This window comes from Equus przewalskii, chromosome 7, assembly GCF_037783145.1.
Source record: "Equus przewalskii isolate Varuska chromosome 7, EquPr2, whole genome shotgun sequence".
Lineage (NCBI taxonomy): Eukaryota > Metazoa > Chordata > Mammalia > Perissodactyla > Equidae > Equus > Equus przewalskii.
Genome location: NC_091837.1, coordinates 46,769,420 through 46,841,508, shown reverse-complemented (window position 1 = coordinate 46,841,508; position 72,089 = coordinate 46,769,420). Strand labels below are relative to the sequence as shown.

Sequence of the window (72,089 nt, the reverse complement as noted above, 5' to 3'; positions counted from 1 at the left end):
GGACCTTACCTTTAGTCTGAGCCCACTCTGAATGGAGAGCAGACTCTCTCGTACCTCTGTTGCTCAAGGTGATGTAGAAAGGAAACACATTCTGTTGATATTATTGACAGGGTTCTTTCTCTAGTCTAATCCAACCCTGTCTCAAACTAAAAGAAGTAGTCAATATACTGAGAAAAAATAACAACTCAATCTAGCGACCTATCCAGTAAACTATGCTTCAAGAACAGGGGTGAAATAAAGATATTTTTAGATAAACACAATCTAAAAGTTTATTATGAAAAGATCTTGACTACAGGAATTTTTTTTTAAAAGATTTTATTTTTTTCCTTTTTCTCCCCAAAGCCCTCCGGTACATAGTTGTATATTCTTTGTTGTGGGTCCTTCTAGTTGTGGCATGTGGGACGCTGCCTCAGCACAGTTTGATGAGCAGTGCCATGTGCACGCCCAGGATTCAAACCAACGAAACACTGGGCCGCCTGCAGCGGAGTGTGTGAACTTAACCACTCGGCCACGGGGCCAGCCCCTTGACTACAGGAATTTTTAAAGTGAGCTAGATATTTGTAGTATATATAATGATAAGCCAATATTGAATCTATAAAACAATAGTAATATCTAATTTTAGGGAAGAATAGCTAGAACTAAAATATTAGACACTAATAATGTATGCAATGAGAGGACTGGGATCAGAGTTAAAGCAGTTTAAGGACATGTTACTGTTGGTGAGAGGATGAAAATACTAATTTTGATTACCTTTAGATATGGCTAAGAGTTATTTTTTAAAGATATGGTAATATTGTGATTATGTTTAAATCCTTAATTTTCAGAGATACATACTGGAATAATTTCAAATGAAATGATATGTCTGAGATAGGCTTCAAAATATCTGGAGGTAGGAGGATTGGGGGTATGGGTGCGGGTGTAGATGAAATGAAATTTGCTGTAAGTTAATATATATTGACACTAGGTGAGGGGTACATGGAGGGGGTGGAATTTGTTATATTATCCTTTCTACTTCTGAATATATTTGACATTTTCCATAATAAAATTGTTCTAAATATGTACATACATATGCATATATAATTTCTAATAGTATATATACACACATGCATGCACACACACAAATATATATAAATATAACCAAAGATGTGTGTGGCAGAGACAATGCTAGTATTCAACAAGCCCTGTTTTATTTATACAAGCTCTTTTTAAAATCAAACTAGTTCATTGCATTTATTCAAACATTTATTTAATAAACATTAAAAAATATGTATAGTTTCTACTGTGTGCTAAGAAAATGCTGGGCATTGGATTGAAGGGTGAGTAAGACAGAGGAAACCTTCTGTTGAGGAACTCATAGTTAGTAAGGGAAACAAGCAGATCATTATAATCCAGTGCAGTACGAACAATGACAGAGGTAAACATAGGGATTCTTGGGAGATGGGGGAGGGCACCTAATTCTGTGTGGATCATGGAAAACTTCCAGGAGAGGGGCTGGGTCTTCCTGAAATTGGTCAAGTGAAGAGAGATGTGAGTAGGTCATTCTGGGAAGGAGGAAGAACATGGTTCGAGATATCAGGCTAGGAACATCAGGGAACAACATTTTGTGCAGGGAACTAGATACAGTTCAGTGTTGCAGAATCATGATATGCAAGGCAGGTAGTGGTGAGATACAAAGGTAGACAGTAGGCAGAGGCCAGATCAAACTCATAGGCCATATTTATAACATTGGAACTTTTATCTTATAGGCAATGTGGCATTATCAAAAGTTTTATTTTTTTCTTTGGACAGGAGTGACATAGTTACATGGTTAGTGTTGCATTCTCTACAGATAACTCTGGTAACTATGTGGGAAATCAGTGATTAATCTGGCCCACTACTTGTTTTTGTAAATAAAGTTTTATTGGAACACAGCCATGCCCGCTCATTTACTCACTGTCTATGACTACTTTCACATTCTGAAGGCAGAGCTGAGAAAGAGATGAATATAAATAAGCAAATGAAAATGAAAACATGAGACCAGGAGACCAGTTACAATGCTATTGCAATAGTCCAGGTGAGAGATAATGAAGGTTTGATTAGGGCAGGGATGATAGGAATGGAAGCTAGCTGGTAAATTTAAGAAATATTTAGACAGGAAAAGTCAGCAAGTTAAGGGTCGCTTGTGGACTTCTCATGTAGATGAAAGATGCTGTCACCAATTGAGAGAGAGTGAGAATACAGGAGAATGTTGACATGGGAGGAAAGATGACGAATAAAGCTTTGAATAAAGTGAATCTAAGATCCCCTACCTCAGCCCACCTGTTACCTCATTCATGAGCCTCAGGATCAGGAAGGTCTGAGGTTAGGGATTGGGATAAGGGTGGCTGTTGCAGTGTGGTAATTAAAAAAAAAATCCAATGGTTTGTTTTTTAAGTTATGCCAAAATTTCCCTGATTCAAATATAGCCCCCTCTCATCCTCATCCCATGTAAGTCTCTCCCCGTTAAGACCCCAGGTGACATCTGAAACCTCTAGTCTGTCATTAACAAACTGCTCTACATCTTTGGACTGAATAGTTAGTTCCCCCATCCAAGAAGTAGAAACTGTTTTTGGCCCACGTTCTAGTGTCCTGGCCTTTGGGTGCGTTCCTTGGTCATTGTCCTCCTAGTACCACAGGGATGGTGAGACCCAGGCCATTGCCTTCTGTGTTTGTAAAAAGAGCAAGTGGTATGCAGGAGATCAGGGGGCAAGCTCTGCAGCCAGTCATACTTGGTTTAACCTTTTCACCTTCTTACTTGAGTTTAAATTCTGGCTTTACCATTTACTGGCTGTGTGACCTTTGCAAAACTAGCTAATCTCTCTTTGCCTCATTTTTCTTGTCTTTAGGATGAGAACAATAACTGCATCTACTCAGCATTAAATAAGATAAATTCAGGCAAAGAATTAGCATAGAGCTTGGCATACTCATTCAATGTGCGTTTATTAAATGGCTGCGGTATAGCTAAGACCATGCTGGGCACTGTGAATACTGTGGTAATAAAAGAGGCACAGTTTCTGCCCTTGTGGAGCCAACAGGGTAGCACTAAATAGATAATTAAACAGATATTCAACAGGTAATCACACAAATAACTATGAAATAACAAAGTGAGGAAAGTGATTTAGAGGAAATGAATCTAGGACCCTGATGGAGAATCACTGGTGTGTGTGTGTTGTGGGGTATGTGGCAGTTTGGACTGACTTAGGTAAGATAGACAGGAAAAACCTCTCCAGGGAGTAATATGTAAACTTAGGCTTGGATGAGAGAGAGGCAGCTGTGTGGAAAGGAAGGAATAGCATCTCAGGGGCCAGAACTGCTAGTGAATGCACAAAAAAAGCACTCAAAAGTGTAGTGAGGGTGGTAGAAATTCACAGCCCACACTCTCAGATGGGAAAAGAAGGATTTTTTAAATAGCTAATACTAATTTTTTTTGTTGTCTTGTTGGATAGCAGAAAACTTAATCTAGTAATTTCTGGGCAAATTCAATCAAAATGATTGATAACTTAGTCATTTCAGTAAACTCTGAGTAAAATTCACGATTTTAAATAGCTAATATAGGATTTCTACTTTGTACCTTTCCCATAAGGTTGTGTGTAAACTGAAGGCGGTAGGGTTTCCAATTTGCGAATACCAGTTGTTCTCTGGCAGTTGTCTGTTCTTTACTTGTGGGACTTGATCCTTGATCCATCATCTTAGATGACCATGTCTCGCCATGGCCTCTGGTCCCCCTGGAGCCTTCCTCATTCTAACCTCAAGACCCCTACTGGCTATGTCTATCGATGAATAAGAGGTATAAACTGCAAGAGAGGCAAAAAGTTTATTTTGGGTCTCAAGAATTGCAATTTGGGGAGCAAAGATTCAAGTAGAAACCCAAATAGTGTCCTGCTAGGGAGTAAAAGTCAGGGGCTTTCAGAGGCAAAGAAGGGAGGTTGTATTACAAAGAATTTTAATTGGAGTTGGAGGCAGAGAGCTAGTCTTGGCTTAACATTGATTGACTATTGATTCTATCTTCAAAAAATCCATAGTCCTCAGTCTTTGTGATCAGGATGTCCATTCCCCTGCTGACTTCAACAACTGATTGTAAAACAATTGCTGTTTTGGCTGTTGGGGTGGGGGAAAATCCACTTTCTTCCCTTCTTGTGTTCTTATGGCTTGGATTAATAATAGAATGACACAAGACCAGATTAACAGGGGAAAACCCCTGTTTAATATGTACAGATTAGAGATCATAAAGAAATGATGCTCCGAGAGTGAACAAAGCAGGCAGTATATATATCTTTTACACAAAGAAACATAAATTTGGGAGGAATGACAGGACAAAGAAACTTAGATTTGAGGTACATAGTTAGTGAGGAATTCAAGCAGAGTTTAGGCTTGAGGTAGTAAATTAGCAAGGTTGGTTTATGCAGGTTTCATGGCCCTGAATTGCCTACCTCGGGTGATAAGGATGCAGGGAGAGCACCTTCCACATGGGAGATATTTTTCCTGCTTTCAGGCAGAACAGAGACAGGTAGGTCAGAATTCCCTTTTTGCCTCTCAAGTAAATTTAATTCAAAACAACCAATATGCTACCGTGGGATATTTTGGGGTGGCCTGCCCTAGGCCTCAACATGGCCCAGTCCAAAAGTTTGGCCCAGTCCAAGGTTCAAGACAGCAAGGCAGTTTCCCTGGAAAGGTAGCTCCAACTCCATTTTAAAATTGCTCCACTAAAGTCAATTTTGACATGTTGAAGCTCTCCCAGTGTTAAAAGATAAACTGAGGCATATTAAAAATTTTAAGAGTTTGTTAGAGCAAAAATTGATTTGAATCGGGCGGCAGCCAATCTAGCAGACAGAAAGGAGCTCTGAGGAGCTGTACAAAATGAAAGACTTTTATAGGCAGAAGGGAGCAGGAACAAGGAAGTTATACTAGGCAAAAAATCAGATTGGTTATTACAAGGTTACTTTCCTTTAGAGGACCGCAGGGGTCCATCAGGCAGATTACCTAAATAATGCTGATCAGGCGATTCCTGATTGACTGGTTTAAGATTCCATTTCTGGGAAAGCCTGAAACTGTAATTAAGTCTTGGTTTGGTGATGGGGAACTTATCACAAGCAACTCCATTTTGGGCCTGTTGCCTTGTTCTTAACGCATGTATATGAGAATTCTCTGGGGTTAGGAAGGACCTGGGAGGTGGCCCTCAAGTTCATCTGCCCAGACAACTCACTCCATTATTGGTATTTTATCCCTCCAGCATGAGCCCGGAATTCTTCAAGGGGCTAGAGGCTTTCTGAGATATATATACCCTTGGAAGTCAGGAGAAGCGATACTGGCTAAACACAAGATTGACCTAATGAAAGCCATATTGTAGAAAAGAGACCATATTGTAACTTTGAATGAACTCTGATTAACTAACCCAGCTGGATATGCACCCTCCAGGAGATATACATGCCCTGTAGGTTTCATGGCCCCTCCTAGCAGCAATAAGACAATAACTTTGTTCTTTTGAGTTCCCTAGGAATGTGATGGCCCCTGGACAGAGATTCTATGCTGATATCCATGACAACTGAAAGATCTGGTGTGGCAACTCCCAGGTTGTAACACCAGAGGGTCAACATTCCTAGCCCCTCCCCTATAACCTGCTGGCCTATGTAACTTCTTCAAGATTCTGTGCCCCCCTTGACATGTTTCCTTACAACACTAGTCCACCATCTTCCAATTTGCTAGCTTATCACTTAATAAATGCCCTTTCTCTGCCACCATCTTGCCTCTTGATGATTGACTTTTGTCTTGCAGCAAATAGATTGTGCCCTTTTCATGGTAACAGAAGGTCTTAGGATTTCTCCAAAGTCATCTGGGCTCTCAGTCATTTCCCCTTTGAGACCCCACCTCGCCATGGACTGACAGGGTTGGGAGGCAGTCAAGGTGCACAGTCTCCTTTTTTGGAGGTCCTGCTAAATCTATAGTTTCTTACCTATTTTTGTAAAAAGGAAATCTTGCTCCTGAGCCCAGAGTGAGTTTTCAAACAAAATAAAACAAAGGCAAAATATTTCCTCTGGGGTAGAAAAACTGGCTATGCTTATTCCAGCTTTTCTCACCCCAAATCTGTTTGTCTTCTAAACTTTATCATTTGAGTGCTTGCGGCTGGGACTCAAAAAAACATTTTCCCCTCTGCTCTAGCAATGAATTGAAAGCCTTGGCTTTCAAAACTTTAGTCTCTGCTTTGATTTAATTTTCTTTTTTTTTGAGGGAGATTAGCCACAAGCTAACATCTGCTGCCAATCCTCCTCTTTTTGCTGAGGAAGACTGGCCCTGAGCTAACATCTGTGCCCATCTTCCTCTACTTTACATGTGGGATGCCTACCACAGCATGGCTTGCCAAGCAGTGCCATGTCTGTACCCGGGATCTGAACTGGTGAACCCTGGGCCACCGAAGGGAAAGCGTTTATTTTAAAAGTCAAATGCCAAGAATTTGATTGTTTATTTTCTGAACTCGGTTCAGTATCTTTCTATAGCAATAAGATTCAGCCTAAATGTCTACCATTGTTATGTAAAGTGGTGTAAAAAGGAATTTCTGATTAAGAAAACCATTAATTTTAATTTCCAAATGTTATCATGCTACTTAAGCATTATTAACTTATTCAAAGACCTTTTAACTTGTTTTCTCCTTACATTTATCAGGCAATATCTCAGTATTTTTAACTGTCTCCCCCCTCCCCTGCCCGCCCAGACTCTCCCTTCACTTATAGAAGCCAAGCTGTGTGATTCACAATCTTCTGGCCTCTGTGTCCACCTACCACTCAGGATGACTTCACCAGGGTTCTTTCACTTCCTCCCTGCTGATCGTTCAGCAGTCACTCCAGGGCCACCCTCAAGACCTTGTTGTCATCCATAACGGCTTCACAGCTGAAATCTTAAACTCAGAAATCCTGCCTCCAGTCCTGCCAGCTTTCTTACTTCTTTGCTCTAGTCCTTGCTATTCTTTCAACCTCACGACTCCTAGTCTAGAATGACCTCATATTTTCCTCTTCCCTTAAAGAGTTCCTCATGGCTTAATTTCTTTCCTTCCCCAGCTTGGATCCAATTGGTTTAGTGGCATTTCTTATCTGTTAAAGGAAAAATCCAACAATCATAAATTTTGAAGAGATCTGATTGGCTCTATTCAGCAATTCATAAATTGGTAGCCTTCAATGTACCAGACTGAAAGGAGCTCTGAAGAGCTACAGAAGGCAAGAGATTTTTATAGAACAAAGTGATCAGAAACAAGGAAATTATATTGGGTGACTGCTTAAAGCAGGGTTACTTTGCTTTCCGTATGGAGCAAAGGGAAGTCTTGAAGCCAGGTCAGGTAACTTGGCTGATTGGTTGACCTAGGCCTTTCTTTTCTGGGAGAGCTGAGCACAGAAATGTAGTTAAGTTTTGGTCTGCTGATGTGGGGCTTAGCATGACTGACTCCATCTTGGGCCTAGTTTAGATACTTTAACACATCTGTACCCTGATTTCGTGTGACCTCGCCACCAGACACCTCTACAGATAAATATTTACAGGCCTCAGCTGAGTCTCAGTGTTCTTCTCTCCCTCTTCCTCTTCTCTACACCTCTTCCCTGTGTTTTTTTTTCCCAACTGGACTCTAAAGTACTTGAGAGCATACCTATAGCTTATGCATCTGAATCTCAGTCTCTAACATTGTTCTTAGTTATAATAGGGGATCAATACATGCTTGTTGAATAAACAAATGAAGAAGAGTAAAGCTTATTTTTAAAATAAGCTACAACATTTTATATCTTTTTACTCATTCTTCAATCATTCATATTGGCCAAATACGGTCATTCAAAAGTGTTGAATACAAAATGGGAAGTTATTTTAGACAAAAAATTTTTAAAAATTATGTAAAATTGAGTTAGCATACTTTATAGTTAATTTTAGTTTTCAAAATATTCCATTTTTAGGATATCCTCATCCATATTTCTATTTATTAGAAATATTAGATTATTATAAACTGATTTTTAGATCAACTTTATAGCAGTGTGACTTACATAAAGTAAAATGCACCCATTATAAGTTTTCGATGAGTTTTGATACATGTATACAGTCATTTAACCAGCATTTCAACAAAGATAAAGACATTTACATCATCCCAAAAAGTTCCTTTACGTTCCTCTTTAGTCAACGTCAATCCACCTCCCCAGATCCCCAAGCCCTAGGCAACCACTGATCTGCTTTCTGTCACTATAGGTTCTTTAGCCTTTTCTAGAATTTCATATCAATTGAATCATACAGTATGTACTTTATTGTGTCTGTCTTATTTTGCTCAGCACGTTTTTGAGATTTATTCATGTGTTGCATCTAAATGAAAGAATTTTTGTAGCCATATAGCATTGACTGACTTTAAGATCCTTTTCTCTCTCTGGCTATGATGAATAAAGCTACTGTCAGTTTCATGCGTAAGTTTTTGTGTGGACACAGTTTTCCTTTCTCTTGGGTAACCACCTAGGAGTGGCTTGGATGGTCTTAGAGTAAGTGTATATTTAATGTTATAAGAAACTATCAAACTGTTTTCCAAACTGGTTGTAATATTTTACATTCCCACCAGCAATAAGTGAGAGTTCTAGTTGCTCCATATCTCAACACTTGGCATTGTCAGTCCTTTTAATTTTCCCCATTTTACTGGGTATGTAATGATACCTCACTGTAGCTTAAATTTGTATTTCTCTGAAGACTAATTGTATTGAGAAGGCTTCATGTGCTTACAGGTCATGAGTATTACATTCCTCTTGGGAAGGTTTTGTTTAAACATTTTGGCAAGTTTTAGTTGGGTTGTTGTCTTATTCAGATACAAGAGTTATGAATATGTTTGTCATATATACATATTGTGAATATTTTCTCTAAGTTCATAGGTTATATTTTCATTTTCTTAGTGTTTTTCAGATAGTATAAAAATTTAATTTTGGGGCCTGCCCGGTGACACAGTGGTTAAGTACGCATGTTCTGCTTGGGTGGCCTGGGGTTCACCAGTTCGGATCCTGGCTGCGGACATGGCACTGCATGGCAAGCCATGTTGTGGCAGGCGTCCCACATATAAAGTAGAGGAAGTTGGGCATGGATGTTAGCTCAGGGCCAATCTTCCTCAGAAAAAAGAGGAGGATTGGCAGACTAATCTTCCTCGGGGAAAAACAAATTTAATTTTGATGAAGTCCAATTTATCCATTACTTTCTTTTATGATTCATGCTTTTTGTGTCTTATCTAGGAAATTTTTGCCTATTCTAAGATTGAAGAGAATTTCTCTTATGTTAGAAACTGATTTTTAAAATAGGTTAAAAAGTAACCAATGAGTGAGTATTGCTATGATCTTAGGTACCATTTTCTAAAGAATATTTCTTCTCTGATAAGGAAATCCCTGTGTTGTGTGCCATGAGTCCCAATTCTAAACTGAGCCCTTGAATAGAGATGAAGAGCTTTGAACAACTATTTGAAAAATTAACAAGTATTTCCAAAGGTAGTGATTAAATTTATTCTCAAACATACAGCCCAAATGAGCAGGATATGAGAAGAGCACTCAATTTCTCGATTTGAACTCTATTAAGGCTCTCTTCTTTGTCATTACATTTAAAAAAAAAAAAAGGTTGTCATTCTTTTTTTCTTTCTCCTTTTGTTTTAAAAAAATCTTTTTTCTTTTTTGGTCTCTCAATTTGCCGCTCTTTATGTCTTTTGTGTCTCTCTCCCTTTATATATACTCTTCTTAGAGAGCTCTCTTTCTATTTCCTGCCTCTTTTCTTTCCCTTCCCATATTCCTTTCCTATCTCCTTTTGCTTCACTCTTCACCTCTTCTCTTTTCTGTCTTTTTTTCCTCATTGATTTTTCTCTTCTGAGGTTGATTTAATGTGGCTCCCATATAAACAGATAGATAGATTTATGCATCGGAATTTACCAAGTAAAATCTTATAGTGTCTATTTACATTTTTGAAGATGTGTTGAATGTTAAGTGAGTTGAATGCTTAATGCTTCTCATTAAAAACTAACCAAGTTGGTTTTAATTTGAATGTTGTCCTCAACTGATGCTCTCTCTTCTGTCATCTAGTAGAATCAACAATTTCTTGGTGTGATTTAGGAGAACATTTTGTACAAAAATGAACATGGATACCTAGTTCTTTGGTAGGAAAAAAAGGTCCTCAAACAAAGTTAGATTTTGTTCAGGAAAATATTCCTTTTGCATAAACATACTACAAAATGTTAACTGTTCTAGTGTTCTTTTTCTTTTTTTCTTTTTTTTTTTTTAAAGATTTTATTTTTTCCTTTTTCTCCCCAAAGCCCCCCGGTACATAGTTGTATATTCTTTGTTGTGGGTCCTTCTAGTTGTGGCATGTGGGACACTGCCTCAGCGTGGTTTGATGAGCAGTGTCATGTCCGCGCCCAGGATTCGAACCAACGAAACACTGGGCCGCCTGCAGCGGAGCGCGTGAACCCAACCGCTCGGCCACGGGGCCAGCCCCAAGTGTTCTTTTTCTAATAAGGAAGTTTTGCTGATGTTTCCTTTCAGAAAAGATGGCTATTTCTTATTTCCTTTTAAAGCATCTCGTAGAACTCATAAACTGCTTCATAAAATGCAAAGCTACAGAGACATTGTCCAGTACTCTTTAAGCCTGCAAAATTGTTTAATATTTCTCATTTCTTTTCTTAATGTAGTACAGTCATTATTTTATTTTCCTTCCCTTTATTTCATCTTCTATCTTCATTTTTTTTTTCAATTTATGCCATTTCCTTGTCTATATGTATTTTTACTTCACTCTCTTTAAGTCTTTACCGATTGGATAGCACAAAGATTAGTTTTTAAGTGTCTTCTTCTTCATGCAGTTTTCCTATTTTCATGTCCCTTTATACTACATTTTCTTATTCTTTTTCTTATTTCCACTTTGTTTCACTTCTGTGCCCTTCCTTAGGCCCAATTCAACAACTCCTAGCAACTCTTAGGGGAAGAAGAGTTCTTATCCAACATTTCATTTCTGTAATCATTTGAAACCTATAAGCTAAGACATTTTGGAAACAATTATGGTTTAATGCATCATAATGAAAACCCTTCTTTTCAATCTATTTCAACTGTTCTCAGAGATGCTAAAATTCTTTTAAATTTTAGTTGGTTTAATAATGCATTTAAAATGAATATGGAGTGGGATGAATCAGGATGTGGCTGGAGCCAAGGTGAGCTGCAAATAATGGAAATGGTGGGAAGATTTTTAGAAAGGGTTTTCAAACTTTTCTATTTGTTAAAGCTCTAAAGACAGAGTAGAATAAATAACTGTTAGAGGGAATGGGTAGGGAATTGGGGAAGTCTGAGCGTTATAGCTCTAATCTGCCTATGGTAATTTCTTTGGAGTCTCCAATTTATTATTTACATGTCACATGAATCACTACCTCATAGTGTATTCATGCTCATTTTTGTATAAAATATTCTCCAAGTCCCCAAGGAAAATAGTTGGCTCTATTAAGTAACCGTTTTTTTTTTTCTTTTCTGTGCCTGCCAGCTCATCCAGCATCTTGTTCAAGTATCTGAAGGGGTAGGAGTGCCTAGTTTGATAAGTTGGCTAATTTGATAACCAGAGAAAGAGAGTTGGGGCATCTAGTTCAATTTGTTTACTCTCTTTCTTCCTATCACTGTTCCCATCATTAACTGGAAATGAGGGTGATAGAATGAGGTAGATGGTGGCTATAGATGGCTATCTCAAAGTGCAATTGATTGTTTGAGTAGAGAGTGAGTGGCCCTGAGTGGGGGTGTTTAAACAGAGACAGAGTGAGACTATATTGGGAACTTAAGCCTTGGTTGTAGGGTAAGATTGGACAAATCATCTATCAAAGAGTCTGGCTCTTACAATAGAATAAAAGGGAATGTTTATTTTCCTATGAGGCATTATATTATTAAATTGATGACTTAAATTAAAATATAAAAAATCTAGTAGCATTATAAAAGTTTTTAAATTAAACCAACAGAATAATAACTCCAGTAGTAGTAAAAATTGAAGATAATATTGTTTAATATAAAATTTACTGAGGAAATAAAAAAGTTTATTAAACTGCCTTGGTTTTATTGGGAATAAAATTAATTGCTCTTACTAAAACATAAATAAGCAAAAACTGTAGTAGGAGTATATTGTCCTCTGGCTAGGTAGCAGTGACGTGCTGGGTAGAGAAAGTGAAGAGATGACGGGAGGAAGAAAGACAGAGAAGAGCTGAAGATGGGGCCAAGAAGAGAGTTTTTATTCTGTCCTTGACCTGTTGCTTTGGTTTTTACTGGACCACATTGCCTCTTATTGCCAAAGCAGGCTAATGAAAGGAGCGCTGGGGCCACTTTTAGGCATTCTTTCTCTCTACTATCATCTTGGTCTCTGTCTAGCTTGGAATCTAAGCTTTCCTCCTTATTTAACATTTACAAAGTTGCTCTCTGAGGTTGGAGGAGATACAAGTAATTTCCCTTTTTTTTTTAATGTTGATACATCTAATACCTTGCTACTCAAAATACAATCTACAGACTAGCAGCACCTGTAGCATGGACATCACATGGGAGCTTATTAGAAATTCAAGTCTCAGACCCCACCCTGATCTACTGAATCATAATCTGCATTTTAACAAGATCTCCATGGGATTCATATGCACATTAATGTTTGAGAAGTACTTATCTAACATATTTAGTTTGCATTCCTATGGGGTGTCATCTACTCCCAGAGTGTCAGTAATTTCTTGGAATGGGTTTAATTGGGGCTGTGCTCTCTCTTAATTAATCCATTAATCCATCATCACATGTAATCCTCACAAGAAACCTTTGAGATACCTTAATCCCTATATTGCAGGTAAGACAGTTAAGTAACTTATCAAAAGTTACACAGCTAGTAAATGGTGAAGGTGTTCTACTTGGGTCACAAGTCCTTTTTCTTTTTCTACACTATATTGCTTTTTCTTGAACTTAATCATGAGTAATTGTTTATGCATTAAGAGAATAAAACCCATTTTATAAAAAAGGTTGTAGAAGAGAGCACTTTTGAGTGTGCTAAAAGAAAGAGATCTTTCAATCATTCAAAGATTATTTTAAATAGTATTTCACGTTTCTCCTGGTGATAGAGCAAAGAAGAAGGAGTGAAGCATCATTGGTCCCTGGCTTTTGGTGTAACTTGGGGATGTGAGAGGACTGCATCCTGTCATATACACCCTTCATCCTGCTCACCAGCTGACTTGCCTCTTGTTGCTCATGAGGCAGGCCCCATCTGTTTAGGCCTGTGTTGAGCCAGGTGCTGAGAGCAGTACTGATTGTGTTATGTTGAGCCTGCCCATATGCTTCCAAGCAAACTGTAGTTCAAGAGCTGTAAAACTATTTGCATTTTCAATCTATCAGAGGGCTTTGAAGAAAACCAGTGCCAATAAGGTTCTTTGAATGTTTTATATTTGCCAAAAGAGTGTAGAACTTATGGCTACCAACCAAATTATTAGGAAATACTGTATTTTCAGAATAGCTGTATTTTCTAGGGAGAGGTGCAAGTGAAGAAACCCCAGAAAACACTGGAGATGACCCTCATCACCCTTTGTTCTTGGAAAACTCCATTTAGCTGCAAAACTAGAGGATAAAACCCAAAGCAACTGTCATCTGCTTTGAGGCTGGAGGAACCTGTGTCACTTTAGCTCTGGGGTTGAAACCCAGATGGACTTCTTTCAAGCTGGGTAACATCTAGCGTGGGCTGTCCATGTTGCACAAACATATCTTGGGGAAACTAGATAATGCTTTAAAATGAGCAGTGGCTTAGAAGCATGAAGTGAGCATGGGGCATCCTAGTATGTTTAGAGTAGAACTGGGTGTACGTGGGGGCAGTTTTTGGTTGGGTGAAGGCAGGGGAAGCACCAATGTTTCTTGATCCGTCTCAAGGCTGTTCTCACACTCGAAGTGGACTCTGTTGGTTCAACCTTTTATAGAGTGTGAGAGCTTATCGGTGGAGGAGACCTGCCTCACCAAGGTCTCTCTTCTCTGCCCTGGTCAGCCTAAAGTGATGACCTTGAGGGCCTACAAGTTTGGGAGCTTTCAGAGCGGGATGGGCCGCCTGGGAGCAAGCCTGATGGCGGCGCCCTCCTCACGCACTCTGTAGTCACCCTGTCCTTCCCTCTCCCTCGTTTTCTGACGTTAGCAGACACTGGGACTCCGGAGGAGAGAGGACTCATGGATCCCAAGGACCGATTAACTTGGAGGCCCCACCCTTCTCTTCAGAGCCAGCAAGCCCAACTCGGAGAACTCAGAGCCAGCCTCGAGAGTAAAGCTCTTTGAGTTATTATTATTATTACTATTATTTTAAAGGGCAAACCCATCCTAAATGTCAGTCCAATATCCACGGGGGAGAGCAACAGCAGGTAATTAGAAGCAATTAGCTGTCCCCCTGCGGGGAAGCCGGGCAATTACCTTTTTCTCTCTTCCTCTTCTATCCTTCCTTCTCCCGTGGAAGCGGTTGAAGTGTTTTGCTCCCTAAGCAGTAACGTACGCTGAGCTGGCACAGGAACGAGGGATGAACTGAGCAGGGATTCGGTCTCCTCCTCCCGCCGGCGCGGTGGCCGCCGGCAGAGCAGTGCATTGTGGAGGCTGAGAGCGCCGCGGCGGCTGGAGCTGCGGCCCCAGGAGCCTGAGGTGGGGAGCTGTCCGAGGTGCTGACCGCCCCGACCCGTAGTCGGTCTGCGCCCTGCGCGCCCACCTGCGCCGGACCTCTCCGAGTCCTGGCTTTCCTCCCAGCCTCCGTCTGTCTGTCTGTCTCTCCTTACCTAGGGCGTAGCTGCTGGAGGAAATCATGGTGTTCGCTCCAGGTACACTTGCACCTTGCTTTTTCACCAAGTGTTCAGGCGGGGAGCCGGGAAGAGAAGGGAGACGATAGCGAGAAAAGGCCTTTACCTCACGACCCATCTGCGCGTTTTGGAGTTTAACTGTTTGTGAGCGAGGAGCGGGAGAGGGTCTCTGTGCGGGGTCTTCGCTCCTTTCCCCAGACCCGTCGTCCTATCTGTCCTCTAACAATCTCCAGCCATCGTCCCGTCGCTGTTCTTCTCGCCTGGCTCCTCCATATCCCATCGGAGCTCAAGCACCTTGAGAACTGGGACCTTCGCCAGCAGCACAGGCGCTTAGAGGGCAGGAGGGTGGAGAGATGGGGCAAAGAGTAGTGGGGTTAGGGTTACTTCGGTAGGAATCCTTTTCACTGCCACATCCCCCTCCGTAGAAGTGGCAAAGTGACCCACTTCTTCTCAACCTCCTGAGGGGAGAAGTGAGTGAAGCCCAGGGAGTGGGACGAAGGGCAGAGGAGCGATGCTTCTTAAGGAATTAGATCTGAAACTCTAGTCGGAGGCTGCAGCACAGAGGCTGCTACTGCGGTGCCGCTGGCGTTTGCAGTGTGTTTTTGGAGCTACCAGTGAAGGACTTTGATCTTTTTCTTGCTATCTATGGCTGCAAGTTAGCGAAGAGTCAGATTTGTCTGCGGTTGTCCGGCTTACCAAAGGGTACACGAGTGCGTGTTTCAGGTGAGGTCAGGCGGAGTTAGGGAAAGTGTGGTCATTGTTAAAGCACAAAGCTGTCTCTAGGGGTAGAAACAAAGCCGTTTTTTTTTTCTTTTAAATTCTAGTCTCTGCTTTCACTACATACTGCTGTGGGAAAAAGGGAGTAAGGAAAAGAGTAGAGGGGGCTAGAACTCTATAATTGTGTTGTGGTTCTTTAACTTGAGAGGTTGTTTGTATTTGCTGTGGCCATACACCTCAAATAGCTGAGGAAGAAAGGTATAATGCATTTTTAAAAGGGAAGAATTGAGTCTGGGCTTCAAAGAATTCAATTAGCAAAACTTGAAAAGAGGAAGTTTCCTGGCCCCCCCCCCCCCCCATCAGGATGCTAGCTGGGGAGGCAGGAGTGAGTTTCTGTCAGCTCTAACAGTCACCACAAGCAGTGACTCAGAGGAATGCCTTAGAGGAAAGCCTAGGAACCCTTCTGCTGCCCACCCCAAATAACTCAGTGGGAGAAATTGTTCTGTACAGTGAAGGACATTCAGTCAACACAGGATCTGTGAAGTTGGAAAACAACAGTTCTTTGTTGCATATATTAACTGCTTAACACTTCATAAAGTGCTTTCATGCCGTTACATCATTTGATCCTCAAACTACCCTCTGAGATAAGCAATGTCATCCCTATTTTACACACCCAGGGAAGCTGATTCCAGACAGTCTTGCTATCCTCAGCTGGAGTTTTCTGACCTCAGATTCTGCCTCTTTTTCCTGTACCTCAGAGCTTATCTTCCTGACAAAATGCCTCACCAGTTTCAGGGATGGAGGCTTTTTGGTTCAAGGTCAGATGTAGCCAAGGGGAAGTGTCCTTCCATTTTTGAGGTGGAGGATGGGCTGATGTTGTACTGAGTTAGAGTTGTTGGGTAATGTTAACTCGACATTTTCTAAAACATGATGTGGGTGAAGGATTGTGTAATGAACAGTGGGGAATTTCTGGAGTGGACTGATTTGGCTTAGGCAGCCCACTATTTGTACAGGGCTTTACTTTCCATTTTTTCTTCCAAGTTTTGTGTTAGTTTTTGTTTTTTCCTGTGGGGAAAGTAAGAGTTGTTCATAACTGTCAGAGATGGCATGGACTGACCTGGATAGGATATGTACAGAAACCTGTGGGATAACACTTTTTGGATGATTTCTTCAGTTTTGAGTTTCTTTTGAAAAATCATAAGCATTTTGGGGCAATAAGAACAAAGTGCTAAAAATATGTCAGCTTAGCTTCTCATCTCTGATCATATGTCTTCTAACTCATGTAGTGATATTATTCTAAAAGAAAATCAGGGTGGTGAATTGTTTTTGAACTTTGCCAGATTTTCAGAATTACAACCTCATTTCTAGGGCTGTTGTTCTTCTAAATCTCTATAATCTGGGGATCCAGATGTTTTGTACTAGTCAAGGGAAATACTCCCCCATCCCTTTCTCCAAGCCTACCTAACACTCAGCAAGGGAAGGAACAGGAGAATGTGCTATGATCACTCCAAAATTAATAAAAGTGTTAGACAATCCAAGATGAATATAACAATAAATTAACAGTGAGCTGTTTATAAAATTGGGTCAGTGGGTCTGTGCCCTTCAAAAGTCATTATAGCTTTTTGAATTTTAGCAAAGGGAAACAAGAATCCTGAGGTCTAGTTCTAGTCTTGCCTCTGTGTATCTTTGAATGGTTCACTGCCTTCTTGCTTACCTTAAAGGCAAAGGTGAAACAGAGATTCATGAAGCAAGGTTTCAGAACAGAAGTTCTGAATGAGGGAGTGAGGGAGAAATGGAATGGGACTTTATATATCCCTAATTAGGATTCACTCTTATCATATGGTATAAAATATTCTCGAATTCTCTTGTTTCAGTTAGTCTGCATTGTAAGGAGCAGGACTTAAGTTGGGCGGGGCTTTGGGTGGTTTCTTGGTTTACATAGGGCAGACAAATTCAATTCTATACTTTTCCTCTTTTTTATACCGTTCATAGACTTTGTAATTTAGGAGTGTTTTAATTTTGTGCATATCAATTTTTAAAGCTCTTAAAGGCAAGGGGCCATGACTAGTAATTATTTAAGGATTCAGTTACCCAAAGCCTGTCACTCATTTGCTCTTCCCTCCAAAGAAATTATACAAAATTAATAACAGTAAAATAAGGAATAACATATAAATATATTAATTTCTCTCTAAGTACCATATATCCCTAAATACAAGTTAAACTAAGCTAGGGCACATGGCCGAGGCTAAAGACCAAAATGAGGCCCCTTGCTTCCTTTTCCTAAATCTCTTATCTATTTTCCTCCTTCCTTCTCCTGAACTTGAAGTTGGAATCTTTCTTTCTAGAGCAATGTGAGAAGATTTAGAAGCAGACCACCAGGGCCAAAGGAAAGAGGGTGACATAATCAATATACACAAAAATATTTTGACTCCTGTGCATAATACTAAGCTGACCCAGGTTACTTAGTCTGTGGTTATAGCAAAAGCTTCCATTTGGGAGGCAAAAAAAATGTTCTGGGAGGAGATATGCTCCCAGCGAGAAAGAGAGTATGTTCATAAGTTCAAATGTCTTTTCAATGCCATGGTTTCACTCAAAGAATTCCAGACTCTGAACAATCAGATTAGCAAATTCTCTCTTGAGGAAGAGCTAATAGGGAATGCAGTGTGAGGTGGAAAGTGTGGACAGAAGTTTCCTTATCTCCACTTCCCCCAATGATTAGTATATACTTAAGGGATTAATGCACCTCTCTGTGAATAGAACTAATACATATTTGGCTTGTTTCAATTGCCTTCATGGAAAATTTATTGTCAACAAAAAGATCTTTCTTCTCTTGCACATGAATTAGGCAAGGTATGATAACAAGGATTTCATGGGGGAATAAAAATCATATCATTGTAAGAAATGAAACAGCCAGCTCCTTGACTTCGAAGATTAGTTTGAAAAACATTTAGCAACAATATTTATAGAGAGAGCTATCAAAAATATTTAAGAAAATATTTATTGCAACATAGTTATAGCTTTTATTTATTTATGTAGCCTCTTACCAATTCCTGAGAGGTCAGTGAATAAATAAATTATATAGCAGACTGTCTTAACTGCAAGGTTTACAATCTGCCAACCCAAGTAAATCCTCTTATGTTGACTTAGAGATTTTAAAAATTTTATTAATTTAAAAAATTGCATTCAATTACATTCACTTTTTTGGTGTACAGTTCTATGAGTTTTAACATGTCTAGTTGAGTGCATTGAGTTGTGCAATGACCGCAGAACAGTTTCATTGTACCAAAAAATCTTCTCCTGCTATCCCTTTGTAGTCAAACTCTTTGCCCCACCCTTAGCCTCTGGTGACCACTGATCTGTTTTCCATCCCTATAGATTTATCTTTTCCAGAATGTCGTATAAATGGAAGCATGCGGTATGAAACCATTTGAGACTGGCTTCTTTCATTCAGTGTAATGCCGTTAAGATTCATCTGTGTTGTTGCTTGTATCAATAACTCATCCCTTTTCATTGTTGAGTAGTATTACACTGTATGGATGTACCCAATGTTGTTTAGCCCTTTCCTCATTGAAAGATATTTAGATTGCTTTTAGTTTTTGGTAATTATGAATAAAGATCTGAGAAACATTTCTGTACATGTATGTGTGAACATAAATTTTCATTTGTCTAGGGTAAGTACCTAGGATTGTGGATACTGGCTCTTTTACTAAGTATATGCTTCACTGTTCTCCAGAAAGGTTGTACCATTTTGTGTTACCGATAGCAATGTATGAGAATTCCAGTTGTTCTGTATCCTTGTCCTTCTGATAGATGTATAATGGTATTCATTGTCATTTTAATTTGCATTTCCCTAATGATTTTGATAATTATTTTCAGGAGTCTATTTGCCGTATGTGTATCTTCTTTGGTGAAGTGTGTTAAAATCTTTTTCCCATTTTTGGGGGGGGATGTTTTCTTTTTGTTGAGTTTTGACAGCTCTTTATATATTGTAGGTACAAATCTGTTGTCAGACATGTGATTTGCAAATATTTTCTTCCAATTTGTGGCTTGACTTTTCATTCTTTTAACACTACTTTTTTCAGAGAAAAGTTTTTAATTTTGATGCAGTCTAATTTATCTATTTTTCTTCTGTAGATTTTGCTTTTGATGTCATATCAAAGAACTTTTGCATAATCCAACGTCAGTAAGATTTTCTCTCACATTTCCTTTTAAAAGTTTTATAATTATACATTTAGGTCCAATCATGGCATTGGATATACACCCTCATGATTTCATCTAAATCTAAAGGCTCCATATCCTAATACCACCACATGGGAGGTTAGAACTTCAACACATGAATTTTGGAGGGATGCAAACTGTCAGTCCATAGCAAGTTGATTTTTGGATATGGTTTGAGTTATAGGTCAAGATTCTTTTTTGCCTATGAATGTGCAATTGTTCTAATAGCATTTGTTGGAAAGCTAATATTTCCCCATTGAATTACCTTAGCAACTTATTAAAAATTGGCTATATTTGTGTGGGCCTATTTTTCAACTCCTTATTCTGTTTCACTCATGTGTATGTCTATCCTTCCACTAACAACGATATCTTGATTACTGTAGCTTTAGAGTAAGTCTCAAAATCAAATAGTGGGAATTCTTCAACTTTGTTCTCTTTCAAAATTGTTTTGGCCATTGTAGTTCCTTTGCCTTTCTATGTAAATTTTAGAATCAGCTTGCCTTTATCTACACAAAACCCTGCCAAGATTTTGATTGGAATTCCGTGAAATCTATAGGTCAGTTTGTGGAGAATTAAAGTTCACTATGTTGAGTCTTCAATCTATGAACATGATATGTCTCTTCACTTATTTAGCTCTTAAGTGATTTATTTCATCAGTATTTTGTAGTTTTCAACATACAGATCTTGCATACGTTTTGATAGATTTATACCTAAGTATTTCTTTTGAGAGGAGCTACTGTAAATGGCATTAAAAAACAATTAAATTTCCAAACATTCATTGCTAGTATAGAAATATGATTGATTTTTGTATGTTGACCTTGTTTCCTATGATCTTGGTTAACTCTCTTATTTGTTGTAGGAGCTGTTTTGTAGATTTATTAGGAGTTTTTACATAGTCAATCATGTTGTCTGCAAATAGGGACCATTTTGTTTCTTTTCCAGTTTTATGCCTTTTTGCATTGGCTATGGCTTCTAGTACAATACTAAACAGAAGTAGAGAGAGTAGACATTCTTGCCTTGTTTCCAGTCTTAGGGGAAAGCATGCAGTCTTTCCCCATTAGGTATGACATTAGCTGTAGAATATTTTGTAGATGCTCTTTATTAGGCTGAGAGAATTTCTTTCTATTCCTAGTTTGCTGTGAGCTTTTATCATCAATAGATGTTGAATGTTGTCAAGTAGTTTTCTGCTTGTAATTATGTTATCATATGGATTTTCTTCTTTAGACTGTTAATTTGGTGGATTTAGTTATTAGTGCTGTTGAGTTGATTCAAATTCCTAGCAACTCTGTGTACAGCAGAGAGGGACCTTGCCTAGTCTTTTTGTGCCATCTTCTCACCTTCTGGCACTATATCAGATAATGGTATGCTGCTGGTCACAGGATTTTCATGGCCAATTTTTTGGAAATGGGTGACCATATCCTTCTTCCTAGTCTCTCTTAGCCTGGAAGCTCTGCTGAAACATGTCCACCAGGGTGACCCTGTTGGTATTTGAAATACTGGTGGCATAGCTTTGAGCATCACAACAACATACACAGCCACAATAGTATGACAACCAACAGATGGGTGGTGTGGTTCCCTGACTAGGGAATGAACCCAGGCTGTGGTGGTGAGAGCACCAAATCTTAACCACTAAATCATCAGGGCTAATATGGTGGGTTACACTGATTGATTTTTAAGTGCTGATCCAAACGTACCTTCCTGAGATAACACTCATTTGATCACGATGTATTATTCATTTCATATATGGAAGGATTCAATTTGTTAATATTTTGTTGAAGTTTTTTTGGTCAATGTTCATGAGAGATATTTCTCTGTAGTTTGCTTTTCAAGCTGTCCCTCATGATGAGATAGGAAGTGGTCCCTCTTCTTTTATTTTCTGGAAAAGATGATGTGGCATGGTATAATTTCTTTCTTAAATGTTTAGTAGAATTCATCAGTGAAACCATTTGGGCCTAGAATTTTCTTAGTAAGAAGTTCTTTAGGGGTTGGCCCTGTGGCCGAGTGGTTGGGTTCGCGCGTTCCGCTGCAGGCGGCCCAGTGTTTCGTTGGTTCGGGTCCTGGGCGAGGACATGGCACTGCTCATCGAGCCACGCTGAGGCAGCGTCCCGCGTGCCACAACTGGAGGGACCCACAACGAAGAGTGTGCAACTATGTACAGGGGGGCTTTGGGGAGAAAAGGGAAAAAAATAAAATCTTTAAAAAAAAAAAAAAAAAGAAGTTCTTTAAACATGAATTCAATTTGTTTAAGAGATGTAGGACCATTCTGTTTATCTTGGGTAAATTTTGGTAGTTTTTAAAGGAACTGGTACATTTCATCTAACTTATTGAATTTATGTGAACAAATTTGTTTGTAAGATTCTTTTATTATCTGTTTAATATGTATAGGGTCTACAGTGGTATCTCCCTTTTGTTCCTGATAATGGTAATTTGTGTTTTTTATTTATTTTTCGTTGTCAGTTTGGCTACAGGTTTGTTCAAATTTTTGTCTTTTCAAAGAAACATCTTTTTGGTTTCATTGATTTTCTCTATTTTTTTTCCTTTTTTCAATGTCATTGATTTCTGTTCTTTATAATTTCCTTCTTTCTACTTGCTTTAACTTTATTTTGTCCTTCTTTTTCTAGACTTAAGATTAAACTTAGATTGTTTGAGGTCTTTATTTTTCCTAATATGAACATTTAATGCTATGAATTTCCTTCTAAGCATTGCTTTAGTATATCTTACAAAATTTAATGTTGTATTTTCATTTTCGTTCTGTTCAAAATATTTTCCAATTTCACTTGATACCTCCTCTTTTTCCCATGGATTGTTTAGAAGTGTGTTGTTTAGTTTCCAATTATTTGGGAATTGCCTACTTATCTTTCTCTTGTTGATTTCTATTTTACTTCCATTATGGTCAGAGAGGAAACTTTTTATGATTTCAATTGTTTTTAATTTGGCAAGATATGTTTATGAGAAAGAATATGGTCTATCTTGGTAAATGTTTCATGTACACTAAGAAGAATGTGTATTCTGCCTTTTTGGGTGGAGTGCTCTATAAATGTCCTTTGGATGCAGTTTGTTGAGCATGTTGTTCACTTCTTCTCTCTCCTAGCTCATATTTAGCCTACTTGACCTATTGATTACTAGGAGAGGACCGCTGAAGCCTCTAGCAAAACTTGTGGATTTTTCCATTTGGTTTATCACTTTTTCCTTCATGTATTTTGCAGCGCTCTCATTAGGTGCATATCCATTTAAGAGTGTTATGTGTTGATGAATAGACTTTTTATCATTAAGTGGTGTCCCTCTTTATCTCTGGTAATTTTTCCTGCTCTGAAGTCTATTTTGACTGATTATAGCATAGCCACTCCAGCTTTCTTTTATTAGTGTTTGCCTGGTACAGTTGATCATCATTATTAATGGATTCCACATTTGCAAATTTACCTACTCACTAAAATATATTTTAAAATAGATCAATCAAAATCAATACTTGCAACAGTTTCTCTGTCATTCAAGGATGTTCACAGAATGGCAAAATATTTGAGTTGCCTGACATGCATATTCTCAGTTGAGGTTGAACAAGGCAACACTTTGCCTTCTTGTTTCAGCTCTTATACTGTAAACAAGTGTGTGTTTAGTGGTCCATTTAGTTTTTCATACATTTGTGCTTTTTGTTGGTGTTTTCACTGTTTAACATGGCCCTCAAGTATAGTGCTGAGGTGTTGTCTAGTGTTCCTAAACACAAGAAGGTTGTGATGTGCCTTATGGAGGAAATTGTTAGATAAGCTCCATTCGGGTATGAGTTATAGTGCTGTTGGCTATAAGGTCAATGTTAGTGAGTCAATAACGTATATTAAATAAAGCATCTTTAAACAGAAACACACGTAAAACAAGGTTATGTATTGGTCATTTGACAAAAACGTTGTGACCAGAGGCTCGCAGTAACCTAACCTTGTATTTCCTTTAGGAACAATGGTTCCATGTTAGTCAGTTCAGTGTTTGTAGCTACTTTATAGAACAAAACTACTGTGAATAATGAGAATAGGCTACATATCCTTTCCCAACCTTTTACTTTTAAATTAACTTTATCATTATATTCAATGTGGGTTTCTTATAGACAGTATATTGTTGGGTCTTGCTTTTTAATCAAATGCATATAGTTTTAAAGGTGGTTTAAGTTAGCTACTGACTGCCTAGATGTCTTTCTTCTATAGTTACTGTTACTCCATTTTCTAATCCTCCGTTATAATTTGTTTATTCATTCATTTATTTACTTTTTTAAAGATTGGCACCTGGGCTAACATCTGTTGCAAATCTCTTTTTCTTCTTATTCTCCTTATTCTCCTCCTCCTCCTCTTTCTTCTTCCTCTTCTCCTCCTTCTCCTTCTTCCCAAAGCCCCTCCAGTATATAGTTGTATATTCTAGTTGAAAGCCCTTCTAGTTGTGCTCTGTTTGACACCACCTCAGCATGGCCTGATAAGCAATGCTAGGTCTGCCCCCAGGATCTGAACCCCTGAAACCCTGAGCCACTGAAGTGGTGTGCACAAACTTAACCACTCAGCCATGGGGCTGGCCCTGCCATTATCATTTAAAATTAAATAACATTTCATCATTTGAAATTTTTGTTGTTATAGTTTTAGAAATTTTAGTAAGCATAGATAATCAAAAAGAAAATAAAAATCACAATATTACCCAACAGTAGCCACTGTTAATATTTTATATCTAACTTCTCAGACCTTATCTCTATGAATATATCTCCCACTTTTTTAAAGAAAAGTGTTTCCCTGACACGCATATTACTTTTTGACATGATCGTTTACACAATGTACTGTTGTCATCTTTTCATGCCATTCAGTTGTCTTCTACATATTATTAAAAAAAAAAGACATAGAATAAAAGAAGTCATTATCACCATTTTTGTAGATGATAAAAGTAAGACTCAAGGGGCCGGGCTGGTGCCATAGTGATTAAGTTTGTGTGCTCCACTTTGTGGGCCTGGGGTTTGCAGGTTCAGATTCCAGGCACGGACCTATATACCACTAGTCAAGCCATGCTGTGAAGCCATCCCATATACAAAATAGAGGAAGATTGGCACAGATGTTAGCTCAGTGACAATCTTCCTTACCAAAAAGGAAACAAAAGTAAGGTTGTGCAATTTTAGGTTGCAGAACCAAGATTTGACATTGGATTCATTTATTTTCTATACACAACATAGTTTTTAAATAAACAGCCAACAACACACAATTTGCACACTAGAATTAGCAACAAAGAAAAAGAGACAAAACTGTTCTCTTTTGGAGGAAATCTTCTTAATATTGAGCACCTCTTCTTCCAGGTTAGAGTATACAGGGTGTTCTTCTCTCAACTACACAGAAAAGGGCTCTGTCCTTTCACACTTCCTGGATTCTTCATCTTCTGCAGGCTGCTGGTCTTAGAGATAGAGAGTGAAAGAATGGACAGCCAGGATTGCCAAAAGTTGACCAGGAGAATAAGAAGATCCAACAAATTTACACAGTGCTTTATAATTTTCAAAGCATTTATATTAACTAAGCCCCATATGCAAGACATTCCTTGAGTTGAGAATAAATGGGTTTGAACTAAGTATAGTCTCTCCGTCTCTGTGGAATATTTCTGTTACTTCACAGCAGTTCAAATATGAGACAGAGTTGGTTGCTGCAGAAGATTGGGTTTGGGACAAAAAGGTCTGGGTTCAAACAGCTCACCTCTGCCAAGTCCACACTTAGTGGCATTGGGTAAGTTGTCCAATCTTACTGATTTGCTCCTATAATGAAGATTATAATACCTGTTTTCCAGGGTGGTAATGAAGATACAGATGAAGTGCAGTAGGCTAAACGGTAGCTATACTGATGTTATTGTTTTAAAAGGGAATGACTAATAATGTGTTTTTATATACATAGGCACATGTATGATTTTCAGGTTGGATCATCAGTCTCGAGGAGCTATACAGTTGACTCCTCCTGTGGAAGAAGACTGACTTACTGGCTCACGATGTTACCTGGGTAGAGATTACGAAACTTTAAAGCAAAATGCTATGACAAGCTGAATTGATGCTAAAGCAGATGTCTGAGTGCATCCTGGGATGAATAAGTTATGAATCACGGAAAGTTGCTGTTTAAAGGCTAGCAGCTGCATGCTTGAAAGCAGATGGCCATCTTGCTGATCTGAATAATTCTGATCTTGTCTAAACTTAAAAACTGAATGATGATTTTCTGGTGAGGATATAATGCATTATGTTTTTAATATTTAACTATTTAGTTAGGGTAAATCTGTGGTTTGGGATTTGAGATATTGTTTCAGATTTTCTATGCCATTTTTTTAGAGACCTAAGTTTCCATTTTGTGGTCTTATGTCGTAGCTCCACACATATTCTTAGATGCTATTCTTTGAACAATATCTTTTGCCCTGCATGAATACTCTTGGGCAGAAAACATTTTTTTTCCTTCTTATAAAGAAACTTTGCTGGTGCAACAACCACACGGTCACTAACTGGAGATTGGGAGAGGGATGGGAGTTTTCCTGACTTGCTATGTGACTTTGAGTTAGTTATTCTGCTTCCTGTACCTCTTTCTCAATCGTTTTTTAAATAGTCATCCTCAGCATTTTACTGGTTTAGCATCTCAGTTCTCAGCACAGAGGTTTATTGGGCAGAGGAGATAAATTGAGATAAATGTAAGAAAAGGCTAGGGAGCTACATTTGTAGAAGACCTACTGTGTGCTGGGCATGTCACATGCATTTTTTTTTTAAAGCAAGGAACACCTTTATAAAGTAAATGCAAAATGGGAACTGTTTTTCTTTAACTTGTGGCTAAAATGCTGTTTCATGTTCCAAATAGTCACAGATGATCTATTTGCTGAAGGCAGTAGATAAACACGAAATGTCTTCTCCCATTCCTTTAAAGAATTGTTTTTATTTTTCTTTAAAATGAGAGAAATAGTGTTTATTGTACTCAAGAAATATACTCAAATTATGAATGTAATATCTCTGTTCTTGACACCTCTCATAAGCCACACATGATGGGTCTGTTTGGTATTTAGACCAGAGGCCTCCATGGAATCCACATCTTGTGTTGTCTGACACAAGTTATTAATTTTTATTGCCATGGAATTTATTTCTAACATTCTTGTGTGCTCATTTCTGCCTTCCCACTTTAATTTTACATTTTTGCGGATATAAAAAATAACATTATATGTTTATTGGAGTACCATAGATGAGATTGGATCACCCCTAACCAGGGAATTTAGAATGAAGTTCCCTATAGCCTTAATTGCAATCTCACTCATGCTTCAGAATAGCTTACTTCACCGCATCATCAGGCCATGCTGTACAAGTCAATAAATAAGAGTTATTTTGCTCTTAAAATAATGTCAAGGAGAACAATATTTAAAGCTCCATTTATCTTGCCATTTTTTCTTGTGCCTTCAGGGCAATGCTAGTTGGGTGGAGCTGTTGGCCATTAGACTGGAATTTAGCAAAAAAGAATCAGTATGATCACTCCTCCACCCAAAACCTTAGACCAGAGCAGGTCTCTTAGTGAAGGTCATGTGCAGCCTGGCCTGGGAAAGGGATGATGGTAGCCTTGGTGGTGATGGAGCTGAGGATGTCAGGGAAGGCCATAAGAAGGTTAGTGTGGATAGGGTATTAACACTTTAGATATTTTCATTCGTTCATTTAACAAACATTTACTGCCTGTCTTTTCTAAGCTAGGTGCTCTGCTAGGTGGTGGACACTAGGACTTTAATATAAAGAAGAATGCTAAAGTGTTAGACTTCCGTGACTGAAGGGCAGAGAGTAAAGGGGGATGAAGAGGAGAGATGGGGCAAGTCTGGTGGGGAAGAAGTGGCTGTCTTGCCTGCATCTGACTCTTCCTGGGGCAGCCTGCCCTGGGGAATGGTTAAAGCCTTACTCCAGTAGAGAAACCCACTTCTATGGACCGTTCTTTAGGGCCTCTGGGCCATGCATAAGGGCCCTGTCTGTGAGTGCTGGAGTGTGGGATGGGGAGGCGGTGAACACCAAGGGAGAAAGAGAGAGTTCCTTTTGTCTTGTGCTTTTAGGTATGTAAATGCACCTTATAAAGAAATGGTCTCTATTACCTTTAAGTGACAATAAAGATACCCTTAAGGCAAGAGCACTGGAACACCTGAAAGGAGTCTCTCTAAGAGGAGCAGATGTATTTGACCTGGGCCTGACCGTTCCCTGAAGTTTATCTTCTGCTTGATCATCTCTCATTAATGGCCACTGCCACCACCAGGATGGGATGAGGGTGTGCTATGCTCTCTTTAAAGAGTTGTCTCCAGCATGGGTAGATGTGTCTTTTCCTGTTTCCCCCATCATAGAGAAGGTGGACTTTCATTAAACACTAAGGGAGTACCCAAAGAAAATTAGCATACAAATACATTAAGAGGGTCAGGATTTTGATCTGGTTATAGATATTTTACTTCTTGGTCCCTGTTCCAGCTCACCCCACTGCTATCTGTGCTGCAGCTCAGGGGTTCTCAGTGCCGGCTGCACATTAAAATCATCTGGGAAGCTTTTAAAACATATCAATGCTCTGGATCCAACTCAGGCTGGTAAAATAAAAATCTCTGGTGGTGTGTCCAAAGCATAAGTGTTTGTTGAATCTCCAGGTGGCTGATTGTGCATTGGGCTGAGAACCACTGATCTAACTTCAAAGGGAAAGCACACCAGGCAAACAGCGTGCCTGATTCTTTACCCTCCTGTTGCTCATGTGTCTTCTTTTCTCAGAACAGGGCACATACAAGTGTTTGGGACATGTTGAATAACTGAATGAATGAACAAACAAATGGTCATCTTTCTTTTCACGTCGCAGTCATCCTATTAAAGTAAAAACCAAGAGAAAACTCTAACTCTGGAGCCCATATGAGTCCTTTCCATCTGGGCCCTGCCCCAGTTTGAGGAAGATACCTCTTCTTGTCATTGGCAGGACTGTAGAATTATCACTCTTTAGAAACTGGGAGTGGTCTTGTCCCAGTTGTTCATAGTGAGATTTCAATCATTCAATGACGATAGCAGTCATACAACCAGGATTATACACATCAATTAACAGGAGGGTCTGTATATCCGTAGGCAGGAGAGTCCTACTGTGGCTATGCCAGTGGCCAGAAATGAGTTAGCACAGTCTTCCAATGCAGGGCAGAAGGTGGAAGCATGTGGTCCCCAGAGGGACATCAACCAGGGATTTGCACTGAGGACCCTGGGGGTAATATCCCTCTTGCCTGGTGGTTTGCAGCAGGCATGACTCTTAGACGGGTATGGAGTCACAGTTGAGGAGGAGCAAGGCAGAACTCGTGACATATGTGTCAGGGATTCCTTCTGGCACTCTATCCTCTCAATGATGTTCTAAGTAGCTTTTCATGTTTCTACAATAATCTGTCAAATGGAGAAATAGAGACAGTTTCTTGGTCCCACGTTTTAGAAGAGCATATTACCACAAATTTCAAGCACAGAAGAAAAGAATCAAGGAAAGTTTATTTTCAAATCAGACTTGTATTTTTGTTACATAATTTAATTTTGGTTTAAGATTTATATTTTTGTTACATAATTTAACTTAGAAGCAATTTATATACGGTAAAGTAAGAATAGTATATTTAATATTTATGGAGTGTTGCATACAATGCATGAGCCTGAAAATAAATATTTAATGTTATTTAATATGCTAAGTGTCCCTCTTTGTTTTGGGAATTCTGGAATTGAATTGCCTAAATGTTTTGTTATACTGCCATAAAAGACAATCGTATATATTTAGTCTTTAAAATGATTCATTAGTCTTCAAATCTTAAAAAATAAATAATTCAGAGTTAATATACGAGTTATACAGGTGGCATGGCACTGGAAAACACTACTTGGCTTGGAATCAGAAAGCTATTTAGTCTTTCTGAACCTCAGTTTACCTAATTATAGAATAGTAATAATAATCTTTCTTATCATATAGGGTTGTGAGCATGATTTATAGAGAAATTACTGTAAAATGGTTGTGAGATTATATACCACATAAAAATTTGAGTTATAATTTGTATTTAATTTTTTTAACCTTACTTAGAGGCTCATGTTGCATGCTCCATGATAGCCTTAAGTGTTTTGTACCTTTTTATGAGCCCATTGCTGCCACTGAGCTAACTGAGGGCCTGACTCCATTTGGTGCTGGCCTTTGAGAATTGCTGTATTTTGCTGCATCCCCAAGACCAACACATCCTGAAGCCACAGCTGGTCTCTGAGTGGAACTATACGTACTCTTGAAAGCATGTGAAGACTTTCCAAGGGCTACAGGGAGACTTTTCAGGGAATCAGTTTCTTTGTCGTTATTTTAAATATATGTTCTCAAAATTGATTTGCTTGAGAAACCACCTGTAGTCTGCAGTTTCTACTATCTCGCCACCACTTTTATAATTGCCCTTTTCTCTTTATACAAAAGAAAGAGATCTGTCTCGCCATCCCCTAATCTTACAACGTCCTGTAACAGAAAAACCTGGGAGGCACCAAACATTCAGGAAAGGATCTTAAATTTTAGCATCTTATCACAGCACTTGGATCTTACAGAGTCTGCAGAATTTAAAACACTGCACTTTCATACGGCCAGTCTTTACTAAACACGCACTGTCTAGGCAGTGGTTCTCAATCAGGGTATTTTGTCCCTCTACCCCTTCTCCAGGGGGACATTTCGCAAGGTATGGAGACATTTTTACTTGTTGTGACTGAGGGGTACTGCTGGCAGGGCCAGCTACATAATTTGCAGTGCTCAGTGCAAAATGAAAATGTGGGGCCCCTTTTTTAAAAAGCAGGATGAAATGTTATTAAAAGTGATAAAATATAAAGGTTTTCCTTTTTGCTTTGGTCTCCCTGTCCCTGTCCCTTTCTCTTTCAACTTGTCATACTGTTTTTAATTTGCTACGAAATGTTTTCCTAAGTCAAGGAAAACTAAAATTTTAGGTTATTAGCATGAACTTCATCATTCACCTTAAAACCATGCAATACTAGTTTTAAATTAAATATGACTCATATGCCGAATGATGAAATTGCACAATTCGAATTTCGTCGCTTGTGCGTGCAAACATATGTCTGCATAAAACTTATTGAACTATTTTTATTTCACTTTTTGAAATTCACGTGTTCTACCAACATGCTCTACCTTTGGCTTACCAATGAGTCAGGGAGGACGTAAAGTAAAGCAACTATCTTTGTCTTTCCTTCTGTCATTATTTTCAGCATAGGTGGCTGGCTAATACAGGGAAATAACAAGACCAAGAAAGAATATGACAGGGTCCCTTGGCTGTTCATCCTCAGAATGCCATTTCCTATTTTTTGTCTTCTAAGTAAGTTGTGGTTCTAACAGCAAGTGTGGTCTCCCTCCGACCCCTCACTCGGTCGTAGACGTAACACAGTTAGTTTGTACTTGCTTTGAGCCTCACCACATTCATATACATCATGATCTACTGGAATTCTGTGCTCATGGGGCATTGCTAAAGTGACATGTAAGTGCAAAAGGTGTGGCAAGGAATGACATACTGCATGCATCTCCGCTGTGCAGGTGTATGTTCCATTGTTCCATCGAACTTCACTTGCAAAATGCAACTTCAAAGATAAAATTATTAAGAATTCCAAGATAGCAACAGCAGAGCATTAAACCAAGTACAGAATCCTTCTGAATGTGGGGCTGTGTGTGACTGCACCAGTCACATGTCCGTGAAGCTGGCCCTGGCTACTGGCATCTAGTCCCTCCGGGCTAGGGAGGCTGCTAACATCCCTCAGGACCCAGCACAGCCCCCCACATCAAAGGCACTGCTGGAAAGGTAGGTATTCTGTCTCGGAATAGTATCTGAGGCCTGCATGCAGGCTAGTTCTCTCCTTTTCAGTGGAGTTGTCCTTATGGTACGGCCTGCTCTGTGTTTTACAATGTCATGGTCACTCCGCCTGAGACGACCACTTTCTGCCCTTTGAGGGACTGTTTACTCTGCAAAGGTTAAGCCTTCAGTGCTTCATCTGAGTGGTCAGTTTTGCTTACTGTTGTTTGCTGTCGAGGTGCTGAGGAGGGCCAGACAAGGTGAGACTTGACCTCTCCTGGATGTGGCACGTGGACCTCAGTGTCCCTATAGGCAGTGCCCCCTTGAAAGAGAATCCTCATGAACACTGCCTCTCCCATGGGGCAGGACACTGGGAGAGGTGGCCCTCAAAGCTTAGACCTCCTTATATGATGGTTCCCAGGGTTGTGTAAGCAGGCCGAATCATCTCCAACACCAGAGTTTACAGCACAATTGCAACTTCCCTGCAAGTCTAAGACTTAAAAAAAAGAAGTTGTTCCTGGGAGACAAGCTGGTTTAGGCAGCCAGGAAACCTAGGGCAGGGAGCAAAGAGCAGATGTAGAATGAATGTGGAGGGAGGGCTCTGGGCAAGTGCTCAGAGCATCTTTCTTGGATTTTCTTCATGTGCCAGGAAGAATGCTGGGAGTGCGTGAGCAAAGATCCAAGACAGCCCAGAATTAATCCCCCATCCCATTTTTCTTCCTATAATTCTATTTCTTGATCTCTAACCAAGCACAGGTGATGGCAGAGGGGAGATCGTCCCAAAGAAGGCCCAATGGTACAGGGGCTTTAATAGCCCTTGCTGCTGCTGCTTCACTGTCATCAAGCGTTTAATGATTGCCAACCCCACTACTCTTCTGTACTCCTAGGGGTCAAGACTTTTCTTTGAACCTTATCTCTGAATTCCCAGCATCTGTAACAGAGCTTGGTTCATGTTAGTTAATTATTTATTAGGCAAACGTTATGTCCCAGACCTGGGCTAGTGCCAAACAGACGCGACCCCTGCTCTCAGGAGGCTTAGGATGTTTAGGCACAGAGACTAGAGGAACAATACCTGTCAGTTGTCTTGATCATGTTTTTCTCCTTCAAAGGAAAGTACATAATTTCATTCCAAGTAGGGTATAACAAAAGTCAACCCTTCATTTCTGTTCTGGCTCACAATAGAGTCGCCAGCTGCTTTTGTTATCCTTTCATGTCACTGATGGCTGTTTCTTTTTTGGACACGGGGAAAATGTCAGTATTTTGAATCAAGGATTTGGAAAACAAAAAAATACAGAAATTGAGAAAGCTGCAAAATATAATACAACATACATAAAAACAAGTACAGCATATTATAATTTGATATTTTAAAATTTTTGTTTATTTCTACAGAAGGGTTTTAGCAATTGTGTTCATTTAGTCCTGAGGAAATTCTCATGCATTATGCAGCAGTGTTATGGCCAGTAAAAGCAAGTTGTCTCCTGGGAAAGGATCTGTGCACTTTCATGGTTAGTAGTAATTAGAGTGGTTTATTACACTATTTTGCAAATTACAACATCAACTTAGAGGATTTTAATGATTAAAGAATTTTTAACCAGTTGTGAAAAGAAACATTTTTCACACGTTATAACTCAGACAATGTTTAAATAAGATTTTCACCAAGTCATTTACCTTGCTTCAAAATATCCATCTATGCTATAAACTTTAAATCAAAAAGTGTATAATTTAGATACCACCCTATTTTCTTCTATCACAACTCCTTCATTGGAAGGACCCTGATCTTTATAGGCTTAATACTTTCCTCAGAGGGCATTTGATAGATATGGTAAAAATGAATTGTCAGTCTCCTGCAAAATTGCTTCTCCAAGCAGTAAAATTTCAATTTCTTATATTTTGGGGAAGTATAAATAGAAGAGAACAAGAAATACTCTTTTCTGATATAGAGGTTTTTTTCCCCTAAAATATTATTATCAATTATCTTAGCCTTTGGTGACATAATTTTTTGGGGAAAATACATACAATTGTATAAAAATTATGTAAAATATATAATATATTAAATAATTTGGTTAGATAAGGTGCGCTGTGAAATAGCACATGGAATAATTAGGGCTATGAATCCATGACTAATCATTCTTCAATAATTACCTATTAACTGGAAGTGTAACATAGTGTCTAGGAGCCCAGCTTGTGGAATCAGACTGCACGGGTTCAAATTCCACTTACAAAATTCATGACCTTGGGCAATTTACATAGACTCTCTTTGCCTCAGTTTCCTCATCTATATCATGTGTATAAAACACTTGTTCTAGTCTTCTATTACTGCTTAATGAACCACCACAAAACTTAGTGGCTTGACAACATGACACCATTCGTTTCGGTCGTGAATCTTCAATTTGGGATAGGAGGTGGGAGGGACAGCTTGTCTGTGCTCCACTTGGCATCAGCAAGGATGACTTGAATTCTGGGGGCTGGAAACATTTGAAGGCACCTTCACTTCCATGACTGATGGTTGATGCTGGCTGTCAGCTAAGATCTTGGCTGGGTGCTGTTGGTTAGAACACTTATACATGGCCTGGGTCTCCTCACAGCATGGTGGTTCCAAGATGAGCGTTCCAAGGGAGAAAAAGCTAGGTGGAAGCTATATCACCTATCCTTGGAAGTCGTGCCACGTCCCTTCTACCATATTCTATTAATTGAGGCAGTCATAAATGCTCACACGAGTGTAAGGGGAAGGGAATTAGACTCCATCTCTTGATGACTGATGGCAAGGTTCTGAAGAACATGGGGGACCAGAGATATTGCTGTGATCAATTTTGGAAAACACAACGTGCTTCTGACTTAATATGGTTTTCATTATGATTAAATGAGTCAATTCATACATAAAATGTTTAGCACATATTAAGTAGTAAATATAAGGGTGTGGTGTTATTATGGAGCATGTAAAATGTGTGAGGGGAGTGTCTAAATTCTTTAGTTTGCAGAGACTCAAAATTCTAGAGTTGCCAGTTTAACCCCTAATTTGCACATAAGGAAATCAAAGCCCAGGGATTAAGTTGCTCAGCCATGCAGTGAAAGAACTGGGGTCATGAGACTAAAGTTGTGAGTACTTATTACTTAAGGTCAGACTATGGAGGGTGGAAACTGACAGAGCTGGCAATCATGGAAGTAGACGTTTAAATAGTTAAAGTCAACTAATGTGTGGTCTGTCTCCAGAGATCCTTGGAGTCAAAGATAGACTTGATACAAAAGGAATAGTCCTTCTCTTTAAATTGTGATATATTTGTGCTCAATGGCAAAGTTGGTTTTTTTGCCTTTATTTTGTGATTGATAGGATCAGATAATTTCTGCCCAAATCTGTACCATATATTTTGCCACATAATGCATAATAGGCAGTATTTTTGTTAAAAATCAGAATATTTTTGAATATCCCAAATATGTAAACTAGTAATACAGAAAGTATGCCCATCTTATATACAAATATAATTGTACCCAATGTAGAATTTCCAATGGTTGCGGTTATTAAAACTTTAGTCCAGTACGGGACTGAAAGGTCGCAGGTGAAAAGTAACTATAATTGCTGGGCATTGACTATAATTGTAAATAGTTAATATGAACAGGTTTTAATATGAGTATGCTCATTTCTTTCCTAAAGAAGTATGTGGATAGTTTATTATAAATCTTTATCGTTTTGTTAAGAAATATGCTAACTGAGAAAAAGTGCTTTTCTCACTTTTAGTTTATCTGGATTTTCTAAATCTGTCCATCGGACCCTCTAGGGACCTCATAGGAGACTGGAGCTGCCAAGTTAGTTGGTGGGCACGTTGAACATGATCCATGGTCATGGTGCTGGTATAGGGAAGGATGCTACCAATATTATCTCATAGGCCATGGATGGCTAGTAGATTCCATTTAATATTCCAACTCAGCCTGGCTTCCTGGAGCTGAGCTGTGTCGAACTCACTGGGGAAGAGGGCCTTGGCTGACGAATGGTGTCTGTCATGGTCTCAGGCAGAGGTGGTGGCTGTGCTGACATGCTCTGTATTTTCTGTCCTCACTGTGATTTTCGCTCAACCCTCCTGTGATGGTTAATTCTGTGTGTCAACCTGGCTGGGCAATGGTACCCAGATTTTGGTCAAACACCAGTCTTGATGTTGCTGGGAAGGTAGTTTTTAGATGTGAATAACATTTAAATCAGGAGATTTTAAGTATAGCCAATGACCCTCTATAATCTGAGTGGGCCTCATCCAATCAGAGGAAGGCTTAAGAGAAAAGGCTGAGGTTCCCTGAGAAAGGAGAAATTCTTCCTTCAGATTGTCCTTGAGCTCAAGACTGCAACATCAGCTCTTCCTCCTGTCTCCAGCCTGCTGGCCTGTCCTGCAGATTTTGGACTTGCCAGCTCCCACAGTTGTGTTAGCCAACTCCTTAAAACCTCTACCCTACTTCTACCTCGATCTCTACCTCTCTCTCTCTCTCTCTACCCTATTAGTTCTGTTTCTCTGGAGAACCCTGACTAATACACCTCCTTTAGGTCTCTTTTGTAGTCCCTCCACTTTCATTAAGAATTGCCTCATGTAGAGAGATGAGCACCTGTTTATTATCCATGTCATCCAAACGCCACATTTCTAGGGAGTCTAGATTTGGAGGCAGGAACCATAAGGAAGGGTCCACACTTTACACACCATGTTTGGATAAAGATACAAAAAGTTGATAATAGGTTTCAAGATAAAGTAGCATTTTAGACAAAATAAGATACGGAAACATGAAGACAGTGTGATCCTGAGGAGGAAGGGGCATGAATTTTGGAATCAGGCAGCTTGGATTTGAATTGTGATCTGCAACTTACTGGCTGTGTTACCTTCGAAAAGGTACTTAGCCTTTCCAAGCTCCCATTTCCCTTATCTATAAAACAGGGGAAACGATACCCCCCTTTTGTGATTAGTAGATAACGTAGGTGCTTAATCAATGGCGGGTGCTTTGGCTGTTTTGGTTATTAAGAAAGCCTGTCGATGGCAGAATATGGAAATGGGTTATGTTTTTATTTATTGCTTCCTTCTGGTCTGCCAAATACAAATTTTTCGTTACTGTCCTCTCTTTACTTCACCCAACCCTGTTTGTAGACTCTTCATTCACATCAAGACGTACGTGATAAATAAGAGCACACATTGTTACCCCTTTTTGGGTAATAGAGCTTAAGAATAAGTGAAAGTGACAAAATTCTGGCAGCAACCACAATGCAGGGGAAATTGTGTTCAGACTGACTTGGGGGCAGGGAGAGAAAACAGTAGAATTCTCTGCAGTCAGCTCCAGCCTATGCTCGTGGTCCTATCTTTCCGCCCGTGTGTAGGAAAGCAGCGCTACTTCCTAGCGGTGTTTAGAGGAATAAGTGAGATAATTCACGAAACGTGCTTAACTGTGCTGGGGACGTAGCAAGTTGTTCAGTAAAGGTTAGCTAGAAACAGTAGCAGCCGCAGCAGCAGTAATTTTGTTACAAAGATTGCCATAGAGCACTTCTGTGGGGTCAAAGCATGAACGAAGGCTACTTGGGGAAATAAAAGTGGTGTGTTTTCTGGTGCCAGTCAGACTGTAGGAAAAAGCTTGTACTGGGGATTAGTGAAAAATAAAATATTTAAGGTAGAGCCAGACAGTGTCATAAAACTCAAACCACTGTTATATGTTTATCCTTACCCCTGTTTGGCAATGGTTTATAAGAAGCTGTCCTATAAAACATTACTTCTGTTGTAAATGCAATGATGTTGCGTAGTGTTTCTGCAAAGTTAACAACACTGATGTGGCAAGCATTGATGCTTGCCTAAACAATAGCAACTCCTCTTTCATGAGTATGAAAGTCTTCATTTTGTCCTACTTTTCACCCATGTGACTCAGGTAAATGCTGACTAATCTAGGCTATAACGATGGTTCCATGTCTATTGCCAGTGATTGGTTCAGAGGTGGCCGTTTGACCAAAGAATAAGAAAGGAAGCCTGCTGGTTGAGATGTGTGTGGAAGGGGATGGAAAGTGTAGAAGACATCTTGTAAAAAAATTTCCTAGCTCTTAGAAACAGTCATAAAGAAGAAGGAGTCCACTATCTGCCTCTGGATGTTGTTTTATAAGGATGTGTTACCTGGATCTATTGCAGCCATCTTGTGGACATGAGGGAGACAATAGCCATCATTTTATTTTTATTATTGGTTTACTTTCGCCAGGGGAGAAATGCATATTGTAATATTTTTATTCTGGATGAAGACAGGGCTGAAGAAGGAGGATGAATACATGTTGCTGTTGTTTTTCGACGTTCTGCCTGTGTTGAATCCTGCTGCCTACTTCTATCTCCACAATACTGTGGATTTTGATTCCAGGGTTTCTCTGTTCTCTTAGGCTGACTGAGTTCCACTTTCTTGGCAATTCTCTTAGGGTACATTCCAGGCTGTGGCTTTTCTTGACTGTTTCTTATGTCTACTCAATCCCATATGCTTTCCTTCTTCCAGAAATTTGTAGAGATCTCTATTCATTGGTGCCCTCTGTTTGACTCTCCCTTCTTTTTGTGGTTGTGGGTTTATTCCTTTTTGTATTTTTATACATTGGAAGGTGCAGAGGCTAATGCTTGTACCTTATTGATCATTATCACTATTTCTTTTGTAAATTATCCATTACAATTAACTCATATTTCTACTGGGATTGTTACCAATTTTCAAGATCTATTTTCGTATAAAGATATCAATGCCTTTTCACACATATAGCAAATATTTTTCCTAGTTTATTCCCTTTTAAAAATTATTTGTGTTTTTCTTGACAGACTTATTTTACTTTTCTTGAATATTTTATTGTAGTATAGTATAATTTATCCATCTTCCTCTTTGTGTTTATTCTTAGAAGCACTTTTTCACCCCAAGATCAGATATATGCTCACTACGTATTTTTGATCCTCTCTTCCTCCTTTTCTTTTTTTTTTCTTACTTTTTGATCCCAAATGTGCTGAATTTGATCACATTTCTCAGTTCATGGTCCACCATCATCATTGATCCATGCAGAGTCTCTACTTTTTATTTTATTGTTTTTTGCTCTTTCATCCTCCAGCCTCCATGCCATTCCTCTCCATTTCATTTCTGCAATCATATACATCTACTCTAGTGTCTATAGGAGATGTTTTTCAGTTTTTTTTTTTTTAAAGTCACTATTTTTTCCTCCATTGGGAGTTAGAGATTTTAAAAACATTTATCCAATTTTCTCAGTACCTGTTTCTGCTCATTTGAACTGCCATCTTTACCAAATTCCAGGTACCCAGGCTTTCTAACCTGATCCATTTATCCATCTGTCTGTTTTGGTGCCAGGATCACAGGGATTAATTATTATATAATTTTTAAAACATGTTAGTATGTAGGAATGAAAATCACATGTAATGTCCTTCATATATCATTTAATTCCCTTTTCTCTTTTTTAATATGGTAGAGAAGGGAGACCATTCTTTAATAATTAGCATGTTTGCATGTTGGCATAGCAAATGGCTACTCACTGTCACCTAACCTGATCACTTGCTGCGTTTTGCAGATGGTGAAAAACATTGTGGAAGATTTGACTTTAGGAGCAGAAACGTATTTAAAAGAAGTGCCTATCACTGATTTGAAAGGAAACAGATGCTCACTTGTTTGTGTGAACTCTGATTGAGAGTTACTCGAGATGCTTACCGTGATTAACATTCTTGCAACCTTAAATCATGCTCTGTCAACTTTTAAGAAAAGAATTTCAAGTGTCATTTTGAGTTTTGGGGAAAGAGGAACCAAGAATGAAATCAAGTTTTGTCTTTTTTTGTCCATGTTGGGCAGACTTTTCTATCTGGAGTTGATTTTTATCAACAACTTTTGTCTTTTCTGCATGTTTATCATCGAGATATGGTTCAAATATGGTTTTTGTTCCATGAAGTATGTGGAAATATCATGGTGGCCCTCAGAATCAGATAGTCTGCTCTTGAATACAAAATGGTGCCTTGTTCTGGGAAGCAGCACTGGACAATGGTTCTATGTGCCTGATGTCAGGGAGGAAAGAAATGGAAAAGTGCATAGCAAAGATGTTTTCTATGCCTCCAAGGACAAAACGAGAGGGAAAAAGTTGGCAACTCACTAGCGCCTGAGGAGTCAAATTTATTGATTCAGAAAAATTAAAACTCTAGCATTTCATTGTGGCAAAACAGCAAAAAACAAATTCATTGCTGTAAGACTTGAGCATTTTAATTCCTACCAATAATCAGTAATATTATAATGACTTGGAGGGGGGCTTATACACAGATGACAACATGATACTTTAGGTAATTTGTTATTTAGGTCAGGGAACTTTCTTGCTAATAGATGCTTATAATCATTCTGGATACTGTCTACATTTTAATTAATTTGCTAAAAATCAGATAGTTTAAAAGTGATGAAACTAATAGCTTATCACAATAATTGCATAACACATTTTAAAATGTGGAATATTAGGGTAATTTTTCTTTTCAGAAAAGGAAGCTTGAAGCCAGACAGGTCGAATGAATTGTTGAAGTGACTCAGTAGGTGAGTGGTGAAGCCGGCTGCAAGTCCAGACCTTTGCTTTCCGCCCAGTGCCGGTTCCATCATGGAGGAAATGCAACTGCTTTCTACGAGGATCCACTGGCAAGGGCCGTGTGGAGCACTGTGTGAAGGTTTCTGAGGCTACAGCCATGAAGGGTTGGCAGTGCCTGCCTTAGCGGAGTGGGAGCCCTGAGGCTTCTATCCACTCTTCCTATGTTACAGCTTTCTTTTACTTCGAGAAACCCCTTTATAGATATTCTTAGCTTATCTGTGAAGGGGTCCACTTAGGCCATAGTGGATATGTGGGTAGAGCCCCTTTTACCTGATTTGAGGACAGGGCATGGAGGTAGAACAAGGGCTCAGATAGAACCCCTTATCATCCTGTCTTCGAAAACTCTCATCTCTCCTTTATTCAAAAACTAGGTGAGGCCCCAGAGTCTCGTTGTTCTAACTAACACTGATTTTAGGAGTTTAAGCTCATATTGTAATTGCAGAGAGGAGATGGAGCAGAAGGGAGTGAAGTGCTTCGTCATTGCTGCTCTTCTTTCTTGCACCTTACTCATCTTTTCCTGCCACCCTTGGGGTGTTGACAGGTATCTGCTAGGCAAGCCTTGCCACTCTCCAGTTACAAGCCAAACATGGGATAGAGCCAGTAACTGATGACCCATTTTAGCTTCTTTTATTAGGCACTGATTAAAGTCTGGGATGACATCTCCTCTTGATTAGCAGAACCACAGGTTAAAACATATCAATAGAATATCTGGCTGGGTTCGTCTTTCTCTTTTAATGGGCATTTGTACTGATCCATATTTCCTCAGTTAGTTTTTATACTCTACAAGCTATTTGACTGGCAGGTCGGAGTAAGCATAAGAGAGACACCAGTTGCAAACAACAGGAAATGAAATGATGACTTGAAAATTAATAGGCTAGAAAGGTGGAAATTAATTCAAATAATTGAAGACAATGTTACTTATAAATTTTGTTGATTTGAGATATGATGGATAAAAATTAATGGTTTTTACTCCAACTATTACTCCAACTCTTTAATATCCATGCAAAAAGACCAATGATGTTGCAATTTCCCTTAGCCATCCGACTGGGAATGCATTATTCCACCAATTTATTTTTATGTTGTATGGATGATATAAAGGTTATGAGCTGCCCTTTGTATAAAGAATGACAGTAATGTATTATGTATTACTTGTAAGGCAGGTGCTTGTAAATGTTTTCAAATGTTGTGATGAAGTGTTTTTTTATTATTATTTTATTGAGGTCATATTGGCTTACAACTTTGTGTAAATTTCAGGTGTACATTATTATATTTCAGTTTCTGTATAGGCTGCATCATGTTCACCACCAATAGTCTAGTTTTTATCTGTCACCATACATATGTGCCACTTTATCCCTTTAGTCCTTCTCCCACCACCTTCTCCTCTGTTAACCACTAATCTGTTCTCATTATCCATGTGTTTGTTTATCTTCCGCATATGAGTGAAATCATATGATATTTGTCTTTCTCTGTCTGACTTATTTCGCTCAGCATAATACCCTCAAGGTCCATGCATGTGGTTGTGAATGCCACAATTTTGTCTTTTTTTAGCTGAGTAGTATTCCATTGTATATATATATACACCACATCTTCTTTATCCATTCATATAATGAAGTTTTGTTGAGCTATTCAGTTTCCCCCTTAACCCCTTCCCCCATGGCCACTGGCAGATATACTGAAGAAAGCTTACAAGACTGAAAGACGCTATCTGTATTCCTGGAAGAGACTGAGGACTCCTGGTTCATTCCAGACTATAGGTATGACCTTGACCTTCTTACATCTATGCAAAACAGTTGAGTTCATTGGATTAGAGATAATACAGTAGAAGTTAGGAACAGATATTTTACTTCCTTTTCCAGAGGTAACTTTTTTTTTCAATGACTGAAAAATATATTTGATAAAATAAATACAAAATTGTAATATACCTGCAATCCACCAGTGGCTCTAAATTGTGTTAGCCCTACCCCAGATCATAAACAGTGAATTGCTTACTCCTCTGCTTCACTGAATTCTAGCCTGTTAAGGCAAATGAACTTTGCAATGATAGCAGGCACTAATAGAGTATATTTTTCATCCTTTAGCATCTTGCTATGAATGAATTTATCCCTCACACTGAGGTAACATGATTTTATATAAAATCATTTCCACGTGCATTTAAATTCAAATATGAGCCTTTTTTTTTTTTTCACTGTCCTTTTTTGATCTTGGTCTAGATTTTCTACACATGGTAAGAGAATATTTTCCAAAAACAGGTGCAATATCTACCTATGATATCTATTCAGATGTGTAATGATCTTTCCTGCTCATCTGATAGAATTACAGCCCTCCTTTCCACCCCAACCCCCTAGTTTTCTAAAAAGACATAGTTGTTGTACTATTGGATTTCTAAAATAAATTGTCCTGTACGTTACGTGACTCACAGAAGTACACCAGATGGATCCCCAAGATACTGAGTCATATTGTTCAGCCTTTTGAACACACATATTGATAACATTATCTGCTGGCATTTCTTTTTTATCATTTGTGAATGTTCTACATTGATTCACCTGTTAATGCTTCACGAGATTTGGAAGTGTGTCTTTTAATTTTCTTACTTCTCGGAACCCATTTTAGTTCATACCTATTAATGCCAATCAGGTATTGAAATCAATAGCTTGAAGGTTGCCAAGAAGACAATATAACTTTAGTTTAACATACAAACAATTTAAAGCATATCTATAAAAGGAAATTTTTCCATAGATAAGAGCATCTAATTTGAGGCTGTTTCTGGCCACTGATGGCTTTGGCCTCACAACAAAGTAGAAATTGAATATTTTCCACTTAATTTGCTTCCATCTCTCAACGATGCAAAAATTATCATAGAAGCAGTTCCGTTTCCCCTCAACAAAAGGTTGTTTCTTGTCAGGAATCTGAGTGCTTTGACAATTTTAACTATAATGAAAGAGGAAAACCCTGGAAATGATGCTAATCTCCATAACCCCAACTTGAGAAGTGGAGAGGCAGTAGATAAAGTTAACAGTCCAAATTTTGAAATTAAGGGTTAAAACCTTGTTGAAGATTAATGGCTGATTTGTTTCCCAAAGTACAGTACAGATTTGGTAGTTAGCTAATTCAATAAATGGAAAAGCCCTGCCTAGCAGTTCCGGGCTTGACTCATCGGCTTGGTTGTTCCCATTAATTAAATAAACTGTGAAATGGTCAATGCACTGCATTTCCTCATGCTCTGTGGGTATAGACCAAAGATGAGCCTTAGATAACAGGGTGGCCCATCAGAAACCTGCGTCAGAATTACCTGAGGTCACGGCTAGATACGTAAATTCCTGAGCCACATCACATACAATCTTCTCTGTAATCAGCAATCCTAGGTGGTTTGTAGGATGCTGAATTTTGAGAACCACAAACCAACCAGAAGCTCGATGACTTGCTTGAGGCCTGTCACTTAGATCTGACCTTTTCTGTAACAGACCATCCTCTTGGTCACTTTTCCTTTTGTCCTCTGCTATCTCCTGTGCCATGACAGGGCAAGCCCTTTCTTCTTTACATCCCTAGTAGTGCTGATTTTAGGTCATTCTAAAGAGAAATCTGCAAAATGAGAATTTTGAACTCAAGGAAGAATTTGAAAGAAGCAGCCCATCAGCATATATATATGATGATGTGATATATATATACACATACATATATGTATCTGTCTCACATTCAACTCTTCATAGCATTTAAATATTTATTATAATTTTTGTCCTCATATTTACGCTATGAAATATACCTGGGAAAGCATTTCTATTGTGATTTTAAAGATAAGTTACACTAGGCTAGGAAGTTAAGAGGCTTGTTCATAGGACCAGATTATATCCTGTGTCTTCTGTGAACATCTTGAGGACCAGAAAAATGTGAATTATCTCAATATCCTCAATGCCTAGGACATTTCCTGGACATAGTATATGCTCAATAAATGTTTGAATGCCTCCATGTGTCATTTCTCTCCTCTGGCAGGCCCAGCCCCCCAGGGCAAGAGCAGAGAGCGAGCAGAGCAGAGGGTTAGCTAGATTGCTCTGAATCCTTACACAGGGACCAGGAGATGAGAACCACTTGTCCCAGCTCTGGGTTCCTGATTTCTGGGGTTTCTTTCTAAGAGAAGATGCTAGTAATAGACCAGGCTAGACAATGTGGCCATGAAACTATATTATTTGTTATTTTCACTGACTTCAACTTGAGTTCCTAGAATCTCTTTAGAGTGTATCAACTCAGGTTAGCTCTTTTATACATAAATCCTTTTCTTCCGTTATAACATAATTTTCTTCGTTTGTGGTACAAACCCCTCCCAGACCTCCCTAGACCCTGGAGAGCTCCGTGTCATTACTATTTCCTTCATTTGCATGTGACTCTCCTCATTATAAGGTGGTTACTATAAACTGGGTCCTGTGCCAAGGCAGACATCCGTGGTGGCAGGGCAGTCTGCTGTGGATGCTCTGGTCTACTTTGTAGGATTCCTTTTGGGTTTCTGGTTACCATCACTTTTCTGGTTAAAATAATATCAACCAATCCACAGTTCTCTCTGCTTTCTCACCTTGTTTTTCTGCCACAAACTCTGGCTCACTTTTTAAGGTGCAGCTGAACTGCACAGTTTCCCCAGAGTTCACTTCTGATGCCTATCCTTTATTCTATGTTCTAGAACCCTGCTCTGATAAGTACATCCTGCTCAACGGCAACAAAAAAATGAAATGTTAGTGCTGTCTTTTCTCTAATGCAATAAGAAACACTTACATTTTAGAAAAAGTCTGACTTCTCAGTCATGTTCTACTTCAGGAAGATAACTTTGTCCTCTCTGCCAAAAATCATACTCATCTTATCCCTGAAATCCTCAAATGCTCAGATTTTACTCTGAAGGAAAGGGTACTGACCTGAGAATGAGATATGAGCTCTTGACACAGCACAGCATGTTACCTTGTAAAATGAGGACTTGGATTAAATGCTCTCTACAGTATTTTTGCCCTTCATTTCCAAGACTCTTATGTTTCCCTCATCTCAACAAACTGAAAGAAGATAGAGGCAGAGTGTTCCGAATTCTGCTAACTCCATGCCTAGGCAAAATTGCCCTTACTCGGGGCTGGCCCCGTGACCAAGTGGTTAAGTTTGCATGCTCTGCTGCAGGAGGCCCACTGTTTCGTTGGTTCGAGTCCTGGGCGCGGACATGGCACTGCTCATCAAACCACGCTGAGGCAGCGTCCCACATACCACAACTAGAAGGACCCACAATGAAGAATATACAACTATGTACCGGGGGGGCTTTGGGGAGAAAAAGGAAAAAAAAAAATCTTAAAAAAAAATTGCCCTTACTTATTATAGGAAGATTAAATTTCAATTAAAATGTGTCAACTTTTTACTATGTATTAGGCACTGTTAGAACATTTTATATATTAATATATATGTGCATTTATTTTTAATTTAAGTCTTACAGTGACTTCATGAATTAGGTTCAATAGTTGATAGATCCCTTCTAGCCATGAAGAATGTATTTCCAAAACTCCTTATGGGTAATTAGAACAAGTAGACTTGTAATAATCAGTAAGAACTCAGAATATTGAAAACACGATGTAGGGATTTAACCAAGTAGACTTCAATAAGGCAATGTCCTTAAAACTGCAGAATACAAATTCTTTACAAGCACACGTGGAACATTGACAAAGACTGATCACATAGTCCATTAAAAAATTTCAAGGCATTAAAATCAAGCATATCTCTTCTGTGATGAAAATAAAAGTAGAAATTAAAATAAAAGATAAACTGCAAAACCACTATATACTAAAAATTAAGAAGTACACTTCTAAGTAACCTAACCTATGGGTCAAAGATGAATAATAATATAATATTATATAATCTTAACTATAATCAATATATTTAATAATGTAATATAACAATAATATTTGATATATAAAAAAATTATATATCAAAACTGAAGGAGTGTAGCTAAAATAGTACTTAAAGGAAAGTGTACAGCCTTAAATGTTTGTATTGGAAGAGAAGAAACACTGAAGATTCATGAGATCAGCATCCATCTTCATATGTTAGGGAAAAAAAGAGAAAAATTAATCCAAAGAAAGCATGAAGAAGGAAACAATAAAGTTAAAGCAGAACTTAGTGAAATAGAAAACAAACATAATACAGGGCATCAACAAAGGCGGAAATTGGACTTTTGGATAGAATAATAAAGTTGGTATAAGAAAAAAGAGAGAAAGCCTATAATATTACAAATAAAAAGTTGCTTAACTATAAATGCTTCATCAATTAAAAAATACATAAGAAAAGAACACCAAATAACCTCATGGCAAAAATTTTGAAAATCTAGATCAAATGGACAAATTCATAGACAACTTGTTAAATAGACAGCTTGCCACAAATGACTTAAGAACCAAATCCAAACAACATAAAACAAAAACTCCACACTAAGTGCTTTCACCAAGCAAGTTCTCCTAAATATTTAAGGGACAAGTAAAATCAATTTTTTACTACTTCCTACAGAAAAATCAAAAGAAAGGAAGCATTCAGCAGCTCATTTAATGAGGCTGCCAAAATCTTCCAAGGATTGTCTGAGAAAAAAATTACAGGCCACGCTCCATCAGATACATAGGTGCAAAAACTTTAAATGAAATATCAGCAAATTCAGCAATGTGTTAAAAGAATAATATATCACAACTGATTGGGTTTATCCAAAGAATGTAAGATTTGGTAACATTAGAAAATTGGCTAGGGCCAGCTGTGACATCCTAGTGGTTAAGTTTGGCACATCCCACTTTGGTAGCCTGGTTTAGTTCCCAGGCACAAATCTACACCCCTCCTCTGTCAGTAGCCCTGCTCTGGTAGCAGCTCACATACAAAAAGAGGAAGATTGGCAGTGGATGTTAGCTTAAGGCAAATCATCCTCAGCAAAAAGAAAGAAAGACAATTGGCCAATGTAACTTGGAAGATTAACAGATTCAATCAGATTAAATCACGTTTATCTCAATGGATGCAGGGAAATATTTGAGAAAATTTGACAGCCATTCTTGGTAAAAGTTCCTAGCCAGCTTGAAATAAAAGGAAAATTCTTTACATTGATAAATGGTACCTACAAAAAACTCTAGCAAATATCACACTTAATGTTGGGATGGTAAAACTTTTTCTTTGAAATTAGGAACAATACAGGAATTACTACTTTTATTCAGTCTTTTACTGGAGGTTCCAACCAGTGTAGAAAGGTCAATAAGTAAGTATATAAATAAATAGAAGGCAGAAGGATTTGAAAGGGAGACAGAAGCTTGTCATTGTTGGGCAATGATATCATTGGGCATGGAGGATTCAACGGAACAATGATTAGAATTAATAGGAGAACACGGTGAGTTCTCTGAATTTAAAATCAATAATTAACATAAAAAGATCTATTTCATTTCTATATGTCAGCAACACTTAGAACATACATTTTAAGAAAAAAATTCCATTGACTGTGGTATGAAGTTCCTTGGAATAAATTTAACAAAAGGTGTACAATACCTTTATGGAAAAAACTTACAAAACTCAAAAAAGTGAAGGAGACCTAAATAAATGGAGAGAGACACTATGGGCATGGAACAGAAGACTGAAATACACAACTCTCCTCAAGTGGGCCTATGGAGTCAGAGCAATCCCAATCAAAATCACAATGGGCTTTTTTGTTTAGATGTTTCTGACATCTTGATCCCCAAATTCACATAAGAACTCAAAGGATCAAAATTAGTTAAGACATTATTTAATAAGAAGGATAAGATGGAGAAACTTACTTTTCTAGATATTAAAGTTTATAAAGCAAAAGTATTTAAGGCAGAGAAATTGGTGCAAGTCAAATAGTCTGTTGGGACAGAATAAATTATTGAACAGTAGACCCCCACACAGGCGGGCACTTGATAAATGTACCATGGCAGGTCAGTAGGGAAAGGACAGAATTTTCAAAACTAATTCTGTGGCAATTCAGCATCCCATGTGGAAATGCATGAAATCACAGCCCTATCTGACACCATGCACAAGAATTGATTCCAAATGGATTAAAATCCTAAATGTAAAAGAAAAATTGTAAGGTTTTGAGAAAATAATAGAGGAGAGTAACTTCATGAGCTCAGGAATGAGAGCTCATGACCACAAAAAAATCACTGACCAGAAAAGAAAAAATTGATAGATTTGGCTACATTAAAATAAACAACTTCTGTTCATTAAGAGAGCCACAGAGTTAAGAGGGGAAAAAAAAGCCACAAAGAGGGAGAAGATATTTGCTGCACATATAACTGATGAAGGGGTACATTCAGAATATATACAAAACTATAAAGAAAAGGAAAACAACTCAATAAAAAAGGGCAAATAACAAACAGGTGCTTCACAAAAGGGGAATTCATAATAATCCTAAAAAGATGCTAAACTTCTTTAGTTATCTGGGAAATGCGAATTAAATCCATGAGATGTAATTACATGATTACCAGGTTGGAAATTTAAAAGATCTGACACATACTAGGTATTGACTAGGATTTTGAACAGTGGGAATAGGACTTGCTGTTGGGAGTGTAAGTTTGTACAACTCCATTGGATAACAAGTTGGCAATACTTAGCGAATTTGAGCATGCTTATTCTCTACCACCCAGAAGTCTACTCCTACAAGATCCTGGAAACTCTTACACGTGTGCCTTAATAGGCAAAGTCAAGAATGCAAACATTCATACTGAGTAAAATTTGAATCATCATTCATACTGGGTAAAAGTTGGAATCAAGCCAAATTCTATTAGTAGTAGAATGAATTACATATTTGATATATTCATTAAATAGGATGCTATATAGCAGTGAAAATGATCAAACTAGAGCTACAGCCAACAATATAAATATATAGCAAAATATTAAAGAACAGCAAGGAATGATTATGAGGAAATTCAGGAGATCGCTTACCCTTAGCAGGAAGGAGAGGGTGTGACTGGGTGGGGGGCACTCAGGTGGCTTCTAAGATCCTGCCAATCAAGGTCTGGTTCTTATATGGAGTGATGGTTAAACAAACTAAAAAATTATAGGGAGAAGAATTTGTGCCTGAGGAACTCGAGGTTTCATGAAAAAAATAAGATGAAAGGAGCTGTAGGCTATAAATCTCTCTGTGCAAACCCATGCAAATATATTATTTTCACTAAATGAAGCAAAAAGACAGAACTTTCAAGAGTATATCCATGTAAACCCTTGCATCTTAAACTAATTACAATGTGTCTTGTATAATTCATATCTATTTACCATAGTTTGCTTGCTACAAACTTTTTAAAGTACTGTCTACAATTTCAATTAGATGCAAGTAACTTAGTTTTATTTTGGGGTAGCTAATTTGCATCCTCAGAGATATTGTTTCTCTTTTCCTCTCTGCCTCCATCTCTCCTTCCCTTCCTTCCTTCTTTTTTCCGTGTCTGGTTCTTAGACCAAATGCTTAATATGTTTGCTGTGCTGTGACCTGGAGTTTTGGATGCCGGCAGCAAAAGCTCCCAATGCACAGGGTGAGACATGAGATTAGCCCCCGGTCACACAGCTCTAACAAACACTGCTGAAGTCTGGGTTTATTTTCCTTCAGCCTCTTTTCCCTTCTGAAATATCACAGAAAAAAAAAGATAAAACTTCTGATCTTCTTCTTCCCTTCCTTTTCTATTTCCAGCCACCTGCTCTCTTTTTCTAATTAACCCCAACACAGTAAAGACAGCCAAGATTCTCATGGTTATATAAAAAAGGAAAAATAAAAGAAAATAGAAAAGCCAGATATACTAGAATTTTGCCCAAGGAAAGTCATGGTTGAAGGAGTTTTGTATTTCTTTGTCCAATTAGCAGATAAAGCAATGGTGACTTGTCGTCTCATTCCTCTGCTTTAAAAAACGAATCACATGTTTCCACGGATATTCATGTGATTAATGATGACAAAGTGGAGGCTTGTTCAGGGGAGCTCTGAAAGGCCCAGAGATGGGAGTCACACTCTATGCCTCTAGGACAGGGGCCTGCTCAGGACAGGCCGAGGGCTACAGATTCATTATATACTGATGTGTGCAGGGTTCAGCGTTTATAAACCTGTGGAGAGTGTTTTCACAGCAAATGGGTAGCCAATAGGAACAAAATCACCTGAGAACATCAATGGGCCCAGCTTCAGGGAGCTTGTTTTCACACTGCCTTATTCTGAAAAGCATTTGAAACCAAACGGAGGGAGTTGAGAACCAACCCTCAGCTTATCAGGATGCAAAAGGAGGAGGGAATGGAGAAAACCAGGAAGACAGCAAATGAGAGATATGAACTTGTAAAATTTCAAAAATGGTAATTGGCCTAGTTCTATGCAGCCTGGAAATTGGAGCAGCCTTTCCAATAGTCTTACTCCAGTGTTATTTCTGCACTGTTTTTCGCGTGGAGGGTCTGAGCTGGTGCCCAAAGAGCATCTCTTCAGCTGTTTCCTCCTGTGCTTGAACTCTAATTGCATTGAAGCAGCAAAATGTTGCAAAGGAGGCCGAGAGCAGGAAATTAATGGGAGAGAGAAAGAGGCAAAGGAAGAACAGATTGGAAAACGGAAACCAGGAAACCAGTGCAATGATCATTCATTGAACAAATACTGAGTGTCTTCTGGGAGCCAGTGCTGTGCTAGGTCCTGGGGACCGAGTGGTGAGCAAGACAGACCAGAGTTGTGCCCTCTGAGGAAAGATGGATGCACACAGTCCACGCTGCGATTAGCAGATGGGCCGTGTTAGGTTCATTTCTGACAGCTGCATGTTCATTCCCTCTTGACGAGAGACTTTCAGAGCAGTGTTGCACATACAAGGCTTTTCTTCTCAGTACTGATGTCAGAAAGGTAAGTGCAATATTGCTACAAGGGGTCGAACGCCCGTATAAAGGTTTTAAATTTTAGACAAAGACCACTTGGAATCTGTGTAGACCCAAACTCTTTTTACTTGTGTTATTTTAATTTATTTAACAGACACTTAGATACTGCTCACTTTAAGTCACAGTTCTGAGTACTTTACAAATATTCACTTATTCAGTCAACCTTACTCTTAACATCCCTTATGACAACCTGATGAGGTAGGTGTTATTATTGTGTTCATTTTATAAGTAGGAAATTGGCTTGGGCAAGGTCCCACCATGTTAGGGACTGAATGCTTGTGTCCTCCCAAAATTCATACATTGAAATCCTAACCCCCAAGGTAACGATATTAGGAGGTGGGGCTTTTGGAAGGTGATTAGGTCATGTAGGTAGAGCCCTCATGAATGAGATTAGTGCCTTATAAGAGCCCCAGAGAGCTCTCTCGACTCTTCCATCTTGTGAAGAGCAATGAGAAGACAGTCACCTACGAGCCAGGAATTGGTCCCTTGTCAAACACAGACTCTTTTGGCACCTTGGTCTTGGACTTCCAACCTCCAGAACCGTGAGAAATAAATGTTTAATATTTAAGCCGCTTAGTCTTTGATGTTTATGTTATAGCAGCCTGAACAGACTAAGACACACAGTGAGTGCCAACAGGCTATTCTTACATTCAAAACTGGATCTTATCTCTGACGAATTGGATACAAAGCCAAGTGAGAGGAGGAAGGAGGGTGTGAGGTCGGACAAGAGGCAGGTGCCTGGTCAGCAGGGCCCTGAAGGCCGTGGTGAGAGGTTGAGCTTTCATTCCAACTGCAATGGGAAGCCAAGGAAGGTTTTGAGCAGTTGAATGACATATTGGATTTCCATTTAAAAAGGTTACTCTGGCTGCAGTCAGGGGAGCAAGTAGAAGGACAAACAGAAGGTGTAATCACAAGGCAATGATTTGGAAAAAAACAATGAGGAAGTGATGAGGTCATTTGTGGACATGTTTTCCAGTTTGTGCAGAGAAGGAAATCGTCTTCGGCTCTATTACTCTTTGCCTTCCTGAAGACCAGGCAGCCGCAGGAAGGTCATGGAAAGGACTCCAGAGCATGCACTTCTAATCCCAGCTCTGGACTCACAAGATGGGATCCCAAGTGAGTGACTCTATACAATATCTGGCCCTCCATTTTCCCACTTAAAACACTCAAAAAATTGATTCTTTATGTCTGCTAATCTTTTTAAGTCTTTAAATATTTTATGGTACTTAAAAACTGTGAGAAATCTTACATATCACATCCTTTCTGAAGGTGAAAACTTGGCCTGTCTTGTGCAAACCTGGCACATTTAGACATTTAATAAATGTTTCATGAGTGACTATTTAGGAGAGGGTAGATTTGAGAAAAGCCGGTGGAAGGTTTCTAGTTCCACCCCACTCTCTGGCCCCTATCTGGCATTCCATCATCGGGAATTAGTTTATAAGATCTGTCTGCTTTTTTATTGCTTCTAACATCTTCAGCCTGGGGTGGGAGCAAGAATGACCCTGGGGCCATGGAGCTTTTTCAAGTGACAGGGATGCCACGTTTGCACCACACACTTTTTGGGTAGGAATACACAGTCTCACATAACTCCTGCGACTTTTCAAACGTATTTGGAGGCTGTTGTGATTAACAACATTCAAATTCATCTAAAAGCATTACTGAACTCGTAGCCTCTTTTTGTCATGGTGTCATGAAAGGAAATATGAAATATTTTGACACTACACAGGAATCTTCTTCAAAAGGTTGGGAGCTACTCCTTCAAGGAGAGAAGAAAAGATTTCACTTTCTGTCAGAGCGTAATCTTCCTCTGGGTAGTCTCCTGAGCTTCTTGCTATGTACTCACATCCTCCAGGGATGAATAATTACTTTTGAGAAATTATTTAGTTAAATTCTAGACTTGCACTGTCTTGCATGTGATGACTTGTCACAGTTGGGAATTTGATTCCTTCTTTAGCAGAAAAATGGCGATTGTGAGGATAATGCTGTTTGTTAAGGAGGACAGTATGAGAGGGTTTTTTGGTTTCGTTTTTTTTTTTTTTAAAGATTTTATTTTTTCCTTTTTCTCCCCAAAGCCCCCCGGTACATAGTTGTGTATTCTTCGTTGTGGGTCCTTCTAGTTGTGGCATGTGGGACGCTGCCTCAGCGTGGTTTGATGAGCAGTGCCATGTCCGCACCCAGGATTCAAACTAAGGAAACACTGGGCCGCCTGCAGCGGAGCGCGAGAACTTAACCGCTCGGCCATGGGGCCAGCCCCTGGTTTCATTTTTTAAAGATTCCTTTAAAATCACTCAGAGAGCTAATATCAGTTCCTTCTTCCTTCCTTTCCTTCCTTCCTCCTTCCCTTCCTTCTTTCCTCTCTCCCTCCCTCCCTCCCTTTCTGTGATGGATAGAAGGGAGAGCATGTGGCTGGTTTTGCCTAGGAACTTGAAATCTTTTGTTAAATATTTAAGAGATCTGGTAATTTGATCAAGTAATTTTCATCTGAATGAGGACAGGAAACCTCTGGACTATATTTCCAGCCACTCTAGAACTCTTGGGTGGATGAATCTATAAATGGCCTTGCGAGAGTTTTTGTGGTCAGAAAGTACCTTGAATGTGCTAGTTAATCTAAGCGTGTGTGATAAAATAGAACAATACTCTTGTCTCATGAGTCAAGGATTTCCCCTACCAACACTGGCACACTCATTTACACACTGACACATCCACACATTCACACATCCAACACACACCCCCACCGTCCGTCCCCCGCCCCCCCCACACACACAAGCTGTCCAGGAACCAGGGCAGACCTCCTTCCTTGGGTCTGTGGCAACCATAGGAGTCACCACCAAGGGGCAGCAGAGGCTGCAGAACAGAACGGGCGGTGGCCCAGCTGGGGAGGTGGTGGACTGGGAGCTGAGTCTGTGAGGGTGGAGATATGCGTTTGGGGGCAAAGCCCTAGCTCTGAGGATGGGTAGCAAGCACATTGTCCCCAGGGTTCCAAGTTTTGTTCAGCTTTCTATTCAGGTCTAGTGTGGTTGCTTTCTTTAATGCACAGGTTCACATGGTGCCTACTTGTTCTGTCCCCTAAGTATGTGACTCCCCTATTTCCAGAGAGCAGTCTGAGCTGTGCTGCCCGCACCTACTTTCCCTTCCTGGCATGCCCCTGGGGCAGGAATGAAGGAGCTGACAGTTTGGGCCAGCTGGGTTTGTTTAGCGGCTCTGGGAGGGGGAATGGACATTGGGCGACACGGCCACTCTGGAGAAGTGAGCTAGTTAGAGAAGGTGAGAAGATGGGCAATGGCCATCACAAGGGGTGGGGGGCCCCGTCTCCTCCCTCCCACCCCCTGTTCTCTGGTACGGAAAATGGACATTTTATCAGTTCTGTGGAGACTCATGCACTCTGGCTTCAGGACAAATTTTCGCTTTCTGCCTTCCTTTGGATTGCCATTCATAAATCCTTCCTTCGTAGAAATTCTAGAACTGCTGCTGACTGCAAGAAACTAGGATCTGGGAGGAGTTTGATTTCCTGAGTCTTCTGGGGTGAAAAGAGGGGAACCTGTAGCTAAATTTTGCAGAAATCCATGGGGTGGGCGAAACAGCCTTTTGGGTCTCTCTGAACTCACAGCACAGTCTTGGTTGAGTTGTTATCCAAGTGTTTAGAAAATTAAATACTTAAAGCTTTTCCAAGATGGCATTTTCACAAGCATTTCTCCCTTCTCAACTTTCTCAAGTGAAAAGCTTTGTCCATGTGTGTGTTTCCATGACAAAAACCACTTAGTGTAATGTAGCTTGATTTGTCAGTTTTTTCTTTATGGTTGCTGCTTTTTTGTCTCCTGTTTAAGAAATCTTTGCCTACTCTTGGGTCATAAAGATATTCTTCAAATTTTTCTTCTAAAAGACAAAAGACTATTACTTCAGAGCAGTACGAGGTTCAAAGCAAAATTGAGTGGAAGTTACAGAGATTTCCCATACACCCCCTGCTTCTCCCCCAAACAGACTCCCTCTTATCAACTCCCCTATCAGCGTGGTGCATGTGTTACAAATGATGAACCTACATTGATGCATCATTGTCACTAGAGTCCATAGTCTGCATTACAGTTCACTCTGGATGTTGTACATTTTATGAGTTTGGACAAAAGTATAATGATATATATCTATCATTATAATATCACGTAGAATATTTTCACTGACCTAAAAATCCTCTGTACTCTGGGTTGTTTTGCTCTTCAAATATAGATGTGAAATCCACCTGGAACTTATTTTTTACGTATAGTGTAAGGTAGCCAACGTTCTTTATTTTTCTGTATGAGCAAATACTTGGTCCAACCCCATTGCTTGAAAATACTGTCCTTTCCCCACTATACTACAGTGTCACATTTTTTTGTAAGTCAGGTGGCCACATATGTGTAGAGCTGTTTCTGGATTCTTTATTCTATTTCATTGGTCAATTTTTCTATCCCTGTATCAGTATTATACTTTCTTAATTACTATAGCTTTATAAACTGGTATTGACAGCTTGTAAATTGGGTCCTTCCTATTTGTTATTCTTTTGCAAAATTACCTTTGCTGTTATTGGCCAAGATACTCAAATTTGATTTCTTGATTAAAACTGTCTTTTCCTTTTCAAATTTTATGGCACTATTCCTTATGCATTTCCTAAAAGTAACATTGCAGGCCAGTAATATTGTATAAGTTGTGTTCTAATGTAGTACAATAGCTCTACAAGGTGAAAGCTTTCTAGGACACTGTGAGTCAGTGAGTCACATGTCTGTCCTTTCCTCCAAGGCTAGGGAAAGAATTACCCTTCTTTTCCCATTGGCCTTTCCAAATTCCATCTGTCTTTCAAGGCCTGCCCCAAATCCTGTGTGTTTCCACCTCCATTATATAACTCTCCTCCGACTCCCCCAGCTGCCCTGCGTGGCACAGATTTGATGATACACTGCAGCTTTACTCCCAGCAAAAGACCCAACGCCTCCCAGCCTCCCAGGACCTGTGCGTCTGGGCTGGCCTACTTTCCACAGTGTCATCTCCAGCCTTCCCCTCCCACAGTGGGCGCCCAGCTGCTCAGGCTGCCTTCAGTTCCCCGCAGGATCCTGGTCCTACACATGTTGGGGTTGGATCTTCCTGCCTGACATGTTCTTCTCTTCCTGCTCCCACCACCTTCCTTTTATTGGTTAGTGCCTCATTAACCCTTAAGTCCCCTGTCCAGGCATCCTTCCCTGACCCCTGGTCTAGATCATTTCCTCTTGGAATGTACTCCCTGTACCTCCTTCATGGCATGTGTCACAGCTCAAAATGATAAACTTGTTTGATTATTTGATTAACACTTGATTCTTTCACTAGATCGTAAGCTCTAATAAGGCCAGATCCACAACTGTTTTGCTCAACATTTTAATTTCTAATTTCTAGCCTAGTGTTTGTCCTGTAGTAAGTGCTCTGCAGTTCATTTATGAATGAATGCATGAATGAATGAAACACTTTGGCTTGGTGGCCTATGTTACTCTCCATAGTACCATACGTATAGATGCTCAATACATATCATTCTAATTCATCTCACCTTGTTTGATAAGAACTTTTAATAAAGAGCTCCATATAATTATGAGAGTAGCTTGCCACATTATGAAATGACGTGCCTGGCCATTCCCAGGCAGAGTAACGGGTGATTCTTAATTACCCATACCCAATTTGATGGGGTAGTGGTGATAATAATGGGACATAACTGAAATATGACTTGGAAGTGTCCTACATCTGCAAATACCTGGCTTGCCTTCTGTGTCTCAAGTTTACCTTTTGGAAATCTTAAAAAGCTACTTCTGATGTGGTTGTAGCACATGGGTACACAGCATTTGGTTATGGGTTGGTGGGGTTGGGAGGAAGCTGGAATCTCGGAGGCTGTGACTTTCTGTCCCTGGGAAGTCACACAACTTGAGCTTATTCAGGGGCAAAGGAGGGCAGCCAGGATGGCTTCATCAGCAATTGGCATAGATGAATGAGTTCTAACATCTGGTCTTTCATGGAAAATTCCTGTAGTTACGGAGCTGGAAAGTAGACTATCATTCCATTAATAAAGGGCCCAGAATTAGTTCTTGTTCTCTGTGTTTCATGTGCTAGTCATTGATGAATGATAATACTGTCATTATGGTCTTAAGCAATCACAGGAGAAGATAAAAAGTATGTTGCATGGTCACCCTCAGCAGAACTATGCGTTGGAGAGTTGGACAGGCAGTGGGGGCACAGCCCTATCCTGCTCTGATAAGGACGTCTGTGTCTGTAATTTGCTTATTTGGTGACCCAGTCTGGAGAGACGAGAGATAGAGTGCTGCTTATGATACAGCCTCTGCTACATTCTGTGCAAGTGAAGAAAAATCACTAACTGGGTTCTGCCTCAAAGTGGGAAACACCGACCTTTTCTAAAACCCACCTCACTGGAATGAAGTAAGGTTAATGTAATAAAGGCAAATGGCACTTAGGTTCTTAGGGGGAAAGAAACAAGGTAAATTTTTATCAGGAGGATCTTCCTATGGTCATTAGAAGCATGACTTTAATGGATATAAATAAGGAATTCAGACCAATTATCAAGCATATTGCAACTGAGTTCCTCAGGTATCTTCCAGTGGGGCAGGTGAGAATGGCATGTGGAACAGCAAGCTCTGAGGGGAGTGAGGAGAACTGCAGAGCTCAGGGCACCTGTGGAAGGCTGGCCCCCATGGGTGGGCTGGGTGGTCACAGGAAAACATGCCCACAGGATGGCTGAGTGTGTATGTGTGTGTGTGTGTGTGTGTGTGGAGGGGTGTGGGTAATGATCGAAGGTGGAAAGACACCGAAGACAAATTTAATTACACCACATTCTTGCTTTCAATGTGTTTATATTGGGCATTTAGAGTTTAAAGCTAATTAAATCAATTCATCATATTTTGTGAAATACAAAAGTGGTTTTGTAAATTCTAATTAGGCTGAGGACATTTGCATTATTTAAAACTAGGCAATTGGCCACCTACAGCATATAGATGATTCATTAATTTCAAGTAAATGTAACACATGTGAGTAAATGGCAAGACCCTGAGGATTTCTGTGGTTGGCTCTGCCTTCTGTCAGGCTATCATGCACCTCTGTACACTGTACTTATATTAACGGTCTCCACCAGGATGTTCTCAAATACCTTGTCCTTTCAAGTGAATGCCATAGGAGCACCAGTTGGTTATTATACTGGATGAAGCCAATCCTGTGAATGGCTGCTCTGCCCACAGTGTCTTGCCAAGTCATGGGACCTAGGTGGTTCCCTCCTCCTAAGTGAACGTGTTCATACATCTTGATCCAACCTTTCGGGCCACTGCTGATTAGATCAGAATGAGCCATGGGCATTCAATCTATGGCTGGCCTAAGAGGTGGCCTGGCATGAAAATGATGTTTTTCAGGGATAATGGTGGTATACTGAGTCTTTCAGGTTCTCTCTCAGGAATTTTAACTGAAGATGTGGCAAGAGTCAGTCAGTTGCAAGCAGAACCTTAGCTGAAATGCCCTCAGAGAGAAGGCAGTACATAAAATCATGAAGTAGTACAAGTCATAAATAAACAGAAACAAAAGTAAGTAAATACCATGAAGTTGGGGAGACTCTGGAAGAAAGGGAGAGCTGTTAGCTGGTAGTAGCAGATGGGGAGTTGAGACTCTAATGGCCGAGGATAATCTAGATAATCCCTTTACTGGAGCTATATTGGATTCTTCCAATTTCTGAATTGCAATGTGAGGCTCAACTAAATATTTCCATGATTCCTGGCTATGACACGTGTATCCCCATAGTAACTGCTGCCCCTATCACCACCATAACTTTGAGTAACAGAAGAGAGTATCTTTCCTTGCACGCCAAAGTGCCTAACACACAAGTATGCACAGCCATGTGTCACTTAATGACAAGGATGTGTTCTGAGAAATGCATCATTAGGTGATTTTGTTGTTGTGTGAACATCAAAGTGTACTTACACAAACCTAGATGGTATAGCCTACTACACACCTAAATTATATGGTACTAATCTTATGGGACCACCATCGTATATTTAGTCCATCGTTGACCAAAACATCCTTTTGCAGAGCGTGATTGTAGATGGTTTGCATAATTTTTTTTTTAATTTTTATTGTCTTTTAGGTGTTCTGGGTGGCTTTCTCCCTTATCTTCATTCCTCACTTTCTCTGCTCCAGTCAGTTGCCACTTTCTATGTCCTACATCCTCCACTACAGATAGATAGATATTCATGACCCAGAGCAAAGTGGTAATGAGGGCAGTGAGGGTTAAACCAACCTTGCCAGTCACCAAAGCGTCCTCCAGACACAACTTGGCACAGACTGCCTTTTACTTTTTAATCAATTTATCTTCATACTGGATGATGAGGACATGACAATTTAGCTCAGATATTAGCTTGAAGCTAAATTTAGAGTAGATTTTCTCTTCTCTCTCTGCCTATTATTAAGGAATCAGCTTACTCTTATCCCTAGATTCCTCCATTCAAAGAAAGAAAAATACCTGCACAGCAGGGACATTTTAGAGTTAACACACATCTGGTTTGGCTAAGATACTCTCTCCAGGAGCAAGCCTGAAGCTTTTGAACTTTTTTTTTGTTTGTCTACACATGGATACTGTACAGTGGTAGCAGACAGAGCTCCCTGAGTATCAGCTTTGACCTGCTGCAGGTATATGCTCTCCTTTTTCAATTGAGCCTTGGTCCTTGCATGGAAATAATTTTTTAAAATCCTTAACTGCTTCTTTGTTTTAGCATTAGAACCTCGCTGAGTTTTAGTAGGGCATATGACTGCCCAGTTTGCAATTATATTTCCTAGCCTTCTTTGTAACTAGGTGTGGCTGTGTGACTCAGTTTCCCCCAACAGAATATGAGCAGAGTGATGATATGACAATTCTTTAAAAGGAAATTGCTTGCCCTCCATTTTTTTCTTTTGCTACTTTCCAGCCCCAGATGGGATTTTGGTTCACCAGCTTCACTCATACAGTTAAGGGTAATATAATAGGAAATAGCAGAGCCATAAGATGGAAGGAAGTAGAGTCCCCAGATAACCTGGTGGAGCCAAGCCATGTACCAACTGGGTACCTCTAGGCTGTTACATGAACGAATAACAAATATCTCTTCCTTGTGTGAGCTGTTCTATGTTTGAGTTCCTCTATCACGATAGCTTCATCTATACTGTAACCAATACACAATGGTGGACACCTACTGCGTGCTTACTTTGTGTCAGGAACCACACTAAGAACCGAATAGGTGTTATGTCACTTAACTATCTAGCAATCATCCTAAGTTACTACTTTCTCATTTTACAGATGTGCAAACAGGCTTAGAGAGGCGAGGTAACTTGCCCAAGATGGCATGACTATAAGTGGAAGAAAGGACTTGAACTCAGCTCTGAAGTACTTCAAAACACATATTCTTAATTGCTACACCCTCACTTCTCTTAACATTACTGTTTACCCTTTTTCTACAGAGAATATGCAAAGTATTCTTCTCTGCCACTTTGAAGTTTCAGTCTGTTACATGTTGTAGCTCTGGACTCCTTTTCTGCTCAGTTTGGTATAGATTTCTCATTTTATCTTAATTTTGGGGGTACAGGCACGAATATTCTTTAGTTTTGAATATATTCATCTTGCCTTGTTTTTTAGATTGTAAATCCATCAGGAGATGGTGCTGGTGACAAGAATGCTGAATAAATGACAATTATACGTCTAGAGATCAGAATTGTCTGCTGTTCAGAACGACTCAATATTCTCTTATGTGATGTTGTTCTCATGAGTGTATGAATTCTATTAATGAATCAATCCCGGTGAAAACTAGCCCCCCCCCCCCCCCCGCCCTTTAAAATACATTTTCATGGTGGCAGGGACTTTGAGTAGAGGAAACATCTGAAAAGATGATTTTGAATAGGGAATGATGCCCATTCCATTTATCGCTATACATATAAGCTGGCAGAATTTAAAATTTTCATGATTGCACTTTATTCAAATGTTAAATTCATGATCATTCTGCCATATATGAATTAGTAATAAGTTTTCTGCATAATAAAAGAAAATCCAAAGTAACAGTGCCTTAAATAAGATATATTATATTTTCTAACAGGAAAGAGGACTAAAATTGGGCAGCCAAGGACTGATACGGTGGCTTTTTGATCATTGGGATCCCAGGCTCCTTCTAACTTTTTCCTCCCCTATCCCTGAAAATGGTTTCTACTCTAAAGGTTCCCTCATGGTTAGCAAGAGCTCGTGTGATGACAATCATTGTGTCAGAACTGCAGGCAGTAGGATGTGGAGAGGGCAAAGAGCCTGTATCTACCTATTCCCTTTTAAAAACCTTTTACAGGATTTTTACTAAATGAATTTCTACCTCATTGGTCAGAACTTAACTATACCTAGTTACTTAGCAGTCCAAATAAAATCAAGGTTTTGTCTTGTTTTTAACTAAGGAAGAATCAATGTTGGGTAGACTGCCTTGCCTTCCAACTAGAAAATTCTCACCTTTCCACATCAGGGTTTGACAAACTATGGCCCATAGGCCAAATGTGGCCTGTACCCTATTTTTTGTAAATAAAGAGTTATTGGAACAAAGCTGTATGCATTCATTTATGTATTGTCTACAGCTGATTTCATGCGACAGCAGCATATTTGAGTAGTTGTTACAGAGACTGCATGGCCCACAAGCCTAAAATATTTCCTGTCTCATCCTCTATAGAAAAAGTTTGCCCTCTCCTGTTCTAGATCAAGGAGGACAGATTCTGATGAATGGATGGCTTTATTCCTTGAGATGCTACTGTAACAGCAGAGTTAGCTTAACGTGGATTCAGTAATAATCTATTCTTCTCCAGCCCCAGTGAGGTTATATCTTTAGGTATATGTTTGGTTGCAAGTAACATAAAACCTGACTAATAGAGGGTTAAACAAAAAGGAGTTTGTTTATCTCACATGCAAGTCTACAGGTGCAGAGTCCAGGGCTGTGCAGATGCTCAATGATGCCTTCAAAACTGGACTATTGTCTTCTTCCCTGGTCATGCCGAGAATGTTGGCTTTCATCTCCATGCTTATTGTGAGATGGCTGCAGTACCTAAAGGCATTATGTCTGCATCCCATGTAGGAGGAAGGAGAAGGTGCCAAAGGCCAAAGGGGGCATGAGTCTGTCCCTTTCCAAAAACTTTCCCAGAGGTCCTTATTGGCTAAGACTGTGTCTCATGACCACCACTAGCAGCAGAGGATTCTGAGGTGATGAGAATGTAAGTTGGGCACATTACTGGGGCAAACAAATGGAGAATCTGTTGGAAACAGAGAATAGGAGACAATGGTGGTATCTGCTACAGAGGGCTCCTCACAATTAACTGGGCCACTCTAGTATGTTCTTATAGCCTCACCTTCCCTTCTACCTTTCCTACCTGCCCTCCCTGTCACAGTTCCCAAAATTAATTTTGTTCTTTTCCCCTCCCTCTTGTATTTTGGCTAGGTGAGAAACCTGGAAATGAGCCTGAAGAGGTGAAGCTGCAGAATGCCAGCAAACAGATTGTGCAGAATGCCATCCTGCAAGCTGTGCAGCAAGTCTCCCAGGAGAGTCAGCAGAGGGAAGAGAAAGGCAGTGGCAACCGGGGCAGCTTCCAGCTGGGTGTAGGGGAATTAACCAAGAAGCATGAAAAGAAGTAACGCAGTGGATTCGGCTATTGTCATATGCTTGGTTTCCAGCCTTCCTCTTAGTATAGGATGCGTCGCCAAAATGTTGCCAGTAAAGCAAACCAAAGTGTCATTGGCACCTAGCAGTAGAATGAAGTCGCACTAGCCCTTGGCTGAGAAGCACTGTTGTGAAAAAGTGCATTAGATGATTCTGTTTATCTTAATGCAGTGCCTCTGAAACATAGTGGGGCCAAACATGACACTGTAATTGCAAAAGTAGTTTTGCAGCACCATTTATTTTTAAAGTTCTTTTTTAAAAAATGATCCTGTCTTGTTTATTTACTTCTGCCTTTTATGCATTCTTTCTGTGAATTTAACCAGCAGTCCTTTTTGCTGAAATACTGAATGCAGTACTGTGCTCTTTATAATATTTTAAAAATATGTGCTGGAAAGGTGAAGGAATGGAGTTTCACCACCTTCAAATATAGAATTGGGGGCTTTTATAAAGTAGGTCCGGGTCCAAGGTCAAATTTAGCAAAGGCAAATTCTAAGACCGAGTCCCTCAGGATCTTCCCTGTATTTATATTTATTTATTTAAGGCATGTATTTATATTACTTTTACGAGAGGAGGGGTTCAGGTTTTTAAGAACTCAGTCTGTTAGTCTCAATTCTCTCAGTTGTTAAATAGTTGGTGTTTCCTCCCTGTGCAGAAATCCTTTGGAAATATTATGGATTTCTTTTTCCATCTCAAGATTAAAACAAGACAAGTGAATCTATATGCACAAGTTGCCAATGACTCAGGTCATAGCAGCTCCGTGAAGAGCAACTAGAATTGTAGATTCCATCCTGGAGATTCACTAGGGTCTGATTATGGGATGCAGTGTCCTTGGAAGGAGCTCTGGAGCCTTCTAAATTTTATGTTGCCATCAGGCTATGCAATGCACTAGTACCATGCTAACAGAAACTTTTCTTTTCCCATCCAAAAATTAGAATTTTTTTTAGACTTTAAAAATCATATATATCAGAAAGGAATAACACTTAAAATGGGAAAATCACTATCTCAACTCTTTGAAACATGAAAATACAGTAGGCACAATAAAGTAACAGTGTTCTGAATGCAGTCATGGAAATATATGTGTGCGTATGAATAAAGCCATATCTGTTGCAACAGTATGACTTCTTCTCCGCTCCCATGTGGATAATGTACATCTTTCTGGGTCCTTAGAGTCCCACTTCACAAAAGTTATTGCGTTGGTGCTACTGAGAACAGAGAAAGAATTTGAACTTTTTTTGTTAAAAACCTTTTGGCTTCAGAATATCTATGTCTAAATGTGATAGTTTTTTAAAAAGTAGAGTATTGGCATATAAAGTGTGGCTGATATTAAGATATACTTCTAAAATTCCAATACGTTATGCTTTACAGAATGGATACTATTGATAAATGAAGAAAAACAGTTTCTTATCAGCTCTTTTAGACTATCTCATACACGCACAGATGGAATAAATTCATAGGGAAAATGGTGGCAGGAGGGAGCAGATGGGTTAAAATTTAAATATGGTTTATTCATAAATTTTTTTTAGCAAACTCATGAAAGTTGAAGAATGAGTTTAAGTCAACCAGAAGTCATATAATTGGTGTGATATAATTGCACAGTGTAGACAGTTGGAATGAAGGTATTAAGGGAAATTATCCAGGAGTATCCACAAATAAAAAGAATAAACCCAAAACTTGTAGTTTGCAAGTGATCTGATACTATGTGTACTAAGATGTCTGGATATAACCAGCCTTGGATCTTGCTGTCATATGGCAGAAACACTTAAATGTGCTGTCTTTCCTCTCTGAAGTGTCTGTGCTAATACAATGGGAGCCTTTGAGAACATCTGATTAACCTCTGTATTTAAATGTTATTTATAAAAATAAAAGATATCCAGCTTTGAAATATGTTCATTTTCAACAAAATTTTCTATGCCCTACCATTTGGCTCATTTTCTATGTGGACCTCACATTCATATGGCACCACGAGGCATCCCAAGTCTGTTTTCCAAACCTCTAGAAATCAGGACCCTGAAAGTGCTTCTTCACTGTAACTGTCTGAGGAAAGCTGTGGGATGGTGGCTCCTGAGGCTTGATGGGAAAAAGACAGGTGCTAAGAAGTGACCTTTGTTCTCAGGAAGTAAAAGTAATTGGGTCGGGAAAGTTGAGTGTGATCTTTGCGATCGTGTGATCTCACGATCTTTCTGAGACAGAAAGTCTGCAGCAAGGAACAGAGATGTTGAGAAGTTGTTGGAAGAAGAAAAGAGTTAATCAACCCTTGTTCTCCATAGGTAGGTGCCATATTGGCAGAATCCTATGAAAGCTCAGCCATAAAACTGCATGCATCTGTTAAGCTCTTACTTAGGTCTCTCCTAGTATAAATTTATTGGCTTTAAAGGGGCTCATGGAACTTCCTTTGGTATAGGATGAAGGTGGCCTCCACTTGGTTATTACCACAAAACAGCACACAGCTTTCAGTTTTAGGAATTAGTGGGAACACTTACGTAACGTCCTTTATCTTCTCGACTACTACACGGTAAAATGTGTGTGGGCCTCCCGGCTCTGTGGGTTCAGCTGTTCATCTTTTGCTTTGCCTGTCTCTGGGGTAGAACTAGAGAAAGAAATCCTTTTATGATACTTTGCTTTTCTGTAATCATCTATCCAGTGTGAATAGTATTATAAACAGATACAAAACAACTTGCCGCTTCCTGGGCTTCCTCGTTTTTTCTGTTTTAGCTGCTAGTCTTCCCTCATGGTGCGGTTTCAGGTTACAAATAAATCAATCAACCACTCAAAAATAATCATTAAATTTATGCTGTTCAGGTTATTTTCAAGGTTTTAAGGTCTCCATAAAAAAATACAAAAAGCAGGCATTCTAATTGTATCCACTGTAATAGCTATTCTAGTAAAATACAGTGGAGAATGAAATCTCTGAAAAGTCTGCTACTAGTTTAGCAACGATAGTGCCCAAACAGATGTAAAACCTAAATACTTCAGTTTATGTAATTCCTCAGTTTATGTAAGGAGAACGTGGAAACTGCAACAATATTATCATCTCTCTCAAGTGTGAGAAAGTTTTCTGAAGTATATTACTACCCATTAACTCATTTATCTCATTGTCTCAGCCTCACACTAAGGTGTAGCCAGCAAGATCTTACTCTCCTTTTGCAGATAAAGTCACACTGAGTCTCAGAGAGGATAAGCCTATGCTGGTTGGAGAAAAGGGAGTACTGTTGGGTGTAAGAATGCATAAATCACTGATCTCGAACTTTGTGAGCCTATGAATTAGCTAGGGAGCTTATGAATATCAATTCTAGGGATATGTAATGTTAAGAAGGAAGAATAAAACTGCCTTACAGAAAGGCTTTCTGAATAAGAAATGTAACAAAAATAACAAAAGGCCAGCAAAAGTCATCATCAATAGAAAAACCTCAATGCCATCACCCTCAAAGAGTGAGAGCTGAGGAGAGAAACAGCAAACTCCAGAGGGAGCAAAACAGAAAATCACAAGAGAGCACGGCACACGGAATTCCATTTCCTCTGTTCCTCAGAAGCCCACGGAATCCTGGCCAGGGATGGAGAAGGACGAATGAAAGGGGAGACTTTATTGTTTGTCTTCTGCTACAGTGTGGTGGAAACGACTGTTGGGAAGAAATAGGTGAAATAGGAGAAGGGACTCCTCTCAGACAGAAGTGACAACGTCATCTTATAGAAATGAAAAAAAGAAAACAAAGAGAGAAAATTCATATTAAAAAATCCCCTCATCATATTTTAGGAAAACGGGTACAAATGCTCAACAGCCGTATTTCCAGAATAAAAGAAAAATTCTTGAAAATTCTAGGCTGAGAGAGTCATTGACAAAGCTAATACTTCTGGCTGGCATCAGAAGACTTCATAGCAACATTCAATACCCTGACCGAAGGGAGAAAAGGCTGCAGAGTAGCAATGAAGGAAGCAGAGTGTGAAGTGAGGGTATTATTTCCAGCTAAGATGTCACCCAAGACTAAAGGCAAACAAAGCAGCAAAAATCTTAAGCGTTACCAGTACTCAAGGGCCCTTCTTTAAAAAACTGCTTGACTGTGAACTTTGGCAACAAGTATAAATCAAAATAAAGAATCTAGAGGTTGGGAAGCTGCAGTAAAAGGACTGGTGAGGAGCAGTGCCTTCATTTAAATATCAAGTGAATATGACATAATTGGGAAAATTAGGCTAAAGTAAAGAATGTAAATTGTTATATCTTGACAGTATAAAATTATACTGACAAAAAGCAGGAGTCAGGGCAAGGGAAATGACATCATGCTAATGACTTCATCTATTGGAGAAAGAAGGAATTTATATGATCTTAAGTTGCATGATTTAGTTAAAAACTCCCAAGGATACCAACCTCTTAACAGATTTCATAATTCCTTTTCTTAACCTTAGAGGAATGTATTAGAAAATAATATCTTATGGTAAAGATTTGTTTAAAATTTAACAATTCCTTTAGTTTCCATTTAGTTTCTTTTTCTTTCATTAAATTGAAAATAAATTAAGTGATATATCTATAAAATCCCTTGATACCATGCGTGACCACTATTCACTCATTCTTCCACTGAAGTTGACCAGGAAGACCTGCAGCCCGCGAAGACCCAGGGTGATCTTCCCATTGAGAAAAGTAATTCCTTTGGTTATTAGACAGGCTACAGATGGTCTAAGTAATAGCAGAAGAAAAGAATAGCTTTATTCGCATAGTACTTTTCAATTTTAAAGCAAGTCGCTATTTCGTAATAGATCCTCTGTTAGCTGATTTCTAATTAACTGGTGCTTTTTCCACATGCCTGATACTTGTGTCTAAGACTCGACTCTCTTGCACGCCCTTGCACTAAGGCTCCACTAATTGAGTTACAGGTATAGCTGACACTGTTGGTGGCCATTCATATTCCCTCAGCATTTTCCATTTTCCTGTGCACAGATGGCTTCTCATTGCAAATAGCTTTCACTTTTTGCCTGTGGGCTTTTTCTAGTTGAAGCTGTGTGCTCAGCCCACACAAGGGGTAGCTGGAAGCACCAGGGAGCTAAGTCCCCAGGAGTAGCCTCAAATGCTGATGGATGGGAGCTGGAACATAAGTACCCCAGCCTCCTGGCCCCTCAGGTGGGCCAACTCTGAGGCACGGTCCACAGTCTCCTAGAGGCTGCCAATCTGATGAGCCCCAGGTGTGCACAGCTTTCCCCTTCTCTCTCTCTCACTTTGCTGTCTTCTCACCAGAGCTTCCTAGGTGAGCTCCCAAATGAACTACTTTCACTCAAATCAGGGAATACTTCTCAGGGAACCAAACCTGAGATGGTGGTATTATGGTTGTTTCTTATCAAAGCAAACTGAGGTTACTAATGACTTGTGTTTTGTTGCAGGAAAATTGGACCAGGCTTTCTGCAGAGGCAATCTGCCCCAGCCGGATATTGAGCAGTAGCTGGCATCTTTCAAAACAAATCCCCAAATTAATAGACTCTGAGTTGGTTAAGAAATCAGATGTGTTGTGTATTTTAATTTTATTACAGCTATCTTGGTTGTCTTAAGATAGATTTTTCTCAGTTCTGTTTTCTAAGTTGGCTAATTTATAACCATTGGATCCACGTAAATATCAAGTAAACAGGCGTGGGAGGCTGCTCTGCTAAGGGAAAGTGGTTGAGAGACCACGGCCAGGCATACACCTTATGAATCTAAAGAACTTGGTTTTAACAAACACGGAACAAATTTCAAATCCAATAATTTTAGGAATGCCTTCCCTGCTGAAATTGAGTCCTTTTTGGCAAGTCTTGGGAGAGAGTCATCCTTTTAAATTTATTTATTCTTTTGCTTATGCTAAATTTAGAATTAAATGTTGCCCTTTGAAGTCAGGAGAAATAGATTCATGTAGATCTGTAATTTGCTCCTGGTTTTTAAAAAGTTCAAAGTTGATGGTAAAAGACAGTGTTGCTGGAGTCAAGATAGCACTACTCTGTTAGCCAGGTGAGCTGGGCTCCTGCCTGGGTGCTATTGCTGAAAACATGTTGTGTTGGTTGGTCCTTCACAACATTTATCATAACCCGCAATTACATATTTATTTCTTAGGTTATTTGTTTAATTTCTGTTTCTACAGCTAAACTGTAGGCTTCATGAAAGCTGGTAATGTGTCTGTCTGGTTTAACCTGTATCCTAATACGGTCTCAGCAAAGAGTAAGTGTCTAGTAATTACTTGTTGAAAAAAAATGAATAAATTACCTGTGTGACATTAACAAGCTTCTTAATTTTTCTGAGCCTTGGTTTCCTCATCTGTAAAATAGAAGTTGGCCAAGGTGGCCACTGAGCTTCTTTCTAGTTCTAAAATTAAATTAGTCTGTGTTTTTTCTATTTTTTATTGAGGTTTCATGTAAGTGTACAGCTTGATGAATTTTTATGTATTTTTAGCCAAGTAAGTGCCACCAGATTGATATAGAACATTTCCACCGCCCCAGCACATTTTCTTAGGCATCCGCCATTTGATACCTCCCCAAAGCTTACCATTCTGACCTACAAAATCAGATTAGTTTTGCTCATTTTTGAACTTCATGTAGATGGAATTATGCAGTATACATTAATTTTTCTCCTTTTTTCCTCAACATTTTATCTGTGAGATTCACTCATGTTGATGCAAATAATAGTAATTTATTCTTTGTATTTGCTGTGTTTTCTATTATTTAAATATACCACCACTTATTTATTGATTCTATTAGGGTTTCCCCTCAATTTTGGCTATTACAAATAAGGCTGCTACAGATATGCTTGTACGTATCTTTGGGTAGGTATATGTCATCTCCTTTGGGTAAATACCTAGGAGTTGTACTCCTGGGTCATAGTGCATATGTATTTACTAGCTTCTGCCACAGAGGTTTCTCATGTGGTACACTAATTTATCCTCCTACTAGTAATGTGTCAGAGTTCTATTGCTCATATGTTTGAGGCAGGGTTCATCCTGCTAAAGGGACTTTGTTTCCTGAGCATCATGAGATTATGGGAAATTTCACTCTGCCTTTCAAAGCTGTTGGTCCTCCAGATTCCTACTTGCAATGCCAGAATTCAGCAAGAGTCCTCTGGGGGAAAATTGGCCTCATTTTGGATACTTCAAGTTTCCATTCATTCCATCTGACTGCCAAAAACCTTGCTGATTTCATGTTCCTCCAGTTCTCACCCAGAATCCGCCAAGATGTCCCTCCTCTCCCCCTGGTGATATCAGCTCACCCTGGAAAGATTTCCCCTAATCTGGATTTCCAGTTCATCGAGTTCCCATTGCCTCCACACCACACTGCTTTATTTAAAGTCTGCTTGTTTTAATTTATCCACTCTTTTTTCTAGTTGCTACAGTGAGAGCATGGGGCTTACATCTTTCCCAGAAGCAGAAATCCTCTGATTCTATGACTTTATGAATCCATACATGTCAGTACCAGTGTTATTGTACCATTTACAGATCACGTGTATGATATTGGATCAAATATGAGGACGAAAATCCAGTTTTCACTCTCATTTGTTTGAGAATCACAACATTGGAGGCAACCTTGAGTAACAATTTACTCTACCGATGTGCTTTCTGATATACAGTTCTTTGCAGGGAGGAAATTTTGATAGGATTATAGTGGATTAACATTATGCTTGAGGTAGGTCATAAAGGAATCCATCACTATTAGAAAACAACTCTTCTTCATTTCTTGTGTTTTTTGTTGATCTTTCTGCAAACCCTGTTGTACTCCTCTACAATAATCTCTTTCCTACCTCCACCAAGCTTCTGCCTCATCACCATCCCTTAATAATTTTGAATTCACTATGAAAGCAGAAGAGGTGAAAGAGAGAAAAGAGGGAAAGAAGGCTAAAGTGAATCAGGAAAGTAGTAAGTTTTATGCTCAGTGTAGAAATGTGCATGTATGTGCATGTCTACATGCATACACATGTATGTTTGTGTGTGTTAGGGTGTATTTATGTCCTAAGTCTGAACATGCACATTTAAGATGAAATTAAGTAAATTTTTTTGTCTTGGTTATAAATGAAAAGTAGGGCTATTTTGTAACAATTCACAGAAGTATTAAACAGAAACAATTTCATAAAAAGTAATTACTTAGACTTTTATTCTTGTCAGAGACTGCAGCTCTGTGGCATTAGGACAATTAAATATAGTCCCCTTCAAACATAGGACCTCTTGATTTCCTGGAAAGTTGCCAGCCAAACTTCCAAAGAGAATTCTTTCATTCAAATTGAGTGATGAACTCAGAGCCTTCCTATTGTTTTAGAAAAAATGGAACAGAACAAAACGAAATATACACAACAAAAATGCCATCCATCATCCTTGTAAAATAGTTTTCCTTTTGAAATAGCTTAATATCCTAATTTGTCTCAAGTAACTTATTTTTATTAAATTAAAAGTTTATTGAAAATCCGAGTTCATGTTGAAATAATATAATTATTAAGCTATTGTAAACCACTCTGCTGCTGCTATTTATTCAAAACTAATTGGATTTGTGACCTTAAGCAAATGAGTTTGTCTTTCTAGTGTTTGTTTTCATTATTTTAGAAAAAGAGGATCATAATAGCAGTTCCACTTGTTATTGGTTATGTTAGTATGTGATCAGTGTCTGAATGTTGGTGGCATTAAATTCAGTCCTGGGGGGCAAGGTCCCAAGAACTAAACCAATGGAGAGCTCTTGAGGCAAATGCATCCTTAATACTAGCTAGACATCAGTGCCAAGACCACTATGTGGTTTCTTAACTTGGTTAAACAAGCAGGATAAACTCTTTACCTAGACTAGTAGAAGGCTTCGGTATCCTCCTGTACGCTTGCTTTGTGGTTTGTTCTTAAGTCTGCCTTCATTCTTTCTGGGCTCCAAGGATAGGGGAAATCCTTGACAAGGTCTTTTCATCCCATGTGTCTCAGAGTGTGAGAACCATCAAAAGGTTGGTCCCATGCAGAAAAGAGTTCCAAGAAAACATGTTTTTCTCCAATCCATTTCTGCTTATATTACACATAAAAGCTACATCCAATCTCTTAAAAGCTGTATTCCCTGCTTGATGACCTAGTTATAGATCTATGAGGATTTCCTTTTGTCCTTAAACCTACAAAAAAAGAACTCTTTTGAGGTGGAGTGAAAGGAAGTGCCTCGCACTCCCTCTAGAGGGAGAGGTGTGCTATTAACATTACATTAGAGGATTAGTTCAAGAATTTGTGTCAACGAATACGCTTAGTTAGAAAGGTTCAAAGTACCACACAAGTTCATTCAATTCAGAACCTATGATACTAGGTACTGTGTGAAAATCCTAATTTGCAACTTGTTTTTAAGTTGGAGGAAAGGGAAGGGAGGTAAAATATTATTTATGCAAATACATATAATATAAAGTAGAAACTAATAGGTTTATTAAGATAGATACAAAATGATGAAGAAGAGCAGAAAAGGTTCCATGGAGGAA

At 39.2% G+C, this 72,089-nt stretch overlaps 1 protein-coding gene across 1 annotated transcript; it reads left to right on the top strand.

Annotated features, from left to right (window-relative positions):
- The first annotated feature begins 14,072 nt into the window (after positions 1–14,072).
- AKAIN1 (A-kinase anchor inhibitor 1) lies at positions 14,073–64,552 on the top strand. The gene is made up of 2 exons (XM_070629804.1): positions 14,073–14,277; positions 62,450–64,552. The coding sequence occupies exons 1-2, from the start codon at positions 14,187–14,189 to the stop codon at positions 62,641–62,643; spliced, it is 285 nt and encodes a 94-aa protein (XP_070485905.1). The 5' UTR covers positions 14,073–14,186; the 3' UTR covers positions 62,644–64,552.
- The last annotated feature ends 7,537 nt before the right edge of the window (positions 64,553–72,089 follow it).

Coding starts and splice junctions, on each gene's coding strand:
- AKAIN1 (XM_070629804.1), top strand. CDS start 14,187: ATGGATCCCAAGGACCGATTAACTTGGAGGCCCCACCCTTCTCTTCAG. Junction 14,278..62,449: donor ACTCAGAGCCAGCCTCGAGA/GTAAAGCTCTTT, acceptor TATTTTGGCTAG/GTGAGAAACCTGGAAATGAG.